This window comes from Cricetulus griseus, chromosome 3 (assembly GCF_003668045.3).
Source record: "Cricetulus griseus strain 17A/GY chromosome 3, alternate assembly CriGri-PICRH-1.0, whole genome shotgun sequence".
NCBI lineage: Eukaryota > Metazoa > Chordata > Mammalia > Rodentia > Cricetidae > Cricetulus > Cricetulus griseus.
In genome coordinates this window covers 33,987,562-34,055,614 of record NC_048596.1, presented here as the reverse complement: position 1 = coordinate 34,055,614, position 68,053 = coordinate 33,987,562, and the positions used below count along the sequence as shown (strand labels likewise).

General features: G+C 41.5%; 1 protein-coding gene and 1 long non-coding RNA gene across 4 annotated transcripts; one reads left to right on the top strand and one right to left on the bottom strand.

Moving 5' to 3' along the window:
* Positions 1-21,325: 21,325 nt before the first annotated feature.
* On the top strand, positions 21,326-28,520 carry LOC113831375. Its single transcript, XR_003483525.2, has 2 exons — positions 21,326-22,951; positions 27,669-28,520. It is a non-coding gene; the product is annotated as an uncharacterized LOC113831375 (long non-coding RNA).
* Pum3 (pumilio RNA binding family member 3) lies at positions 24,374-55,329 on the bottom strand. Of its 3 annotated transcripts, none has more exons than XM_027406467.2 (18): positions 55,197-55,329; positions 52,220-52,311; positions 51,033-51,251; positions 48,702-48,837; positions 48,058-48,133; positions 47,534-47,627; positions 47,219-47,285; positions 46,047-46,221; positions 44,649-44,752; positions 43,917-43,995; positions 41,639-41,737; positions 40,729-40,782; positions 38,105-38,185; positions 34,128-34,270; positions 33,251-33,473; positions 30,705-30,792; positions 28,550-28,640; positions 24,374-24,640 (listed from the first exon to the last, which is right to left on the bottom strand). In XM_027406467.2, exons 2-18 carry the CDS (start codon positions 52,302-52,304, stop codon positions 24,508-24,510), a joined length of 1,947 nt encoding a protein of 648 aa, XP_027262268.1. In that variant the 5' UTR covers positions 52,305-52,311; positions 55,197-55,329; the 3' UTR covers positions 24,374-24,507. The 3 variants fall into 3 exon arrangements, with proteins under 3 accessions (XP_027262268.1, XP_035297789.1, XP_027262267.1); XM_035441898.1 differs by lacking the exon at positions 55,197-55,329 and adding an exon at positions 54,813-55,001; XM_027406466.2 differs by lacking the exon at positions 55,197-55,329 and adding an exon at positions 54,424-54,559.
* Positions 55,330-68,053: the final 12,724 nt, after the last annotated feature.

The window sequence follows — 68,053 nt, the reverse complement described above, 5'->3', positions numbered from 1 at the left end:
ATATCAAATAGCTACAGAAAATATTATTTATGGTGGAATCGATCTGAAGGCTGAAGGAAGGTTAGGAAAGAACTCTAATTTCTTTAAGTAGAGCAGGTCTCTAGAAACATTGGAAATTGAGAATCTGTTGGGGAAAATCAGATATTGGCAACATTATACAGATGAAAATGGTAAGATTCTACAAACTCATAACTCTAGTTGTTTCTGATCTTTCCCACTATGTATGTGCAGAATAGTTGATACAGTTGGCAGACTGGTGGATGCACTAACACATACATATTGTAGTATGTGTTACTACTACCTGAGACGCTGAAGCAGGAGGATCTCAGTTTGAGGCCAGACTGGACCTCAAAGAGGGAGGGGCAGAGGGTGGAAGGAGGAGATGCTAACAAAGACTGGATAGAGGCCCATTCGAGTTTCCAGTGGAATAAAAGGAATAGAATAGATTCAAAAAGTAGTGAAACCATTGCTGCACAGATCAAACTCTAGCCTGGAGGGTTTAGCTGGTGGTTTTGTCATTCAGAATGGAAAGCGATCTTTAGAAGCCAGCATGGATTCCTAAAAAATCAGCCATGGTAAGGTAGAGTTGTCTCATTTTTTGTTCAACACGGTGAATGGGCATCCTCATATGTTTTTTATTAATTTTTCCATACAATATATGTTGATCATATTTCTCCCTCCCCCAGCTCCTCTCAGATCCTGCCCACCTCCCTACCCATAAGATTCATGTTCTTTCTCAATGTAATGAAACAAACAAAAAACAAAACAGGGATAAAAACCATAGCAGGGAGGGAAGGAAAGAAGGAAGGGAAGGAAGGAAGGAAGGAAGGAAGGAAGGAAGGAAGGAAGGAAGGAAGACACCAAAACAAAACAAAAGCACACGTACAAAATGGAATTCATTTAATGTTAGTCAACTACTCCTGGGCATGGAGCCTGTACTGGACAGTGGTTGGTACACCCAGTGACACTCCATTGGAGAAAACCAATTTTCCCTTTTGCCCAAGATATCAACTGCAAATTGTTTCTTGTTAGGGCTGGGACTTTATGTCCATTTACCCTTCTCAGTGCTGGGATTTTGTCTGGTTTGAACTTGGGCAAGTTTTGTGCATGCCGTCACAGTCCCGATGAGTTCATATGTGGATCAACCCTGTTGTGTCTAGAAGATGCTACTCCTTGGCGTCATCCACCACCTCTGGCTCTTACAGTCTTTCCTCCTCCTCTTCCATATAGATCTCCGAGCCTTGATAGGAGGTTTTGCTAAAGACATCCCACTTAGGACTGAGTTCTCCAAAGTCTCTCACCCTCTGCTCATTTGGACATTCTTTTATGCTGACAAAGGGAAATAAGTTGGCTGGAAGTATAAACAGCTAACTGTAGAACATGTTGGACTTCCCCAAACAGTATTGGTTGAGTTACTCATGCCAAGTTGCTATCAGAGGAAGGGTCCATAGTTGATGATTTTGGCTTGGTCTTGGGGCGGGGGTTGGGGGGGGGGAAGCAGTGTCCTGAATCTGCATGGTGAAAGCTGATGGCAACATTTTCAGAGCATAGCTTGTGTGCTCACAGTGGGAATGTTTAGACTACAAAATAGGAAAGCATGACACATCAGGTATTTCCCTTTCCCCTCCCAAAGAGAATGGACCAGCAAACACTTACAAGCACACCACTGCATAGAAAACCAGAAGGTTAGTTAGGACTCTTGAGGTGAGTTAAAGCAAGCAGCACCCTACCCCAGCAATTTGTTCCTCCATGAAACTTGCTAATGTTAAACTTTTTTTTTTCTAAAGACTGTTATTGAACTACCCAAGAATAAACATCCATTGTCACCCAGCCAAAAGTTAAAAACTATTCTTATCTCCCTGAATTGCAAGCTGTAACCACAAACAAGATTCAAGGCTTCCCGGGTCAGCATGACCTTAAAATGCTGAGCCAGTCAGCTTCAACAAGCTTAGGCAGTAGTGCTACCCTAAAAGGAATGTGCATTTCAAGTAGTCAGGCATGGCAAAGAGCAATGCCCTTCATCCTTCCAGCTGTATAAGCTGGGTCCTACCTACTGTAAGCTGAGTGTCTAGCTCTTTGGAATTTGGAATTTTCTGGATTAGCATCTGTCCTGTCATATTGCTGCCAGGTAAAGGGCTCTTGGTTTTTGTTTTCCTAGAGGAAAGAATTCAGCCGGGGGAGGGGTGAAGTAGAGGGAGAGAGAGAATATTTAAGCAGAGGTTTATTTAGCAAAGCTAAAGTACATTCCAAACCACTCAGGAATGGGCTCACTCGAGAGTGAACAGCAGTGAAAGATGTTGGTTTATTTTCAGAAGCTTTAATGACTTCAGAGGTGGATGATATATCCTTTGGGGTTAGATGACAGCTTTTTCCTCTCCAATTATGGTGGACTGGCATTCCTTCTTAGGGTATTTCTTCTCATGATCCCCTTTAAAGGCTCTTAAAAAAGCAGTCAACACCACAGTTAACCACGGCTGAAGAGATGGCTCTACAGTTAAAAGCATGTATTGCTCTTGCAAGGACCTGAGTTCAGTTCCCAGAACCCATATGGTACCCACGGCATCACTCCAGTGATGCCTGCATTCACACGCTCAAGCACACACACACACACATACACACACACACACACACACACACACACACACACACAATTAAAATATTAAATATTAAAAAGCCTCACAATTGAATGATAAGGTAAGGATAGCATAATGAGTTAAGCTGGTTGATTATTAGTTACTTTTCTATTGCTGTGATAAAACACCATGAGCAAGGCAACTTAGAAAAGAAAGTGTTTAACTGGGTTTGCAGCTTCAGAGGGTTAGTGTCCATGATGCCTGAGCAAAAGCATGGCAGCAAAAACATCTGAGAAGTTATACCTTGACTGGCAAGTAGGAAGTAGAGAAAGGAATACTAGACAGTGCAAGTCTTTTAAAATATCAAAGCCCCACCCACCCCCCTGACATACCTTCTAATCCTTCCCAAACAGCTCCACCAACGGGGGGGCCAAGTATAAAACGTATGAGCCTACAAGGGCCATTCTCATTCAAACCACCACAGTTGAAGACGGGATTGTCTGTCTACTGAACATGATTGAGATGGGAAAGACTCCATAGATTTTTCTTTCCCTGTTTATCATAGTGTACCTAGTCACTTAAAGGGATTGGGCCAAAGTAGGGTCTGGGTGGAGATTAGACATGCTCTCCAAATTTGCCTAAAAGACATCCTCCTCCTTTTTATGTCTTCCCAGTGAGCCACTTTCCCAGTATTACAGTAAGTCTGGTCTAGTTTTGTGTCACAGGAGGGTTACACCAGCAAGCCAGGGAATCTACAAAGCCAGGAGACCCACAGAGTCCATTGTGCTTACTTCTTCGTTGCTGCTTGGAGTTATAGTTTGAGCATCATCTGGTACTCAGCTGCTTACATATTTTCTTGTGCGATAACTCCTTCAGAGAACACATGGACTCTTAAAGCCAATAGAAAGTCTTTATAGCCAAAGGTTGCACTGGGAACTTGCCCAAAGCCTTACTGTTCCTGACTTCTTAAGCACAAAACCACATCATGGGTTGACACACTTCAGCTAACCTAGAACAGTTAGCAAGAAGGGGAACTTTGGCAGGTGGACTAGATCTCTGTTCCTTTTTGGTTGGTGTTGTGGCCTACATGCTGGGTTCCAAGGCTCAAATGGGCTTCTGTCCTGGTATCGGTTGTGCTAAGGTTTGGGGGCCAGCTGCAATCTAAAAACTAAAACATGGAATTTTGTGTTTTTGAGAAATTATCTTTAATGAGCTTCATTGAGGGTAATTTAGAATTGTTGGGGCACTTTGGGGATGTCTACCTTAGATAAAATACTTATTATTAGAAGTGCTTTGAGGAAAGATGTTATAAAATCTCCCCAAACCATGGGATGCATTATTTAATTGACACATAAAGGTTTCTAAAAGAATTACACTCCAATTCTCCCTGTATGAATTTTAACAATGTGCTAATAAATTCAAGGCTAAAATCAGACTGGAGTCAGTGGGGGCCCTCCCTTATTCGCCTCTGTTTACTTCCATTGCCTGACTATTTTGAATACATTAGTCCTGTTGATTATTTCTCTTCCTTGTGAACTTATTCACAACAGATGCCATTTAAGGTAAGGTAATGAACTTGCGGTACCAGCATAAGCAGAATTGGAACACTGGTCTCAAGACAAATTTTGAGCCAATGTGAAGTGTTTTTCAGACTTGAAAAAACAAACAAACTAAAGGTATGGGCAATTTGGAAGTTCTTTGTGTCTAAGCTGCTGCAAGAATCCCCAATTCTATCAATCTGTCTATGTGATAGTCTTGGATTTAGACTGGAATGGTCCCTCTAGACTTTATAGCAATCCTATGAAACATGTCTCCAAGGATGGATGACTTAGAGCTAGAAAAATAGGAAAGTAAATCTTGAGAACATTCTTAGCTTTTTTCTTGAAGAATAAATACACAATTCAGTCTTCAAACACACACACAATCTGCTGTGTGCTATCATATATACCTAGAAAAAATATTTCAACAGCACTGTGGTCTTATTGGCTGATCTGATGAAGTGGCCTTGCCATTCCATTTTGTTAATGGACTACATACAGAGATAAGCAATTGATTCAAGAAATATCTGTTAGAATGGGAAGTGACTCCTGATAGAATTACAGCATTTAGCAGAACATTCTGAGAGGACATTAGGACAGAAGAGGAACCAGTGTCAAGCAAATGAATGACTTTGTATTTACAACTGTTCCAAGATATTTGCTCTAATTTTTCTTTCTCCTGTGTGAGTGTGTGTGGTGCAGGGTTCACATATGTATTTGTGTATGTAGGAACAAGTGTGTATACGAATTCAGGTGTACGTATGTACCCACACACATGTGGAGGCCCAAGGTTGAACTCAGGAGTCTTCTTCCATCACTCTTCACCTCTTCCTTGAGTCAGGGTCTCTCAACTAAGCCAGAGTTTGCACTAATCTAATCTGCCTAGCAGTTTACACTGGAGATCCATGACTCCACCTTCTGCACACTAGAAATGCAGGTGTGTCGTCATTTCCATTCAGTATTTACATGGGTCCTGGGGAGCTGAACACTGGTCCTCATATTTTTGTGAACAAACACTTTAACCACTCAGTCACCTCCCAGCCCATTTGCCCTAACTTTAAATGACTTTTAGATTATGTCTCTTTGGATGAAGACACTTGTTTTGTTTTGTTTTTGTTACAAAAAGAAAGGACATTGCATAAAGGATTCTCTTAAAACCTAAGATATACAAGAATCCCCTCTAGAGAAGACTGGAGTAACAAGGATTTTGTACCTTGTACCAGTCTGTAATGGTGTTCTCTACTGTGCCCATTAAAAACAAAAATCCAAACAAAACAAAAACCTGGACAAGAATGGAAATTTGCAAGAGACCTTAGAGTTGAAAGCAAAACTATTATTCCAAGAACTAATGTGGGGTATGTGGGGAGTGAGTGTGTGTGTGTGTGTGTGTGTGTGTGTGTGTGTAGGTGTATATGAACACTGAGGCCAGAAGGTAATACGTCTTCATCTAATGCTCCCCAGAATATTTTTTTGAGAGCTCACCAACTGATTGGAATAGCTGAGTCATCTCCCCAGCCCATGTTACTCCAAAAATTCCCATCTTATGCTAAGATCCTAGTGGCAAAGGCACAAGCTGAGCCAAATGGTCTGCAATAGAAGACTTAGTTCTAGTTTTTAGCATCCCTTTAGAAACAAATGAGCACATATATTTGCTATTACTTGGGGAAGGGGGGTCAACAATACAGTTGATACTAGGGCAGCAATGTCTCATAGTTTTTTTTTAGTAAATATAATTTTTTCCTAACTTTCCATCAGGATCTGAAAGTCCTTCAATTTTTCAGAATGTCTATCCTGATGCTGAGATTTGTTTCTTGGGCTCAGGAATTGACTAAATCAATTACTGCAACAATTGCCTTTAAGTAGCCATAAACTTCCCAAGGGAAACTTCAGTTTTCCAAAGTAGTCGTGCACTGTTGAGGCCATGATGTAGTTGCAACCAAAATTTGTGTATTTCAGGGAAGAATGGATATTGCCCCCAAATTTTCCTAAACAAGTGATGCTTCATATGGAACTACAATGATGCCTCAGACGTAAAGGGGTCAGACGACCCTGAGTGCCCAGTTTTTCTTATCTATAAACCAATTTAAAATCAGCATTCAAAAATCTCTCCTGTGTTGAAAAAACACAACACAAGGAGCCCTTTACTAAAAACAATTTCACAAAATCTTTGTAAAACAATCTCACTGGCCTTCTCCTGGTTACTTAAGTCTCTTGAGAATTACAGTGACAGACTAATGACACTTGGAGTCCATCATCAAATTCTTAAGTGTCTTAATTTGATTTAAACTATGGTCATTCAAAGTGCCAACGTTCAGGTGTCAACATGCAGGAAATAACCATGGTATATTCCTGATGGGTGGGGCTGGGGCTGGTCTCCACCTAAACACTATTCTTTCTTTCATTCTTCTTTCTCTTCTTCTTCCTTCCTCTTTCTTTCTCTTTCCTTCCTTTTCTGCAGTTCCTCTCTCTCTCTCTCTCTCTCTCTCTCTCTCTCTCTCTCTCTCTCTCTCTCTCTCTCTCTCTCTCTCTCTCTCTCAATGTGAATTGCTGTTCTACCTGCATGCATGTCTGGGTGAGGGTGTGTGGTTCTCTGGAACTAGAATTACAGACCACTGCGAGCTGTCAAGTGGGCACTGGGAATTGAACCTAGGTTCTCCGAAAAGCAGTCAGTGCTCTTAACTGCTGAGCCATCTCTTCAGCCCCCTTAACATTATTATTAATACTGTGCTCCCCACTCCACATAATAATGACACAAAGTTTTTCGACTCAAATACTTTGAACATTTGAGTTTTCCTAGGGCATTTCTCCTTCAACTAATTTTTAAGTTGGGGGGGGAAGTCACTTACCAATATATTTAAGCTCTTTAACAATCACTTTAAAAAAGTTCTTTCTTTATGAAACACTAATGAAATAAGACTAAGCTGTATATCAACAGGAGCATTCTTTTAAAAAAATCAACTGCTTAATGAGGAGGAGCTATGTGCCCTTATTGGAGAACAAAGTGGTTTTTCTATCAGTAAATCAGAGACTGTAGTCACGAACCTGAGACCTGGACAGTCATGCCCATGTATTCTACCCGAGAAAGGACAATTAGTTGACCTGGTCAATAAGTTTCAAATGTGGAGAGCCTTGACTTGGGGTATGTCTCACCCTTGATATTACCCTCCTATTAGTCATATTTAGAATCATCCTTGAGTTGCATTCTGTAAAGAGGCTTACATGTTTGTTAGAGGCCACTAACTTATGGGATGGAACCCATGAAAACTGAGCCAGAAAATAAGAGGAATAAGAGCAACACTGACTACCACGGTCATGTTTAACTCACCTGAGAGAATGACCAAAGTGGGGCAGCTAGTGAACTTTCTGGAGGCCATAGTCTGAATAGCCCTTACCACAAACATCCATGGTCATCTAACCAAAACTGAAAACAGCCCCCTTCCTCAGAAAGGCAAGCTCCATCCACCAGCAAAACTCGGGGTTTCCCAGACCAGCATGAAACTTAAAATTCTCAGTCAATCAGAAGTGAACATGGAAACTCACAGAGTACAGTTGCCTGGAAAGGCATGTAAGTTTTAATCATCAGTCATGACAAGAAATAACATGCATTGTCATTGTTGCTTCATCAGCCAGGCTGTCATGGCCACACTAAGTTTCTTACAGTCTCTGGGTCCCACTCTCCTGGATGGTGCTATGTGTTTTTTCTTGGTGCATGAAGCAAACTTTTTCTGATTTTATTTTTTGACAAACTGAAAACTGAAAGTTAAATCTAACTTCAAGCATCAACGGGTTGGGGCTCAAATGATGCCATATAGACTTGGGTATCCCTGTCTCTCCCCACCCTCTCTCCTCTATTTTGTCTTCCTTTGCATTGGCTGCATGCAATAGTATCTCAAAGCTTTTTATCATATCTGTATTGCAATTTGCTGGACAAAGAGCCTATCCTCTTCAACAGTTTCTACAGAAGCTTCCATTACATTCTCCCTCTGGGTACAGAGAAATCAGGGTGGTGAAAAGGTTGATCAAGGCAAGTCATGATGCTGTTATCACAGGAAAGGAATATGGATGCTGGGAAACCAAAGGCAAGGTGTACTTACTCTGTAAAAAAAGACCAAGGGATTCTAACTCAGTCAAACAAGTATCATTCTGGGATGATGGCATTAATGGGCAGGATACCAAGTTAAGAAATGTAACAGCTGTGGTCTATTTAACCACTCCTGGATTATAGTGTCCAGTTCTTCATACTATACTTCACATGAGACTTTAAATCACCCAGAGAAAGCTAATGAGGCTGTCCTCAAACCATGCCAATAAGTCAGGAATTGTATCCTGAATCTCAGAGACTAGGACCCTCAAGTTCATTTAGTCTACTTAACTGAGAAAAGCTAATTAGTTGATGTGTGCTTGTCATGTTACTGACCTATATTATCACAGAATAGCTAAGTCTAGTGATGACCAGCCTGTGCACAGGAAGGCAAGGTCAGCTAGGAAGAGAAGGCAAAACCTTTTATATTTTTTGGTGGGGTGGGAGGGTGTTATATATCTTTGGCTAGCCTGGAACTCATTATGTTGCTCAGGTTAGTCTCAAACTTACATCAATTCTCTTTCCTCTGCCTCCCAAGTGTTGAGATCATGGGCATACACCACCATATCAATTCTTCAGAGCCCCTCTTTCTAAATCAGAATGTGGCCTGAGACATTAACACCATAATAACAAGAGGGCATTGTTTTAGTCAAGATGTCTATTGCTGTGATGAAACACCATGACCCAAAGCAATGTGGAGAGGAGAGGGTTTACTTACATTTCCAAATCACAAGGCATCATCAAAGGAGGTAAAAGGAATTTAAGGCAAGAACCTGGAGGCGGAGGTTGATGCAGAGGCCATGGAGTGCTGTTTACTGGCTTTCTCAGCCTGCTTTCTTACAGAACCCAGTGGTAGCATCACCTACAATGATGGCCTTGACCTTCCCACATTAGTCACTAAGAAAACACCCAAAAGGCTTGTCTGCAGCCTGATCTTACAGAGACATTTTCTTAACTGAAGTTCTGCCTTCTCAGATGGCTCTAGCCTGTGTCACGTTGACATAAAAACTAGCCAGCATAGGCATGCTCATGGTCTAGTAGCTTGATGGTGGCCAACATATTCCTTGGCCTTCCTTGAGAAAGGCAAATCAAAAATATTGACAACAAGCTGGGTATGGTGGCGCATGTCTTTAATCCCAGCACTCAGGAGGCAGAGGATATCTCTCTGAGTTTGAGGCCACCCTGGTCTATATAGTGGTTCCAGGATAACCAGGGCTATGTAGAGAGACTGTGTCTCAAAAAACAAACAAAGAATTCACAACCAATTTCACAGCCATGTTGTGTAGAGGAATGACTTGTAAAAATCCTCCAGGGCCACAAGTTTAACACATTATTCTCCTGGTTCCTTTAGTCCCAGACCTGATGACAGTAGTATATTCATTCTGAGATGCCATCTTTTCAAATCCAGTATGGCGCTCTCCTAAATATTCCCTTAGCATGGAGGATCAGAGAACTGGGAATGGAGGTGGAAGGCACAGGGGAGCTCTCAGCTGAGTGGGAGAAAGGGCTTTGTGAATTGATGGGGGTTCCTCAGGAGATAGGAACCAAACTCTGTCTACTCAGGGACAGACAAATGAGCAGATATTCGCACAGCCAAAATGCAAGGCCCTACAGCATAGTTCTAGCCTGACAGTCTGTTCAGGGGAAAATAATCTCAAGTAAAGAGTCTTTAAAGAACTATGTTCTTGCCATGGATATTTCTCAGCAATAAATCCCACGGGAGTGCTGCCTGCATGATGTTATTTAGGACAGTTAAGCGATATTTTGGAATTACTGCAATGCCATTTAAATTCATTATCTAATGCTAATTGAAATGATCTGTTTCTCTGTCACCAAGGAAAATCTTGTTAAGGAAACTGATGAGCTGCAGCAAGTTGTTAGCAAACTGGGAACACATTATCATGGAACTGCCTGTTGAGGGAGCATTAGCCTGCACCTGGCCATGGGCAGGTCTGAGGAGCATCCAGGCATCTAAAGAATACTCACAGCACAGCAGAGCTGCCTCTAACTCTAAGCCAGGAACTTTGAATTCAGCTACCCAATCTCTCTGGAGGGCTAGACCATTGGTTTTCAACCTTGAAAGTCACAGCACATTCATCAATGGTATTTTAATATTCCAAGTACCAGATCCTTACCCTAGGCAATTACCCAAGAATCCCTGATAAATAGGCTAAGCTCTTTAGATGACTTCAAGGTGCAGCTGGGATTGGCTACTCCTGCATTAAGAGGACTCTGTGATCCCCTTAAATCCCAGGACTCACCCAGTTTGCAGATGGAGTGATGGGGAAGGCACTGGCTTTTTTTCATTACCCTCTTTCAGGTTCAGGTGCTCTCTATGATGCCCAGTCTTCACCATCAGCTTGACTGGGTTTAGAATCGCTTGGGAGACTCTGTGTGTGTGTGTGTGTGTGTGTGTGTGTGTGTGTGTGTGTGTGTGTGTGTGTGTGTGTGTGTGTGTGTGTGTGTGTGTGTGTGTGTGTTTCCAGAGAGGTTTACCTGAGAAGACTCCCCTGAGTGTGGGCAGCACCATTCTATGGACTGGGGTTCTGGATCGAAAACAAAGGGGAAAGGAGAATTCAGCTCGGCTACGGCATCCCTGTTTCCTGATTACAGAGGCATGGGGACCAGCTGCATCATTACACTCTTGCCTCCACATCTAGAGCTGTCCTCACCACCCCATCGTCACTTCTGTGGTGGACTAACCTATCAAACTGAGCCATGATAAAGCTTTCTTTTCTTCATTTGCTATAGTCAGGTATTTCATCACAAAAAGAGAAAAGGAACAAGCACACTGGTTGCCAGTATGATTGACATGCACTCCTGTGAATATCCGCTAGACACCAAGTGCCTGTCTGGGTCATCTTTATATACCCCTAGCACATCCATGGTCCTCCGCATACATTTGATGAGTGAATACTGCAGAGGGCAGCAACTCAATTTGCAATTTCTCTTGGCTTTCTGGTTCACTTTGAGGAACATTTTTACCCATTTTGCTGTGTGTGTGTGTGTGTGTGTGTGTGTGTGTGTGTGTGTGTGTGTGTGTGTGTTTTAAACTCATAACAACAAAAAACAAAAGAGTGAGCTATTAGGGGCTGGAGAGATGGCTCAGAGGTTAAGAGCACTGGCTGCTCTTCCAGAGGTCCTGAGTTCAATTCCCAGCAACCACATGGTGGCTCACAGCCATCCGTTATGAGATCTGGTGCCCTCTTCTGGAGTGCAAGTATACATGGAAGCAGAATGTTGTAAACATAATAAATAAATTTAAAAAATTAAAAAGTGAGCTATAAAATGTCAGTAATAACAGAGTGCCCCGAACAGCAGTGGCTTATGCAAGGGAGACGTTACTTCCTATCACATAGCCTCAGCTTTCACTAGTGCCATAACTTGTTAGAAATATCAAGCCTTAGACTTCAAACCAAATCTGTGCAGTTGGAAACTTTTTGGGTAGGATATAGAACTCTTTTTAATGAGTGAGTTTTCCATGGATTTAAGAACCACTACATAAGAAACTGAGAAGGAGGCCATCCAAGGAAAGTCCCAAAGAACCAAGAAGCTGCCGCCATTTTCACTGCCAGGTATGAACCTTGTCCATAGGTTCACTAGGACAGCTAGCTGTTGGAGTCCAGTGATCACAGCTGGACCTAAGGGAATAGAATGCAGAATGTTCTCCCTCCTTTAGCGTGACTTTGTGTCAAAACATAAAAACTGAAATAACAGCAAAACCAAGATTCTTTTCTGTGAAAAAAACTGGAATGACTGTTGGCTGGATACCTGACTACCCAGTTCAAGATCAAGGTTATAAAAAGGAAAAGAAAAAAGATAGTGGTGGTGGTGGTGGTTGTGCTGTGTGTGTGTGTTGGGGGGGGGCAGGCAGGGTACTGTGCTAGCTATATAACCACAGCCCAGGAGTCAAAGCATTTGCTAGACCACTCTGGATCTCCAGAACCCACATAAATGCTATCTGGGTTTGGTAGCCTAACTATAATTCTGATCTCAGAAGGCAAAGATAGGATCACCAGAACAAGCTGGCTAACAAGACTAGCCATATTAATGAGCTCTAGGCTTTATTGAGAGACCCTACTTCAATGAATGAAGTTGCAAGAGTGATGGGCCTCCACGTGCATACATATGTGGCCACCCCCACATACATATATCACACTTGAAAAAAACATATATACACACATACAAATCATACAACCACAAAAAAAGAAAAAGGAAAAAAATTGAGGGCCCGTTTCCGAGGTTTTGAGAGAGTAAACCAGTTGTTTCTGTTGTAACCAGTCATCCAACAATGGCGATAAGGAAAGTGAACCTATGTGGACAACCTATGCATGCAGACTATTCTAAATTTATTATGCCATGGTATCCTGGTTCTTCTTCACAGTTCTAAGGGGGAATTGTTATTCATTTTATAGGTGAGAAAAGTGGCCCTGAAGAGGTTGTTAAGGTGTATCTTGGTTTGCTTTTTTTGTTACCATGATAAAACTCTGACAAAAACCAACTTGCAGGAACAACACATCACACTCCATCATGGAGGGAAGTCAGAGCAGGAACTCAAGCGGAAACATGGAGGCAGGAACTCAAACAGAGACCATGCAGGAATACTGCTTTCTGGCTCACTCAGCCACTTTTCTTATATAGCCCAGGCCCATCTGACTAAGGCTGGTACAGCCCACAGAGGTCTGGTTTGGGCCCTGCCACATTAGCTAGTATGCTGACTAGTTTTATGTCAACTTGACACAAGCTAGAATCATCTGAGAGAAGGGAACCTCAACTGAGAAAATGCCTTCATAAGACTGGGCTGTAGGCAAGCTTATAGCAATTGGTGTGGCTCAGTCCCAGTGATGCCTCTCTGGCCTAGTGGTCTTAGATGCTATAAGAAAGCAGGCTGAGGAAGCCAACAAGAAGTGGTCCTCCATGGCCTCTGCATCAGGTCCTGCCTCCAGCTTCTGTCCCCTGCCCCACCCCTGGTTTGAGTTTCTGCCTTGTCTTCCCTGAATGGACTGTGACTTGCTATATAAGCCAAATAAACCCTTTCCACCCCAAGTATCTTTGGTCATGGTTTCATCACGGCCAATAGTAACTCTAACTAAGAGAGTTAGCAATTTAAAAAATGTCTCACAGATATGTTGACAAGCCAGACTGATGGAGGCTATCCCACAACTGAGGTACCCTTTTCACAGGTGACTTTGTTTCAAGTTGGTGAAAACTAACTAGCACAACCCATGTCCACGAATAGAAAGCAATAGAGATGGGTTGAAAGCAGGAAGGTCATCCTCAAAAATGCATTCTTAGCATCAATGCTACACCACTGCGATAGACGAGATGAAGAGGAAGTCCCACCTGACACTTTACAATACATCTCCTTACCAAGAACATCATTGACTTAACCATCACTTAATACAATTGAGTATGCAAAGCTCCTCCCACCCACTCTCTAAATGGCTAGAACATTCTAATACATTTCTAGACAGGTCTGTAAAAATGCCTGCATAGTAAGAAGCACAGGGCTAGCACAAGGCAGCGTGGAGCCTAGAGTTCTGTACAATTTAGGACCCTTCTTTTGGAAAGAAATGCTAAATTATGATGCTCATGCTATTATGGAGTATGGAGTGTGGGCTCTGAGCCATGCACAGGAGGGCTCAGTTGGCTTCATAGGAAACGTGTCTCCAGCCTAAGGCTTTGTGCCCAACACTGCCTGCTGATAGCACCAAGGACACAGAGAAGGTCATTGCAGTCAGGTATTTGGGGACCCTTTCATCTGGAAGGAACACTGGAGATGATACTGGTGAGTGCTTCTCTAACTTCCGTTTGCCGTTTCCTAACCACAGCATGGTTACAAAAGAAGCCCGACTCCAAATCTGAACACATTGAGCAGATGCAATTGGGCTGGCTTGGTTGAGCCCTGGGGGAAGGGGCTCTAGACTCCAATCTGCACTGCCCCAACCTGCTCCACTTGGCTGCTGTTGCATCTTACAGAAATCAGGGCTCAAGTGTCTGGTCTGAAAACCGCCTGATATCTCTCAAGATCCCCTTCTGATGGGGGACAAAGTGTGACTAGCTCAGCCCAAGTCACATGCTTATGCACTTGGGGAGAGGGCCTAAAATTCTTGTCTACCCACAGATCTTACACTGTACCATAACAATGTCTTGACTCTCATCAAGCTGTCTCTTACCTTGTCCCCATAGTAAACTCTCTGTAACTTTACTAATAATTATTAGTAGGGCAAGTAGGATCGCCTTACACCAGGTATTGCCGGGTATGGAAAAAAATCTGAAAATCTCTCCCTCACTGTGACCCAGGAAGAAGGGGACTCCTTCCCTCAGCCATGTCACTCACTGGAGGCCACTGCTACGTGCAGGTCCTGTCTGCCCTTATCTCATACCACTAGCAAAGTTCCTGGCATACACATGGAAGGCATGAGACAGAGAAGGAAACCGGTGGACAACACTGGCTCCAAGAAACAGAAATACAATCTATCTCTAGACAGCTATAGCCATAGGCCCTTGGGCTCCTCAGGATATGTTGATAAAGTCCACATGCTCACTGAAGCACATCTTCCTGTAGGTTTTAAGTAACCCACCAAATATTTACATAACACATAATACCTAACGAAAATCTTAAGCAAATAATTATTTTTAATCACTTACGAAGTGACAAGAAACAAGTCTACACACATTCAATACACAGTTCAATACACTGTGCGTGTATGTGTCTACATGCCTGTGCGCAGGTATTCATGGTAGGGTTGGAGACCAGAGGTCACTATCGGGTGTCTTGCTCAATTTCTCCACCTTATTTTCTGAGGTGGGGCTTCTTGCTGCACAGGAAGGAGCTCATCTATTTGATAAGGCTACCTGGCTCACAAGCCCTGGATCCCGTCTTCACCTCCCCTCTCTAAGCACTGGGATTTGCATGCTGCCACGCTCAGCTTTTTACACAAATACCGGGGATTTGAACTTGGGCCCTCAAGCTTGTATGGCAAATACCTTACTGATTGAGCCACCTCTCCAGGTCCTGTATGAAAACATTGAAAAATATTTTTTTCTGAGGCCGGGGAACATAGCTCAGTTGGCAAAGAGTTTGCCAGGGATGCAGGAGAGGAGCTTGCTTTTTCTATTTGGAAACCAGTTATCACCTGCATATTCCTTGGGTCTGTGCCTCAGCAACACATAAACAGGGTCTGTTGGTACATGTCTGTAATCTCAGTACTTGGGAAGTAGAGGCAGGAGGATCTGAAGTTACAGGCTAGCCAGAGCCACACGATACAGTCTCAAAACTATTTTTGATCCTCAGTTGGCAGAATCTACATATGCAGAGCTGACTATATGAGAATAGAGAGAATTAGGTTATATGTGAGTATACAGGGCCAAAAAAAAAAGAAAGAAAGAAAGAAAGAAAGAAAGAAAGAAAGAAAGAAAGAAAGAAAGAAAAGAGTATAAAAGAAACCATCCAAAATGGCCCAGGGAGAGCTAAGGAAACATATGTAGGCACAAAGACACTTGCTTTTCTAGCTTTCACTTTTATTGCTGACTGACTTAGATATGAGCTGCAAACTTATTCCTCCCCACTTGCTGGGACTACATGTCTTTTTTTGACTGTGCTTCTCTGGTCTTTGCCTTAAGCAGCTTCTCGAGAGAGATATTTTAAGTTGTCCCTCATTTTCATAGAATATCAATTTCCCCCCACTTTAGTCTTGAAACAAATGTTCCCTGCATGTTATGTGCTTTCTGCTTTTCTTGATTCAAACAATTGTATTGTAAATCGTGTATGGGCAAAGTTTCCTGACTTAGGTCTTCTAATGAGAGAAGTCTCCTGCTTTCCTCAATTACAAAACTTCAAGGAACCAGTTTCAAGCCAGCAAGAAGCTTTAATGTTCCTTGGTGTGGTAGTCTGAAGACGAATGGCACCCATAGGCTCATATATTTGAATGTTTGGTTCCCAGTTGTCAGACTGTTTAGGAAGGATTAGGACTCCTTGATGGAGTTGAAGGGCCTTGAAGTTTCAAAAGCCCGTGCCGGGTCCACTCTTGCCCTCTTTCTGCTGAGTGATTGTGGATGCTAAGTGAGCTTTCAGCTCCAGCTCCATGCATGCCTGCCTGCTGCCACGTTTTCCGCTGTGTTGATCATGGACTAACCCTCTACAACTGTAGTGATGCCCTCAATTAAAAGGTTCCTTCTTTAGGCTACCTTGTTCTGGTGTTTCATCATAGCAACAGAACAATAACTAAGACACCCAGTAACTGAAAATGTCACTCTTGAACACTTTCTTCTTACATGCAATCTGAATGCAAGGAAACAGCTCTTCACAGTATCTCCATCCCTGCACTGCTGCTGATGGCACAATCGCAGAGGGTAGACTGCTTTTCTTATTCGGGAATCAGGCATTGCCTTTTGCCAGGGCCAGATGATGTCTAGGTTTTGTTGCAACAGGAAGGTTGCAAAATAACATGATTACACCTAAAGCACCGACCACAGAAACACCAAACCACAGCATCATAACTGAAAAAAAAATCCTTACAAGAACATTGTGAGTCACAGATTTACATAACTTATCAATAAAAAAGTAAGTAGGAGGTATAGTAAGCTCAAGGAAAGATATAGCAGATTAAAATGGCACGCATACACACACGCAAGCAGATAAGTCCTAGAATAAGATGGCAAATTTAGATCAACATGGGTAAATTCTAGAGGCCAACTCATCACAGGGGTTTCCTGTGCTACTGGGTAGCTAGTGTTTGCAATTCTACACACCACATTAGCCTCCACTTTTCAAATAGCTATGTCTCCCTTAGAAAGACTGATGCCCTGTGGACATTGTTCTAGTATGCTTGAATGGATCAATTCTGATTCCTTTTGCCAGACGGTAGAGGTTTTGTTTTTTGCCTCTTTTCCCCCATCTTTCTTTTAAATCTGTAACCTATAACTGTCATGTGGGTCCAAAACAAGTCTAGGAACTTCTGACCACCTAATGTTCCACAGGCATCTTTCTACAGACAGCCTCTGTGAGCCTGGCACAGCAACCTGAGATCTTCAGGGACTCCTACCTTCACTTGGAGAAGAGTGGAGGGCTCTGGAGATCAACCTTTGCCCACATTCCTGGCCAGAATCAGGGCCACACAGTACTTCTGAAGACAGACCTGTTGGGGGTGGAGGGCTTGCTTACATTCAGCAACTCGGCTGTCCACTAAGTGGATAATTTAACGCAGGTGCTGTCCTTTATAAATGAAGAAACTGAAGATCAAGATCACCTGGTGGCTAGTTGGCAGATCCCTATAGTAGCCACTTCTCCAAAATTCAAGGTATTTCTGCCACAAAAACACCACCTGGAGGCTAGCCTGTCTTGCCTCTTGGCACTGACTCAAACTTGACCCCTGGAGGCCAAGACTACAAGGCAACAGGAAGGCCCCACTTCTCTGCTGTACCTACACCTAGGGAGCCTAGAAATGACCTCATTTTACCCCCTTCCTTTTCCCCATGGAAACAGCCTCCCTTTCTAACCTGCCTTGCTCTAAGCCATCGACATAATGGAGTTGATAGACTTCACAGGTAGGTGTTATGACAGGCAACAGCTCAAGGTGCTATTTCCATCAGGGTTATTTGCATTTCAAAAGGATTCTATTTGGGCTCAGATGATTTCCCTCAGGCTTCCTCACCAGGAGGCAGAATGACTGGAGGGGATTGCAGATCTGCTCTTACCCTAGACAATAGCTGAAGCAGTGAATGCCCAGCTCCAGGGAATCCTGTGTGTAGGGAAGATAGGCAGAAAGGCAAGAATGTTCTGCCCCCAAAGGCTAGAGAGTTCATTGCAAGTCACAGATTTTAGAGTTGTCCCTAGGCCTTTTGAATAGTTTCTAAACTATCTAAATAGTTTCTAGCTGGTGTAGGAACCCAGGCCTGAGGACCGACCCCTGATTGGCTAGAGAATCACTCCTGATTGGGCTAGGTCCATTCCTAGGTGTTTTATATGCAAACTCATTTCATCTTCACAAAGATGTGGGGAGGTATGCATTATCTTCATCTCATCAGTGAGAAAACAAGCTGAAGATGTGCAAAACCCCTGACAGTCAACCAAAGTGCAAAGCTAGGTGCCACATCAGTCATTCCAGGCTGGAGTTCTCTGCCAGACAATATCCTTTACTGCCTCCCACTTTGCCTGGCTTCCATCTTCCAAAGGGGTGTGACCTGTGTACAAATACATTTCAGAAGATATGTTTTCTCACCTTGCTAACCCCTAGGAAGGTCCAGCAATAAAGATTTCAAGGACTGAAAAGCTACTACAGAAAAGCAAACCAGACTCCTGCAGAGAAGACAGGCAAGGGCAGAATACTGTGCCTTACTTAACACACTGTAAGCCCAGGAGTCTGTTATCTTACACTATCACCGAGAGAGAAAAAGAAGCCACCTTCCAACCAATGCATCCCTGTTAAGAGGCAAACTGAAAGGATCTGTTAAGGTGCAATTTTAACGTGTGCAGAATGGAAGTGACAGAGTGCGGCCATACCAGTGCAAGCAGCTCAGCCAAGAAAGAGAGCATCTTTCACCATTTTCTCACAGAAGCTGCAGAACTCAAATGGTCTCGATTCTGACTGCATGCTATTAATTAATCACTGTTCCTCAAAGAACCAATTATGATTTTGGGGACCTGGGGTCACAATTCCTGGGTTTGGAGTGGGCCTCCTCTTTCCCCTCAAGATGATCATCAACTCAGCTGCTGGCAAGGTGCCAGACAGGTAAACACATGTGTCCTGAGGGCTGTAACTTCCAGCAGGCCCATGTTTCTTGGTTTAGATACTGAAATAAAAATGGCAGAATGGCTGATCTGCCAAATGCTTCCCAGAGAACACATTCCTATTGTGACGCTGGCCTTGTGTCCCATCATGGCCTGCTGCCGATGAAGCAACATCACATCATCTGTATTCACTGGCAGATGCATAGACAGGGCTAGGAATATGAGCATTAAGTGCAAGACAAGCTCTATTTAAAAGGAGAGTCTGTTTTCAAGCATCTGGAAGTGATTTAAAATATCTAAATTATTCATTATGATTAATTGTAGACATTAATAACACAAAGTCAGATGATTCTCATGACCTTAGCAGCCCGCTATCACCTCCCACCCAAGCAGTCAACACTTGAGGAGCTAAGAGACAATCTTGTTCTTCCAAGATGAAATTAAGAACACAACGCAGTCCAAAATGTCTTTATTCCCACATCTTTGCAGCTCTATCCATCTACGGGCTTACAAGCACGCTTACCAGTTGAGTAAAATAGTGTGAGTGAGACATTTTCCTTTTCAGGAAGAGTCCAAAGCACCATTCTTTGACAGCCTTCAGAGAAGAGGCATCAGCGATACCTTGGAGGGCACTGTTTGGAGTACAGTCATAGGCATGGCACTGTTTGCAGGCTAACGAATGCACAGCAGCAACCTTGCACTGCCCATAAATCGCACACTGCATCTCCTGGGTGAGGTGACTTGTGAAAATCTGTAGAATTCATTCAGACACAGTGCACACTTTGCTCTGTGTGGCTAGGTCCTGGAAACCTGACTGGGGTGGCAAGGGAATTCAAAAAAGACACGCAGAAAAGCTGGGATCAGGTGGACACGGTTCTCTGATGGAGAAGCTGATTCTTACATACAGGTGAACAGGAAGGTGGGGTTATTGCATAACAGCTGAAAAAGGAGGCAGGTTTAACTAATCTCCAGGGAAAGGTTTACCACTCCCATGGGGCTGAGACACTGGGATCACTGACATGGACACACTCATGTCAACAATCCACTCAGGGTTTCTTGTTCTCTACAACATAGGCTAAGGGATTTGGGGCACTTTGGTGGTGTCTCAAATTTGGAAAGGACTGAAGGAGAGCATGGTATGACCTGTCTCCTTGGCTAAGCAACATCACAACTCAGAGTTGGCTGTGCTTTGACTTTTCTTTCTTGGGCTGCATGCAGCAGGTAATGGAACTCATGGCCTCCTGCATGCTAGGCAAGTTCTCTGCTACAGAGTCACACTGCCAGCTCTAAGTGGCAGAAGTTATTGCTTAGTTCAGTGTAATTGGCTGTAACTGGACTTTCTTTGGACCAGCAGCTCCCAAATAATGACAGGGACTTATTATTATGAAAGCTTTGCCTTTAGCTTAGGCTTATTTCCCAACTAGCTTTTATAACTTAAATTAACTCATTTATATTAATCTACATTCTGCCACGTGGCTCATTACCTCGTTTCCATACTGTATGTCTGCTGAATCCCCCTCCTAAGTTTGAGGCCCAGCCTGGTCTACATAGTGAGTTTCTTTTCTCTCTCTCTCTCTCTTTTTTTTTTTTTTTGGTTTTTCGAGACAGGCTTTGGAGCCTATCCTGGCACTCACTCTGGAGACCAGGCTGGCCTTGAACTCACAGAGATCCACCTGCCTCTGCCTCCCGAGTGCTGGGATTAAAGGCATGCACCACCAATGCCCAGCCTACATAGTTGAGTTTCAAAACAGCCAGAGCTACATAGAGAGAGCCTGTCTTGAAAACCCAAAATCAAACAAACAAACAAACAAACAAAAAAGCCATGTCCTCTGAGTCCCTTCTCCCACTGCACAAACACTGGAATTGAAAAACTGGGCAGGCCGCTTCCTGTGGGCAATGTCTGTCTGCCGGAAGAAGCAAGGACTTGATGTGTGATGTGACTACGATCAGCGGAGTTTTCTGATTATAGAAACTCTCAAAATCTTTATGCTTATCCATGGGAAATTAGTCTTTTAGGAAGCCAGGTCTATGGTTTTTGTACTTAAAGAAAGCCATTTGAAAACTGTTTACAAACTAGTACATCATCTCTATCCCTTCCACACATAATACAGAACTAAGAGGCATGGTATAGCCCCACAGGACAAAGTAAACAGGGACCGGCTCAAATGTTATCCACTCCTTCCCTACCCTAGACTCTGTGGACTAGATTTTGCTCCAACTGCTCAATACTAGGAGGTATGAGAGGGAGAGCAACTACTGAGATTAAGACTTGTCCTTGAGCCGGGCGTTGGTGGGCGTTGGTGGAGCACGCCTTTAATCCCAGCACTCGGGAGGCAGGCAGATAGCTGTGAGTTCGAGGCCAGCCTGGTCTCCAGAGCGAGTGCCAGGATAGGCTCCAAAGTTACACAAAGAAACCCTGCTTCGAAAAAACAAAAACAAAAACAAACAAAAAAAAAGACTGGTCCTTGAAAACCTGCAGTGCTGGGTAATCTGGTGCTGGCTACAGGTGGAAGACCCAGCTCCCCAGGAAGCACAGCAGGGTTCCACACAAAAAGCCCAGACACTGACATCTGGAGTGAAGCAGGATACCACCCACCCCATTGCTCACAGGGGCCACATGCAGAGTGCATGCAGAAAGAAGAAAGCCTCTAATAGAGACCAGACAGAGAAGGAATCAGAAAAGTGGCAAAGCAAAGTAAAACAAAAGTATCTACCATAAATATAGAATCCCCGAGAGCCACAGACATATATCCTAGAAATAAGAAGACATTTCACTGGAAGGGAGGGCCAAGAAAGTAACTCACAAAGTCAAAGAAATAAAACAAGAAAAGGCAGTCCAAAATAGCATCCGCACCTGGGGGATGCTCAGCCAGGTGGGGTGTTTCTGAGCTATTTAAGGATAAGAAACATCAAAAGGAGGGTGGGTGCTAGACACAATACACCTTCCAGAATGAAGGATTTGGCTTTTCTCATTTAAACGCAAGGAATACACATGGTACACCTATGCATATGATCCTGGGATGAAGACAGAGGACGTTAAAATTTTTTCTATAATCGTTCTCTTTCACCATCTCTTTTAACACCCCAAGGGTTATACCTGTAAAAGATCAAGATGTCACTGGACTTACAATGCAACTCTATACACAACAGACAAGATTAATGTTTCCAAATTATGTGATTAAATTAACTTTAGACTATTTGTATGAATTCTACATCCAGCTAAACTGTCTAAAAGAGTAGAGCTTCAGACCTCCCAGCAATCTATTTGACTTCACAGGTATATCTTCACAGGCAGCCTACTAGAGGCTGTGACTCACTCAGTAAAAGTAAAAGTAGGGATGAGAGAAACCAGGCTTTCCACAGGAGATGAAGGTGCAGGATGATGGCAGTAGGTGTGTAATTCTACAGGACACACAGAAAGCCAGAAGTCTCTCCAGATGGGACCGCTGACTGACCTCAAGTGCTGGGCAGTGTGTAAAGTAAGTATTCTGAGCTAGGTTAGCTCACTGAGCTGCAAATTTCTATATTGGATATGGAATCCAATTTACAATCAATCAAATGAATGAAAATGAAAATGGAGGTCTGCTTTCCCATGTCTTTAGGAGTTCAAGGCTAGCACAGCTTCATTTGACTTAGCAGCTCAATATCATGACAGGTCTCAATTCTTTTTACCTCTTGCTCAGCCATTCTCAGCATGTCTGCCATCGTTCCTTATAGTGGCAAGACAATCTCCAAACACCCTGTCCTCATGACCACAGCTGCCAGGCAGCTGGATTGAAGATCTGGGTTCTCAGGAACCGTCCACAGCAATTCCACCTTTCTTCCAAGATTCCCCGCTGGACTCTGTCCTCAACCACTGCTCTTGTGCATAAGCCTCAGAGGAAATGTGCGTATGCTGGATGAGTGATGAACACCTGTGACCCACACGAGGTGGGAGACCCTGATGGAGCACCTCGAGTGGACACCAGGACAACCCTGGGGAGCCACTCCACACAAACAGAAGAGGAAAATGGCTGCAGGGGAGGTGGTAAGGCAACCTAAGAGAAATGTTGTAAGGGATTCTGGTAAGAAGCTTTGGGGAGAGGGCATCTAGTAAGAGGAATGTAAGACTCAAGTAAAGGAAAATAAATCTGACAGTGACTATTATAGGGGAAATAAAATGGTAGCTTAGTATGTCAATTCAACTCAACGATTTATGTAGAACCCTTTTACCAGATGCAGCTGTATTGGGGTGAGGAAAGAGGAGGAATGATGAAGTTTATAGCATGTGTTTTCTGCACTATGAAGTCAGAAGTATATAAAATGTATATATTCAAATACATAATAGAAAGCACATTTAGAATCCACCAGAGCTAAGAATGCAAGTGATTATGGGAATCTCGAGTTAGGGGTTTGGGAGACGGCTGTATCTATTACAAGCTGTACAAAAGTGCCTTTTAAAATTACGTATATGCTTAGCTTTTCACTTTTAAGGATGAAACATGTAGCACCACCATCTCTCATCTCTGAATGGTCCTTTCTATAGAGAACTCAAACCCAAATCATGATATATTAAATACACAGAAACAAAATCAAATTCTCTTTTCTCCATTTACCGCCTCACTCCATACTCAGCTGCCCAGAGAAGCCAACCAATAGCAGACAGGTGTCACGCCTTTGGAAAGGGTTTAATATAGTCTGGCAGGAGAGTCCCAGAAGCCACATTAGTAGTCCTGGGACCTTGAAGTCAGGGCAGGTAAGGCACAGCCAATTCCCCAGAGGGAATAACTACTTACAGGCCTCATTACAGGTCTCATTACACCAGACACCTGAAGGAAGGACAAGGCTCTGTACTGCAGAAGCCTGCTACATTGAGCCCAGGAGGTCTACAGACCTTCTCTAGCTTCACTGCTGAGAGCCACCCATTTAAAATCCAAACAGCCTACCTGCACTCAAACCTCTCACTTTAACACACTAGCCCTCATACTCACCCTAAGGGCTATAATTTAGGGACTGTCCCAAGGGAGAATGCCCTATCACAAGATAGGTAGGTACTCTGAAGCCCCAAATCCAGAGATAAGACTTTCCTTGAACTTAGCAATGATCCATGATCACCTAACTCCACGTGCTGAACTTACCAGAGCAGCTTTCAAAACAAACACGACTGAACTCAGTTTGCACAGCAGAGAAGCAGCTGTCCCCAGCACAGGCTGCCACTAGGGGCAGTTCACTTTACTGCTCCCATCACATACATTCCATGTGGCTTTTTCATGCCCTTTTGTCATAGCAGTCCTTGAAAGTACACCTTTTCCAGAAAGCCTTCTCAGTCTGCAGCTGGCGCCTTTCTTAAATCAAGCCATTCAACCACACTGCACACATCCAGGCACACATCAGTCTGATGCTACACTGCCATACTTCGATCTGTGCAGTGCTTGCCTGACAGGTCAGAAAGTTGGCATAAAGCAAAAAGTGTCTTTTAGAAACAACTTTATATAAATAGGTCCTTTAACAAAGAATACATGTTTAGAGTGTCCAGTTTTGAGTACGGTGGATCCGCCCTTCTTATCCGTGGGAAGCAGGTTCCAGCTTGCTTGTCCAGCGCGCCTATGCAGTTAGCTTTTCTAGCAGAATTTCTACTCCTTTGCTGGTGCTTTTGTTTTTTTCCAACGTTGGAATCAGGCTTTTCAGTCCAGCTTTGACTTTGTTTACAACTTCCTGGTCACAGCTCTGAAGAAGGCTAGAGAAAGGAAAAGAGTTGACAAAATTAAATGACATAAAAGCCCTGAACCTGCTACTCCACCCATATGGACAGTGTAACCAAGTCATTGTTCTATCATCTTCTTAGCTATGTACAGTGTATTACATAGATTTCTTTCTTTCTTTCTTTCTTTCTTTCTTTCTTTCTATTCCAAATTCATCAGATGAAGGCCAGTGAGATGAGTCAGCAGGTGTGTCAGCACCTGCTTTTTTACCAAGTCTGATGACCTAAGTTCCATCTCTGGAATCCATATGGCAGGAGAACAGACTCCCACAACTTGTTCCCTGACCAGTACATGTGTGCTGTGGCAGATACCCACACCCACCAAACAAACAAATAATGTAGCTGAAAAACTTAAAATTCAAATGAATGAGAGCCAGTAAGTCTGCATCCTAAAACTATGGAAACGCTTTATAATCTTGGGTGGCGTCACTGAGAAGACTCCAATGACTTTGATTATCTCATAACTGACTTGCATCCTGCTTTAAGATTGGCTGGTTGGCAGTGTGGTGGTTTGAATGAGAATGGCCCCCATAGACTCATATATTTGAATGATTGGTTCCCAGTTGGTGGAACTGTTTGGGAAGGATCAGAAGGTATGGTCTTTGGGGTTCAAAAGCCCACACTGGACCTAGACTTGCTTAACCTCTGCCTACTGCTTATGGATCAGATGTAAGCTCTCAACTACTGCTCTACTGCCATGATGGTCATGGACTTGCCCTCTGAACCTGTAAGCAAGCCCCCACAAAAAACTCTTCTTTTATTAGCTGCCTGGGTCAGGGGTGTGTCTTCAGTGACAGAATAGTGGCTCAGACAGCAGGCTACTGTCTTATCTGGGCAACAGCTCAAAAGCAGTGACTGTGTGGCCTTACCCACTTATTGATACTATAGCACCATATGCATAAAGATGGCCGAGGAACATTGCCTCCACAGGTGAACTCACCCTAGTGAGCAGGTGCAGCAGGCAAACCACGGAAGGAAAACTGAGTGTTAGTGACCTTGATACTGACCTCTACACCTATGACAGACACTGTGCTGTGGAAGTGAAGGGCTTTACCTAATAACGTCCCTGATTTGGCAAGAGAACTGCCTTCTGTCAGTAACCATACAACCCAGAGCAGGCTGTCTGTCTGTCTAAGACTTGCTTTCCTGGTCTGCAGAACAGAACCCAGGATCTCACACATGTTTGGTACAGAGTCCACCACTGACTGTGTGCATATCAAGGCTGCACTCTGGTGCCAAGCTGAGCCACACTCACGCTAAGCCACACTCAACACTGAGCCCACACAAACACTAAGCCCACACTCAATACTGAGCCCACACTCACTCTAAGCCCACACTCAACACTGAGCCACACTCATGCTAAACCCATACTCAGCCACTGAGCTATACTCACACTAAGCCCATACTCAGTCACTGAGCCAATCACACTAAGCCCACACAGGCACTGAGCCAGGCCCCCAGGTTCCAGAGGGGTGCTTTTAAGGTAGAGCTTGATACTCAGTAAACCATAAATCTGAACCATTAAACAAGGCTAAGTCACAGGCACTCAACTGCAGGCCACCAGGCCCAAATTTCCTTTTCCCTCCCAAGTTCTTTAGGACCACATTTAAATGTTGATCTCTGAAACATACTCCAGAAGGAGATTACTTGGCATTTTCAAAAGTCCCTAGTCACAGTAACTTACATTATGCCTACAAAGAGCAAGGTGAGCACCAGACAGTGCTCATGGGAGCACCTATGGCTCATGGGAGATGACAAGAGATGCTGGTAAAGTGCCCTGAACACCTTGTCTAAACAGCCACATGGTATATAATATTAGTACAAGTTAGCAGCTATTAAGGATGTGCTAAACACAGACGCAGTGAAAGGCATTCTACATGCCTTGCTTTCTTAACAACTTTAAGACTTTAAGATTATCATTAACTTTTTGTTTTACAACCAAGAAAACCTAGGAAAGCTCAATGATTTTCCAAGTCATGTAGTAGGCAGGTCTTGAAGCTTAGGCAGGCTGTCTAGGACCTATGTTCTTAGATGCTAGAGAACTCTACAGAGTTATTTCTCAGCCTACATCCAACACTTTTTCCTCTTTCCACCCAAAATGCTCTTTCAGTAACTCAATAACAACTATGTTGAACAGACAACAAACACAGCATTAAATATTCCCCAAAGAAAACACACATTTTAACAGGCAGGGATTTTGGCAAACAAATGCTATTCAAGAATCCAGTAAATAAGATGACTACATTTAAAGCCACGTTCAACTTCTGTTTGGAATCTCACACTGCCTGTGTCTCCATACAGTTCCAGGCAGAGCTCCACAAGAAACACACTGGATCTGTCTGAGATCTACGCATGGGAGTGCTGACCATGAGCAAACTTTACACATTAATTTCATGGCACCACTGGAATTTCCAGTTAATTGAGCACAATGAAAGCATGTCAGTAGGTGTTAACATTCCAAACGCCTGGTAAAGGAATGCGAGACAAAAAAGTTCCTGTCACGGCTAATGGGTTCTGACTCTTTTAACATCCATTGGAATATAAACTCATTTCTCTAAAAACAGAGCCTGATTTGCATGTAATACCCATACATTCAAAGACACTGACTGACTTAAAATGAATTCTTGTAAACCAGTAAACAGTAAACCAGATCATACATTCCAGTTTTTAACCTAATGTTTACAAACCACACAGCTACACTGCACAGGGAGTTCCACAAATAAGGTGGATGCTTCAAGCTGGAGTATCGGTTTTCACATTGTTAGTAGATGTGCTGGTTAATTTGTCAACTTGATTCAAACTAGAGTTACCTGGGAAAAGGAAACCTCATCAAGGAATTGCCTCCATCACCCTGGCCATAAGGCACTTTCTTAACTGTTAATTGATGGAGGAGGGCCCAGCACATTGTGTCACGTACTATCCCTAGGCAGGCAGACTTGGGCTGGGTAAGAAAGGTAGCCAAAGGTAGAACTGGAACAGACTAATAAGCAGCATTTGTCCACAGTCTCTCTCCAGGTCCTGCCTTGAGCTTTGCCCTGACTTTCCTCAGTGATGGACTGTGATCCAGGAGTTGTAAGATGAAATAGATCCTTTCCTTCTGAGACTGACTTTGACCAGTGTTTTATAACTGAGAAGCAAACTAGGACAGCAACACAGCAGAAGAAAAACGGTAACCAATTCAAACAGCATAGAGATGTTATAAAATGAATATTTTAAGCAATGACCTGTACATTATAAACTCAACATAACCTACTCCAGGGAGTGATCTATAAGCAAGGTCTCCAATTATACATCAACCTCTATCATTTAACAAATCCTTTATCAATGTCAGAATCACTAAAGACAATGGAAAAAAAAAAACTACAAAGTTAGGCTTGACTTAAAGAGCTTTATGACAGTTTCCAGAGGCATACAACTTATTCATTCATTAAGAGAAAATTGTGTGTTGGTCAAAACTACAAATGTAATGAAACTATGAACATCGTAAATGGCACAATTCTGTGACCTGACACCCAAAAGATGATAGTTAAATAGTTAAATTTGAGAACTCAAGAGCTACATTTGCTTTTAAAGAAAAATTTAAGTCATATCAGGTTAGTGTTTCCGTGTGAGCACACAAAGCTGTTTGTCATAGCATGTGTGTATACACCAGAGGACAACTCATGGGAGTTATTTCTCTCCTTCTATCTGTGGGTCTTGGACATGCAACTCTGATAGTCAAATTTGGTGGCAAATGCCTTTGTCTCACCAGCCCATACATGTACTTTTTAATATTTGTCTAGAACCATGAGTGATGGAGTAATCCCACATTATGGGGAATAAATTCTAGAAAAAGAAATAAAGGTAAACAAGTGTGCATGTGTGTTGCATGATGTATCTACCGACCTGGAAAGAATAATGGCACCTCGATTGATGCTGGCCCAGGACTTGAGGTTCTTCATGCCAACCCGCTCTATAAGGGTTTTTGCAAAACAACCTGTAAAGTAGACCGGAACATAGTTAGCATAACACGCATGCTCCCATCCCTCATCTCAATACTTTTAAGTTTGCAAATGTTTCAACAGAAAAGTTAAAAATAATCCTCACCTATAAAACTAAAATTCTAGTACAGATTTAGTACTATTAATAGTGCCAATTTTCTTAACTCTGATGCAAATTCCAAACTATTTTTAGCAGTAATTACACAAGAAAAACAAGCTATTTTAATAAGCTCATTTGGTCACATCTACATTTCTTTGTAATATTTAATGATTTGACCTTGACCTGCCCAGCAAGTAAATGTTTGACAGTGCTACTCCACATGTAGCCAAAAGCAGTTCCCCTTGTATAAAAACGTTTAACTCGAAGGGACAAATAATGACCATTATTTGTCATTAGTGGCCAAGAATGACCATCTATCTGGGTTAGTCATGGCAATTTCTTTCTATGATGCCTTCAAGAGCCATATATCAAAAATAATTATACCTCTTTCCCAGCTCCAAAGGCTGAGGCAAGAGGACTGCCATGAGTTTCAGGATAGACAAGACTCCTCCACCCCAAACACTGTTCATCTTTAACTCTATTTCCAAGTCTTGGCATCTTATTCACCATGCCCTCTCTGGGCAACTCATTCTCAGTCAATGGGAGAAATTCTAACGACTGAGATTTGGTGCAGACGGAGGAAAGGATGACCCACGTTGAAGGTAAAATTCCCAAGTAGGTACCATGCATAATAGTGAATTCAAAAATACTCATGGAGTCCACATAGCATATGTATGGTAGACAGGGGCAGCAATCAGCCAGTGGGGCCACCTGTTTTCCAAAGTTGATCAAAACAAGATGTCCTACATTGTGTGCATTTCTAGATGCTGTCAGTCCCCCATTAAGGGTGGAATCTCAGTCTCCTGTTGACTCAGGGCGGTCTCACTGCCCACACCAAGAGAACATGGTAGAAGTTACATATGATGACTTCTGAGGATTAACATGAGACATAAACATACGTATGCTTCATTTCCTTGGGATGCTCAATCTAAGAACCAACCACTGGGGCCAGAGAAATGAATCAGTGGGTACAGTGCTTCCTGCATTAACATTGAGAACCTGAGCTCAAATTCTAGAACCTATGCAATGCTGAGGAGATTATTATTATAAACTCCTGTAATTTCAATGTTCCTAGGTGAGAGAGGCTGAAACAGGGGAATCCCTAGAAGCACAAGGGTCAGCTAGCCTTACCTGACCTCCACACATGTGCCAGGACACACATACATGCCAGAAACAAAAAATTAAAAAAGAAAACAACTACCATGTGTGCAAATCCAAGCAGTCTAGGAAGAGGAAGTGAGGCAATTGGTTACAATCTAAAACTGACAGTCTGGTGAATGAGCTACTGTAACAACAGTGGGCAACACCCAAACTGTTTGTTTGCCTTGGAAGGTAGATAGAGGCAAGCTCCACTAAACCCCAAATGACTGCTCAGAGTACTATTAAGCTCTGAGGTCATTTATCACACAGCAATACATAACCAAATAGACAGACATACTCATTTGTGCTTGAAAACATGTGCCCTGAGCCCAACAGCCTTGTCTTAGGGTTTCTGGCATTTTTATTATGAAAAATCATTTGGAAATTTCTTGGACGTTAACAGCTTGTCTAACTCATTTCAACTATACATCGACTTTTTCAGTAATGAAAAAGTTGCTTTACTACATATTATTCTCGAATATTAAAAGCTTCTTTATCTAAAAATGCAGGAAAAAATAGTCTCAAGTCCTTATTTTAAAATTTAGAGTGAGAGATGTCAGTGCTGCTCTGTACTAATGGCCTTGCTAGCCACAGCACTGTAGGTTGTGTCACCCTTTCCAGCCACTTTTACAGTTCAGACTGCATGATAGGCAAGCAGTCTACCATTGAGCTGCAGCCCAGCCCTTGAAATTTAATCATTACCTATTCACAGGCATTTCTACATACTTGGCAAATCCCACCTGGACCTAAATGGCCAGCATAAAGTCCAGAAATGCAGAAATTTCATGTAACACACACACACAAAAGCCACACGCCTTACCTTCTCTTCCATTGTCTTTCATCTTTTTATCTTGCTCTATTAACCATTTGAGAACGAGATGTCCTGCGGGATGCTCGGCAACATGAAGCTACAAGAGAACAGAATTGTGTTATTTCAAAAGCTGTCATCCATCTCTAGCCCACAAGCCTATCCCTATCCCATGTATAGACATGGATACAGACAGGTTTCACAGTTTTAAGAAATCTTTTCCTAGAATACCCATCACATTCCCAGGATACAGCATGTATAGTTATGTGGGAGACCACAGTCCCTGAAAGGTAGTTCAGAGATTGGTAAGTTTGTTTGAACAGAACCATACAATGTTCTAAAAATGAGGTAAACCTGCCAACTCTTCCTATGGTAATACACTTATCAGAGATACAAAGAGACCTCTTGGGAGAATACTACATGGTTTTTAGATACCATTCACTACCATGACCTCATGAGCAGGCCATGAAAACATTCTGTAGCTTATTTGCTGGCCGTATCAACTGTTCCCACAGTAACAGCGGTTTCCCCTCATTTAGTATGAGAAATAATGAGCACCATTTCCATTGAGAGCAGTATTTCATCACACATTCATCTGATCTGCTCCAGGAAGCCAGGGGCCTGAGCTTCAGATCACAACCCATTGGCCTTTTCCAATCCATTTGTCAGTAGCATGCCAGGCACTCAATACCATGCATCCTTTTTATTCAGAATCAAATGCATGGTTAAGCATTGCTGAGGGTCAGACTTAACCCAAGGCTAGAGGGAATTAGAGATGGAAAGAACTATGCTGTGGAAAAGATGCTGGACTGTGTACTCAAGAGGTAGCCCCCAACTAGTTTCCTCTAAAGGCTGTGTTCTTATGGGCCACACTTTCAATGGCTGTAAGCAGACCTAGCTACCCAGTCACTCTGCCAGAGATTGGTCTGGAAGCTGATGTGACTCAAACCAATTCTTAGGTAATGACATGGCAGGAAAGCCTGCCTGGAGACTGTCTTCTGGTCAGGAAAAGGCCCCATCGCTCTCGCTTTCCTTTCTGCCTGAGACCCTGATGGGCAGAGATGCTGAGGCAGTAGAAGTTGGCTATGACTAGAACACAGCACATGGAGAGATGGTAGAGCAGAAGAGCTCAGCAGGGGAGGCAGACTGGCCCAGTGCAGCAGCACCTCTGCATTGTGATGATTCAGTGCTGTTACCATAAGGCTTCCAGTAGACTGTTCATTGGAACTACATAGACTACGAGTTTAAAGTCCCCGAAACTGGACTAAAATGCAGATGTTAGCATTCAGCTAACATAAAGGTATGCATAAAAGTGACATGCATATGTCTCTCCAGTGGATTCAACTCTAAAGGCAGGGAGTATCTTTTAAAGCACTCCTGACAGATTCATTGCTTTTTCAATTAATGAGTGAAAAGCTTAGAACTTGAACAGCTTATTTTGCATCCTTAAGCAATGCCAGGGATTATAATAAAAGGCTACTCTATTTAGCACATAAAGGCTTTTGTGAGACTAAGTGACAGCAGAGATCAAAGCTTCAAAAAATGGTAGTTCCCCATAACCAGCTAGTTCTGAGCTGTGAGCTCACAAGCCAGCACAGGACAAAGGCCCTGTGTGATCTGGCCTCTGCCTTCCTCTTGTTTGCTTGCTACTGCCAACTCGGAGTCTTGGACTCAGTAACTCTCCCTTCCTCAGGGCTGCAGCACACCTTCCACATAGCCCGAATGTCTCTTTCTACCTTTCTTGGCCAAGCTGCTAACCCTTCAGGGCTCAGCTTGGCTCTTCCCATTTCTAGGAAAGCTACCTGGGGACAAGCTGGGTCTTACACAACCCCACAGAACCCATAGTTGCCATTCATAGTTTTTGTTTCAATATTAACTTAAATAATTATTTTACTTATTCAAACAGTGTGCCTTTCGAGTGGCAAGCTTTTGGGGTGCTGTTTAGCTCTTAATGTAATCAGTGACCTTAAGATGTAACGTAGAATCACACCATGCCCAAGTAAATACAAGCAAGAGTGATGAGAATAAGCAACTATATTGTTTGACAAAGTCTCATCTAGCTCAGGCAGACCCGTAACTCCTTATGTAGCAGAGGATAACCTTGAACTTCTATTCCTCCTGCCTCTATCCCTCAAGTCTAGGTTTGTAAGTACACACCTGGTTCAGCAAGTCATCTTTCCTAAGCGCTAAAATTAGGGGAGACTTCACAGAGAATTGTGGGCTTTAGGACAAGTTAGCCTTTCTTTGTACTGATGGAGCACAGGGCAATGAAAAGGATAGCATTTCACACTGGAGGAAGCAGCAGCCACAGCAAGAATGCACTATTCTGGAAAGGCAAGAACGGGCCGGTCACAGCTATCTAAAGAGTCATAGCATGTACGACTTAAAGAGGTGTAGAATTACTGCATTGCTGGGAAGGACAAGCACCTCCACTATGGCACTCGGATCATTTTCAAATGTGCTATTGGCAATATTGTTAGCATTCTGTAGTCTCCGAGACTGGGGCTTTTGCAGTCTCTGTGGCTCTCCGGCCAGTACTATCATTAACTGCACATCACCTCTCCATCCTTGCCACCAGGATGTAGTTCTACTGCTGCCAAACTGGCGATGGCATCCATGGCAGGCTGAACATCTCCAGTAGCAGATCCCAGGATGTCAGACACCAACACACACGCAGACTTGTCCAGCACCACCTCTCGAGCATGTCCTTGCAGGTGGTTTAGCAAAGCTGGAGAGATGGATTCTAAGAGCTCACGCCGGCGGATGGCAGTGTCTTTCTTACTGTGGGAATATGTTGAATGAGGTGGTAAGATAAATGGCAGATCTTGTTATCACAAACCTCTAGGAGCTTATCACAACACAGGGCACCCTCTCGTAATTGTCTATCCTTCTGCCGAGGATGCAGACAGTGAGTGAGTGAAAGTTACAGGCTGGGCTTCATCTTTCCATTCCCAAGATCTTAACACTACCTGGCAAGGAACAAGACTTCAATACAGGAAGCTGTTTTGTACACTCCAGACAAACAACCCTCCCAAATCCAGCCAATCTTAAAACAAACAATGACAAATCATCATGCAAGACAGGGTGTGTTCAGAATACTTCACAGACTCTGTTCTCAGGACATTAAAATACATGACACCAGCAGCTTTGAAAGTAAAGCAAAACAAAAACCAAACTACACATTTGAATGCCTACTGGGTGCCAGGTGGCTGCTCAAGAAGGAATCTTCTCAGCCCGATCCTGCCATTTCCTTTCAAGGTAGGATCTGAGGCTGTCAAAAGCCCAGGCTTAACAATGGAATTAACCAAGAAGTTCTAGGGAAACAGAGGGAGAGAGGGATTTGTGTACGAGGTTGTCTTGGAGCATGCACCCCTCACAAAGAATCAAGCACTCAGGCAGAGGAACAGAGGCACTACACCATCAGCTGCCAGTTACCTGTGTGCATTGCCATCACCCTTCTGCAGAAGCTCGATGATTTCTCGGACTGTGTGGGCAGGATCTCTGGGACTCAGCAAGTACAGCAGGACTTTCCTCCCATATTTGTCATTTACGATGCTGGGTAAGGAACTGATGATTTCCTACATAATTAAAAAAAACAAAAAACAAAAACCCTTTGCAGTGTTATTTACATTCTCAAATGTTGGTTGGGATTTGATGTGAATGAGGAACACACCCTTGGCTGTTTCCCTCAGTGTACCCAATAGCAAATGTGAAGTTAATTCTGACATGTCTTATCAAAACACAAAGACTTATATTCAGAACATAGTTAATTATCTACAGTGGCCATCACTGTTGAACAACCTATTTGTATTAACTGATCAAAAGTGAGGACATTTAAAAACTTAGAAGAGCTATCTCCATTCATGCTGAGGAGTATTTCTTGGGCTGCTGTTACTAAGGACAGTATCTTCTGTGATCTGAGTAGACAAGGGTCAATTTGCAGGCACACTTAGTGTAGCATGAGCCTTGATGAAGTACACGCCCCAGAGCTTCCCTGCTGAGAAAAGAGAGGAGTCTTCCCTGTTAAACACAGAGTTGGCACGGGCTTAGTTGGGTTGCTTATTCACAGCACATGAAAGCTGTTTACTACAGTAAGAAACACAAACAGGATACCTGGAGTCACAAGGAACACTCTTCCACTAGGTAAGTTTACAGGACAGGATTAAAAGCAGGGATCTCACTAGTCCTGATCCTGATTCCAAATCTGTCATATCCAAAGAAAACACACACCCTCCTCTGAAACAAAGTTATCCTCTTAAGATGACATATACCCAGGATTGTTGATTTTTTAACAATTAAAAAACATTTTTATTGTGTGTATGGGTGTTTTGTCTACATGCATGTATGTGCACACCATGCATGCAGTACCCAAAGAAGCCAGAAGAGGGTATCGGATCACCAAGGATTAGAGTTACAGAGAGTTCGAAGCTGCTGTGTGGGTTCTAGGTATTGAACCAGGGTCTTCTGGGAAAGCAGCCAGTGCTCTTAACCACAGAACAAAGCCACTGCTCCAGTCCCCAGTCTACCCTTAAAAAACAAAATAAAACAAAACCAAACCAAACCAACTAACCAACCAACAAACAAACAAAAAAAAACCCAACAACTATTTATTAATAAACTAGTGATTTTAGTAGTACAAGGGACTAAACTAAAAGGTAAGTGATCAACCATCAGCTTAGAAGAAAGCAAAACTCAAGAGTCTCATAATAAAATCTCAGGCTTCCCTCAACTTCTGCACAGTCATGTTCTTCTGATACCCAATGACAGTAGCTAGCACTGGCTACCTGCTGAAATGGAACCGGATACTGTCGAGTGCTGAATGCTTGGTTTATGTAGTATGGTGTATGAAGTCCCTGACTTCAGGGACATGAGACAAGCAATCTACCAAATGAACTACATATATGAGATCAAAAACATAGTTTGCAAGAGTATTAAGAAACACACTAACTACCACCATGAAGATAAAACCCATAAATTTCAGTGCAGTCACTAGTGGACTACTTCCTACTTGTCATTGAAAATAAACAAAATACACAAAGGTGGGAAAATTATGGTCCAAAGGTCAAATCCTATCTGTGCCCACTTTCTATACACCCATCAAGCTAAGAATGTTTTTACTTTTTCTTTTTTATTGCAAAGCCTTCTTTAAAAGTATAGTCAAATCAAATTATACATGGCCCATAAGGCCTCAAATAATTACTATCTGGCCCTTTACAAAAAAGAAGAAAAAAAAAAAAAGGATCTTACTATTGAGCCCAGGCTGGCCCCCAAATTCATGGCAATAATCTAGGTTTGTTGGACTCTCAAGTGATGGGATTATAGATGTGAGCTACTATGATCAGACAGGTTTTACTTATTTGTGTCACATGATGGAAGGCTAAGTAGTTGATATATTATTCTTTGTAACGTGAATTATTTATTAAAGATAAGGCATTTAAAATATGCATCAATACTTCTTCATTCCCAGACGGCAACTGGCTAGGCTACCCATCCCTTTCCTTAAGAACACTGCCATGAAACCAGCCAAAGTACACCCGGATAAATGGGATCACATTTTCTTTGGAAGTATGTTCATTTTGGAAAGGAAAGCAGATGGGAGACAGCTTGAATTTATTTTGAAAGGTCAAAGAAAGGTAGAGCTGACCGTGTTGTGATTCCAACTTGACATTCTGGGAAGTATGGATACCCTGAATGGAGAGCTTGGCAACACTCAACTTTCCTGGTTATTTTTAAAAAGCCTTGCAACAGATTCTGTGGTGGCTGGGTGAGAAAATACAAGAGCAATGAACATGTCACAACTTTATCACTAACTTGGGGGCTTAATGATACACAGAACCGGTGGAGCATTTGTCAGTGAGTGGCATGTCCATGAGAGAGAGAGAGAGATGCCTCAAGTTAGTCTTTAGGAATGTGGATCCCATAGCTGTGGACCTCAAACAGATAAGCACAAGAAATGAAAATGGTTTCAACAGCAACTTGAAGTGAGATAAATCGCAGGGAAAGACTAACCCAGTGATAATCTGGCAAGTCCTGAAGGGAGCTTGTTTCCCTTGAAATCCATTTGGAACAGTTATGCACATTTTTGTTTTTGTGAAATATTACACAAAAGCAAACTTTTCAATAGGCTAGACAGTTTCCATTTCTGTGAAACAGCTTTATTCATAGTCAATTCTATGGTGTCACATCTCTGTCACAGGAATGAAAACAATCACTATTGACTGGAGTCAAAAGGATACTAAAGTCACAAGGAACATGTCAAAATATTCAGTCTGTGGCACAAAATCTTGCCAACTTGTTCCTTCCCACAATCCTGTTCCCCCAAAAGTCACCAGAACTTTCAAATAATCAAGAACAAAGTTGGAAAGTGGCAGCAAGGGCATGAGAAACCCACAACCGGGATTTCCAGCTGCCGTCTAGGAAAACAGACTCCCAGTCCCTCCCTTCTATTATGGATAAACTCGGAAACACCCTGCTGGACTAGAGAGGCCACAGCACCCCCACCTCACCACAGGCATTTTCTCTACAGACCCTGCAGGAGTCTCGTTCGTCAGTAAGATTTCTCCAAGACTCTATTCATGTACAAACACAATGGTGCATGTGATTTTCAGGAGGAAAAAAAAAAATCTGTGTTTACAAAAACTCAGCTGTTTCTAAAAATTTCCAACTTTGGTCATTGCTACCAATACTGTAATTTCTCATCCCTAGTTTGGCACTCTCTTGTGCAGTCAATACTTGTGCACACTGCATAGGAAGGCAAGCTCACAGAATCAGAATGAGAAAAAGGAGGGCCACAGAGGATGGAGGGGAGGCACACAGTTCCAACCACTATGTCTACACTGGAACAGCTTTTCCAAGAGTTCCAAAAGTTCAGGGATGAAGATATTTACTCAAGGATTACCACCCTATGGTCATTGTATTAGACAGGAGTAATTGCTAAGGCATAAGAAGGAAGTTTTAACAGAAGGATGTTACAAGCACAAATGAATGGGTTTTAGGTGTTCTCTTCACCAGCTTAGCCCCGCACATAGGGACAGATGAACTGGAAAACCATGCAGGAGCTGCTTGTCCACGGCAAGTGTGTTAAACTCAAGAATCATTACACAAGACAACTGCCAATCACATCCCAGTACTGCTTTGCTTTAAAAAAACAAAACAAACAAACAAAAAAACAAAATCCACGCAACCTTAATTCGAAGTGGAAATGTCAAGTCTTATTTTAACCATGGTTATTTAGGTGTTTAAAACAACTAATATCCAGTTACAAGGTTGGGATTCATACAGGAACATAACAAGCCTCTAAAATAAGATACAACTGAGGCAACTAGAGTCAAAGTGTTTACATAACATGTGAAATGAAACTCCAGCACTAGCCACTGGCACATAACCAATTCAAGCCCATCCACAATACTTACTGATATGATTATCTGCTTCACAAGCTTAGTGTCATCAATACAATCAAATGCTGCCAGTAAAACCAAATGAGAGTATTGGCCCTGAAAAATGGGGAGACAGAGAAGGTTAAAAAACAATTGTATAGAGGGCTGGCAAAACCATCTTGTGGGTAAAGGCACTTTGCTGCCAAGCCTAATGACCTGAGTCCAATTCCCAGAACCTACATGGTGGGAGAAGAAAACAGACTTTCCAAAGTTGTCCTCTGGCCTCCACACATGTGCACAGCACCTATCCCCTACACATAAATAACTTACTATAATAAAAAATTAACAAGACAAAATAAGAGCAAACCTAGAAAGCTGGGTATGGTAGCACATGGTTCTAATCCCAGCATTTGAAAGGCAGTCAGATCTCTGTCAGTTTGAGTCCAGCCTGATCTATGCTATCATGATGTACTGAGACCATGTCTCAAAAAACAAACAAAAAACTTTCCCTCTTACATACCCTGCCCATAGAGCCTACACAATAATCTGTCCAATCTTATGCAAACAGGGTGAGTCAAAGTCACTCAAATGAACAGCTAGTTATATTCAAGATAAGATGATTTAACAAAAAAGAAAAAGAAAAAGAGAAACATTATTTGTTAAATAGCCCAAGAATCAGGATGCAACATCTAAGGAAAACCCAGTACTTGAAAATTTTAACTGAGACAATTAAATGAAATATTATTTGAGGGAGGAGGGCATCTGCATAAAACTACATACAGAAACTATTCAAATCACCAAAAAAGAAATGGATAATCTCAAAGCATGACTTATATATACACATTATAAAATATATACATATATCCATAAAAGTATGAATTATATATACATTTATACGTTTTTGTACATATACAGAAAATTCTAGAAGGCTAACAGTGATCCCTGGGTCAAAGGACTACAAATTATTTTTATTGTATTTTGTCCAACTGCATTTATTGCACATTGTCGAATTTCTTTTAAAATAGCTATAGATATTTAAAAACAAATACTGAGAACAAATAAAACAAAACTCAAACCATATACAAAAATTGGACAAGAGCTAGGCACAGTAGGCATTGTTATAACTTATAACACCTGTAAGTATTTAATAGTGGGAGACCAGAGACTGCTGTAAGTTTGAGAACATCCAAGTCTACACAGTTGAGTTTCAGAGGCTACATGGTGGGTCTCTTCTTAAACAGCAAAAACCCACAAGTTCCAAAAGAAAGAAACAAAAAAGAAGCTTCCCCAAATCCACACACAACAACAAAAGAAAAGCACACAAACCATATAAAATATAATGAACCCAAGAACAAGATAAAAATCACTGCTTTTAAGAGTAGAAATGGACATACACAGACACACTGCACCTACAATCATTTCTTAAAATTTAAATTTTGGGGGAAAGCAGTCATCTTCACACTGGTTAGAATGTAAAGTGGTTTGCTTTTTGGAAAGCAATTGGCAACATTAACACAATATGCATGTTACATTCTCACCTAGCAATTTTAGTTCTAGACATGTATCTTAGACATGCTTCCACATATGTGCAGACACATACAAAATGTTTACTGGGTGCTGATAATTTAGGGAATCTAGAAACAATTCAAGTACCCAGAAGATAGCCTGGCTAAGCAGGAAAAAGAATACCACATTTCACCTCACAGAAAAGTTAGCTGCCTACCGAATGGTTGCACACTTAACTCCAGTCATTCCCAATGCCACAGAAGATCACCTGTACCAAACAGCATCCATCCTACCTTGGTCTGAACAACACTTGCTGAATTAACAATATGACAAATTTAGTTGTTCCTATTGGATTTTTTTAAACAGGAAAAGGATGAACATAAAGCACTTCCCACTCACCAATAATTATAATTTACTGAATTATATATATAATTAAAATCGTATCTACTACCACAAATAATCTAGTTTTAGCACTTATTTGTATTTCCAGTATGGAAAAGTCTTTCAACATCTAAATACACAAAAATTTCTATTATTTTTGTGTGGCTGGTAACTCGTGTGTGGGGGTAACTCATGTGCATGCATGTGTGGAGGTCAGAGCTCAATCTTAAGTACTTTATCCACTGAGCTGCTTTCCTAGCTAGAAATAATGCTAACCCTCCAACAGATTCCAAGGAGCTAAAATATTTAATAGCCGAACTGCTTTATGACACTATAAATTTATACCAAGAAAACAGACAAATTTTAATTTATTAAGGTTTTGTGGTAGCAAAAACTAGTTTTAAGTTTCTCAATGACAATCCGACATTTTTCCTTAAATAGATAGGCAGCAGTAAGGGTTACTATGTTCAGATACTAAAGTTGGGGACAGGTATAAATAACAGTCTTTATACAACACAACCAAATAGGGCCTGGGGTGTAGTGCACAGGCAGGGCACATGCCTAGAACATAGGAATTCCTTTCTTTGATCTCTATAGCAAGACATGCATACATACAAACAATTCATATGCAGAGAGACAACTAGAGTATGAACTCTATTTTGTGCAAATTAACCTAGAAAAATTAAACACTTTAATGTAGTTTTCAACTTTCCCCAATAGACACGCATTCACCTCACTTAGTGACTTTATGAGCAGGCTTTTGTTGTACTTACATTGGCCACCTTTTCAACGTATGTCTTCATTGTTTTCACGATCACTTTCCTGTCCTTAAAAAGGAAATACTGCCTCAATGAACTTTTATTTATAGATTAAGCTTACTGCACAGTTAATATTTTATTATAAATATTACTAAATGTAGTATTATATTTTCATCAGCACTATCTCTTCGTTAGTGAAAAGACCAGTTTACAAAGCAGAATGGAAAACATTGCAGTGCGAGCCAAAACACCCCTACGAGAAACTATATAATCATCAACTTATGTCAACCCATTTAGGTACAAATATGGAACTATGAAATCCTAAGGCACAGGCAAACCTAGTGAAGTCATCTTTACAACCATCCCTCTTCCAATGTCTGCTTTGCCTTTAAGAATCTAGCATGCAGATGTATTTATTATGTTTGTACAATAGTTAAATCTGTAATAAGTAAAAAGTAGATAAAACACAACTAACATTTAAAGGATGAATGAAATATGTAAAATTCTATGATCTAGATGGATATTCACCTTTTTCCTCAGAGTATTTAATACACACAGGAATGTATGTATGGTATAGTTGACTACTAATTATCTCTGCCTTCCTCCCATTTTCAATATGACTGTTAAATGAAGAGTAAAGAACAGAACACAGGTCCCCAAACCCTTGTAAACCAAAACTGAGTATAAACATGTCATCTGCTTGGAGGATCTATTCCTAATCTTCAGGGAAACCTTGGGTCTCTCCTAAAGCAGAGAAAAATACAGGGCCCCAAGAAAATGCCAAAGCCCTGGAAGGCCCTGAGACACAACTTCCAGAATATGACACTTCTGTACAACTGGGAATCAAAGTAAGACTAAAGGCAGCTGACTCAAAGTTTAAGGATCAAGTCCCAGACGGCAGGTAAGGCATGGCTCTGACACTTACCTTGGGTGTACCATGCCACAAGCAGTGCATGGCCACTCTGGCACCATCGTGTGTGTGGGCTAGGTATACCACTGCTTCCCGGATGGCTTCAATTAATTCCTGGAGAACAGTAAGGCAGAGAATGATAAGGAAGGAGCCGAGGCAGCCAACACTGCAGGCTTTAATTTTACAGCCAGCCTCTTTCTAGACACATTCTTTTCCAAAAAAGCAGCAAAATGCAGCTCCTAGCAATTTCCAATAAACAGCATAATTTCCCTTATATCTATTTGAAAGTACTAACAGGCGCCGTGTGATAAACTGCAATGAATACAGAAACAGCAGCAGGGGTAGCGGTTCTAAGGGGGTGTTGGACACAACAGCTGGGGAAGAACACACTCCTCCACATGTGTATATGACAAACACAACCAAAACTCATCCTGACCAAAGTGTCTGTGATATAGTTTGCCTCAGGACCGGACCACTCTACAAGTCATATGAACTGTGTACCAAAACACTTAACTAATATTTCTCAATGAACTCTCTGACCTAACATTTAGGACAGGACATTACCCACAGATAACCTTTTTATAAAAATTGAAGGGGGGGAAAAAACCATTTAATTTCTTATTTTCAAAGTCTGAGCACCTAGGATATTTTATAAATGAGTTCTGGAACCCAATAGCTATAGGGATCCTGAATTAAAAATTTTACATCAGGGGAACACATACAAAGTCTGGAAAGAGAAAGAGCTGTACTTCACCCTAAGGTACCACCCTCTCCTGGGGTGAATCTCAAGACTAGATTTCAGGGGAAATTTCAGAATTCCTCCAAAGGTGCTCCTCCTTAAATGGGACGTGTAGATCAGCTCCCCCACTCAAGGCTTAGGTGATACTGTGGCAGAGTGGGTGGAAAGATTCTAGGAGACACAGTGACAACAGTTTCCTGGACCAGATCACTGTATCCATGAACTCACAGCAGTAGTGCTGCCAGTCAACATTCTAGCTTGGGGGAGGAGAGACTCACAAACACCCACCAGGAGCTTAAGCGCTTCTGATAGCTGCGGATAGCTTATATAGGAAGAAGACAATCTTTAACAGTATGGTCAGCAGATGGTCCCACAACTGTGAGTATATGGGGAGCCCAAACTTAATTCCGTGAGTTATTTAAAAAAAAAAAAAAATGGAGTGGAATGGGGGGGATAGATCTGGAGGAAATTAGGATTAATATGATCAAATTACATTACATACATTATGAAATCCTCAAAGAATGAATAAAAAGCTGGAGGGTAACTCAGGCTCCAATTATGCTTCCAAGGTCTCATCACCTTATGCCACTCGGAATGTTTGCTATGACTGAATGTGGTCTTCTACTGTTCCCCAAACTCTCAATACAAAAACTTCACAGTATTGAGTTCTACAAGGGAAGAGGGAAATTCCTAAGAGAGCAAGTGCTGTTCTTTGGGTCACAAGACTGGGGGGCTGAAGAGAAATTATTCTATATGCTAATTGGAGGGCTTCAAAATTCCCCAGAATTTTAAGAGAAATCAGATGTGTTGTTTCAGTCAGACCTTGTGATTAGAAAATGAGCACCAGTGGACAACAGGTCACAGCTGGATGAGGCAAGCAAAGTTCAGGAACTAAAGCATGGATTCTCATTTGTATTCCCACTGCTGACTTGAAGGGCAGTGCAACTACAACTACCTTCACTGGCCCTCTGCCTTCTGTCATTTAAGATCCAGGCTTTCATGGACCATTTCGTTTCACATTAAGTATCCTCCCTTAACCTTTCAAAGTAGGCATGGTTTTTTAAAAAAAATAAATAAAAAATTTAACACTACTGGAACACTGAAGAATCCTCCAATGTAAATTACCTTCCAGATTAGATTAGCTAGGAGACTCTCTGAATTGTAACTAAAATATAAAATTTCAGTGCCATTAATAGAACTAGGGAAAATTCTTTTCTTTTTTTGGGGGGTAGGGAGGACTGGAATTAAAGAGATTTAGCAGATCAGTGCCTAAATAGTGCTCATCTAAGCGAGAAAGGAACCCTGGAATTTCTAAAGAACTGAGCAGCCTTGCAAGTCCCAATGGCTTTCCCTTCCCACTTTCAGTTTGCTTTTGTTTTTGTGAGTGCAATCTCACACCACAGTCCAGGCTGGCTTAGAGCTTACTTTGGAGCCCAGGTTAACCTCAAAGTCACAGTTATCCTCCTATCTCAGGGCCCCCAAATACCAAATCTCAAAAGTGTGTGCCACCACCCTGGTTTTATACCAATGCAAAGACAGAAACCAAGGACTTACTGATCGAAGTTTTGGGGGTGCATAGGTAAAAAAGTCCAAGAACACTTTATGGACCAGGGAGTGCTTAATCACAGCTTCCCTGCAAATGGAAAGAAAGAGAATCATATCTAGCGAAACAGCAACACAAAGACAGGTAACCCTGTCAGTCCTAAAATCATCTATGTGAAATGGTTTTTACTAAATACAATTTGTCACAGATCAAATGTATCTTTCAGCAATACTAAGATGTTAAAAAAATTTAGACTGTAACACTGGTTTAGTGACATCACAACCAAGAGCAGGATACACATTTCCAGGCCCTACAGCAAGATGATACACTAGTCACTAGTTTCTGCGTGTTCCATCATCAGAACAAGGTCAGCTGCAGCATCGAATCCTGCCTGGTCCATGAAGGCAACAAGCACAAACTTCTAAGTCTACAGTGCAGTTTAAACAATAAATTGTATAAAGCTATATAACATAAAAAGGTTCAGTATAACACTTTACTTTGAAGAAAAAAAAAGTTTTATCATTTTAAGAATGTTTACAACCATCATAACAAATTGGCCAATAAGACACAATATCAAGAGTCATGTCTACCTGCATCAAGAAGTTTCCAACAAAATGTTTTATACTCTTATTTATGATGGATTATTAACAGTAGGGAGGAAAATGCCTCCCTTCCATCAAGGATTCTGTAAAATGTGGCTCCTTCAAACACCTCTCATTCTGTAAATATCAAGCCTTTCTTACTTCTGGGCCATCGGAGTCAGAATCTGCTTCATTTCATCCATAATAAGCTCTAGCTTTCCCGGCTGCACCTCCAGCACCTTGCCCAGAGTTGGGTGATCTGCTGACTGAAACAGAAGAAAAATCAAATGCCTACCAATATCATCACTTCAAAACAAGCCAGAACTACAGCCATGTTAAACATTTTAAAGTAAGTTTGCAGTGTTTCACAGTTCTAGAACGAATGTCCACAGAACAGTTCCTCAAAGATTGGGAGTCTCCGTCTATCCACCTGCCAGTGTGTGAGCATCCCTGCAGAGGGTTGGCTCTAGCAACTTCCACTGAATCAAAAACCTGGTGATATTAACAGTCCCACAACAAAGTATTTATATACAACCCATACGATCCTTCAGTATATTTTAAACCATCTCAAGGCTACCTACATGACATAACAAAACATAAACGCTCAGCAAATAGTTATTATATATACTATGTTTTTACAAAACAATAAGGAACAAAATCTATACATGTCTAGTACAGACATACATTTTCCCCCCTTTTGGTTTTTCAGTACAGGGTTTCTCTGTCTAGCCCTGGCTGTCCTGGAACTTGCTCTGTAGAGCAGGCTGGCCTTGAACTCATCGATCCACTTTTCCTCTACCTCCTGAGTGATGGGGATGAAAGACTGGGTATCATCACCACCTGGCACTTATTTTTTTCATAATTTTTTTTCTTAATGGTTTTGGTTGGTTGAGTCATAAGATGTGGAAGTCAGGGAAATGGGAGCTGGTTGTACTTCAAGAGCCAGTTTAACCGCCAACCAAATTGCCAGCTATCAGGTCTTACCAAGCACCTGGCATGTACCTAATCAAAAATCCTTGCCTTGGTGCGTTTTATAATTGCCAGATGTTCCCAAAGCTATGTGTCACAATAGCAATGTTGCAGCAATTCAACTTAGGAACTGAAGCTGTACACTCATGCCCCCAGGTTTGAAATCGTGCAATACTAGTTCCATCACTGGCTGGTCTCAGATTAAACTTTATATTCCATCCAATGCCAAATCGCTAGAACCCTTCTTCTCCAGAGCCAATGCAGACAAAGGTAAGGCAAAACCAGGAAGAAATATGAGACAAGTAACAAGAGGAAGCCCAGTGCACCTCAGAGCTACTGCAGAAAGAGACATGATGAAGCAACACACACACACACACCAGCTGGAAGCAACAAAAATGGAATGATCCAAAGATGATTTAAAGGCAGCATTCAGGAGGAGAAAGCATGGAGTGACCACTTGCTCCCTACTGCATAGACAATATAATCTAGGAGAACACAGCTTGGTAAAAACATATCTTAAATACAGGACCCTGAAACTTAGAAACCACACAGAAAAATAAACACAGAGGGAAAGAACACCAGAAAGGCCACCTTGTAAAGCTGAAACGTGTTCCCATAGAGCTCCTCGGTCAGCATGTTCCTCTGTTCCAAAATGGCTTTGTCATTGTACGCATACTCCACGATGGCTGATGCCTCTGAATGTCGCAGCATCTTCCTCACGTGACCTTTAAAACTTCTGATTATCTCTGCTATCTGTGGTTTACTTCTAAAGTCAAAAGAACGCAGAAAAAGTAAATGACAGAAGAAGGCTGGGTAAAAACAAACCCACAACTTTCCAAACCTCAACTCACCAATAATTGTGTTACAGAAGGGAGTTCTCCTATATAGGAAAGCTTTTGAGTGGGCAAATCAAACGGCATGCACTTTCAATGTTTATAGAAGACAAAGTAGGCTGCAGTCCTCAGTGAGAAAGCTCAGTTCTGCCAACCAACTCAAAGAGGCAAGCAGGTTCTTTCTTAATTTATTATTGGCAGTACTGGGGACTGAACCTAGGACCTCATGCAAGCAAGGTGAATGTTCTACCACTAAGCTCCAGCTCCAGCCCTAGAGTCTTTAGCTTCTCCATTCACAATACAAACATAGCTGCTGTGAGAATCAGATGAACTAAGCTGCATCAAGAACAGCGAGCAGCGCACACAGGAAGTGCCCCCTCAGTTCCTTCAACTAGACCACAAGGAAAGTCAGGGAAGGACAGAATCAAGGAGGCAAATGGAAATAAAATAAACTACTACTTTCTTAAAAACAGGATTCATTCTAAAGAATTTGAGCACCTAATACTCACCAAGAATTCTTGCCGCTATGGTATTCTGATTCTCACACCTGAAAGGCCGTCTAGGTAAGACCCAGCAGCACAGCATTCAGAAAATCATCCTGCCCTGGCACGTGCTAACACAATGGTCTGTCTACCTCAGGGTTTGTTCATCTGCCCTTCTCAACTTTCTACACTCTAAATACTGGTAACTTAGGTGAATTATTCCAATGCTTTGCTCTTTAGCTTGAATATATAAAAGTAGGTCCTCAACAATAGGGAAAGCAGCACTAAGATTTTAGTCAATTTCAGTTATTTTAAGGTGTTGTGCCCTAGGAAAAACACAAGTGTTTGGAGGTAATTACTAAGACCAGAGATCTTAAAGTAACATTTGGGCAAAGATGAATCCACAAAACTGAAAGCCAAGCAAAAAATACACTTTATAACAACTTACCCATACATGAGAAATTTCTTGACAATATTCCTGGAATATTTGGCTTTACTTAGTTCAACCAAGTCACCTGGTAGGATAAAACAAAACAAAACATGACCTGGTAGCCTCACTTCAATTCTCCAGAAAAAAAGAAAAGACAGAAACACAAGCATGATTCTGGAACATGGCTCACTCAACTTGGCTGGCAAAGTAGCACAGCAACGAAAACAGTGTTGCAGAAAACATGGAACAACTTTCTTGGATAATCTTCGGCATTCCAAAAGAAAACAAGTGACTTTATCACAAGCAATAAAAAACACTTTATATTAACAATACCTTGTAGTTCTTCAAAAGCCTGCTTCCTCTGCTCTTCATTTCCATACTGAATGAAGCACTGGATCACACGTGTCGAGTCATGTGCGAAAGCAATCTGTAGGCAACAGTTGCAGCTTTCTAGACTCAGAATGTCTGAACCATTCATCATGCTCTACTATTTACACCATTTATTACAATTTACTTTTTCAGCTTAAACTGCACTAGCCTGTTTGAGACAGAAATATGCTAATTATATGGTGTGCTGTTGTTTGGCTTTGCTTCCTATCACATTTCATAGTTGAAATAGATGCAAGAGACAGAAAAGTCTACCACCTTTCAAATTCCAGTACTAATTAAAACTACACCCACAAGGATTCCATGAACTGTGGTTTCATTTCCTTATGAATTACCAGGTACTGACGTGGGACAGACCAATCCTGAACTGTTGCTGCATTGATAACCATAACCACATACAAAGAACATGCTTCCCTAAGAGCAAAGAAACTGGAGTTTTTAAAAAACTGGAATGAGCACATTCTACTCACAGTTTTAATTTTCCCTTGAATCAATTTCTGCAAATCACTCATCAGCTTCCTTCTTTTTTCTTTATCACAGTCTTTTCTGCAGAAGAAGGGCAGGTGAAATTATTTTAAACATGAAAACCAAACAGCATGCAATATACATTCGACAGTTCAGTGTGGTTTTTCCTTTGAAGGCAGCAGACCTCTGACATTAAAATTATTATTCTGGAGCAGCCAGACAAAAGTAATTTTCTCAGAGGCAGGAACTCATCTCATAAGGTATAATTTTATGCATCAATCTAAATCTTAACAGCCAGAACTTCAGAAGCAAAGAAAAATAATAAAACAATCTGAGATAGCAAATACTTAAAGCATCTCAAAACCTAGCTGATAAGAAATTGCCCTTCATTTTCTGAGAAATCCTTCAGGATAGATATCAAATCCATTTGACTCCCATCATTTCCATAAAGTTATCTAACACTATCTTAATGATTTCACACATTTCTGCACTCAGCACACCCACACTGCTGCTGTGACAGGGGACTGAGCATGCATCAAAGAAACCAGGTGTGTCTTTGATGTTTAGAACATCTGTCAGTTTACAGGGCAAACCTTTGTGTTTCCCTTGTCTCGGACAGACTAACAACGACACTGTTAAGTGCCAGTACCTTCTCAAGCTCTCCCAAATGTGCTTTGCTCGAACCACGATGTCATAGTTGGTCTTATCACTGAGCTGCCTGCTCTGCTTCAGCTCTTTCTTCTTCTTTTTGAAGTCATCCCATTTGGGTTTCTTGGCTGCTGATTCTAGAATTAGATTCAATGCATTTAACGTTCCAAATACTATATATGAATACGAATTCAGTACAGAGAGCAATCACCAGGACCAATACTCATTCTAGAAGCTACAAGGGGGAAATATAATTTGGTGGTGAAGCTCAGTGGTACAGCACTTGCATGTATGAGGTTCCTCATTCAATCCAAATATCAAAAATAAAACAAAACCAGAAGTAAAACACCGTTAGGAGAGCAGTGCTGCCATGCATTATTTAATTCTTACAGTGTGAGGTGGGTACAACTTTGATTACCCCCTTTATACTAGATATCACACAGTAAGTCATTCATCCAAGGCCACCCAGTGATAGAACAAGATACAAATCCAGGGACAACCTACTTTCACTCATGACAACACATAGCAAGCTTCCACAGAGTGATGATATAAAAATTGAGTATCTACCTATTCCTGTATCTTTGAAACTTACTTATATTATTAAACAACAAAACCAACCAATGAGATAGATGAAATGAATATTTCATTAGACTACTCTTTAAATAAGTATCTCTCCCCAAATCCTTTGGAATTTAGTTATGTCTAAACCTCTCTGATCATAAAATTCACTCACTACAAAAACCAAAACAATAAAAAGTAAACTAAGTCACACTAAAACCTAGGTATAAATAGCAATTATTTCCTTTTTGCCCCTTTTCTTCTCTGTTTTGATCTTTAAAATGCAAAAATCTTAGCGTTTATACTTAACATTATTAGATTCTCTGCATTCCCCATTAAAACTATCACACAAGCTACAAAAAGAGGAGGAAAAAAAGCTATTGGAACAAATATTGGGCATAGGGGAAAGGAAGAAAAAACCCGACTGGAGTGGGGAAAGGTTTTGTAGACACACTGAGAGAAATTCCTCTCCCTCACCTCAAGCATGCTGTCCCTCCTCCAGCAAGCAATCCTTAGACAAACTGAAGAATTAAGGAGCAGGTTAGAGGGCTAGACAGACAATGTGCCAGGCAATAATCTCAGCTGGCAGGTATGGAGCGATGTAAGAACACACGCTGTGTTAGGGAAATAATCCAAAAACTCTCACAATGGCACAGGATGGAATATGTAGTTCAGTATATAGAAGCTGCTTGCCTGAAACCAATAAGGGACTAGGCACATCCAGGCCATGATGTACAACTGAGCTGGTGTACAATTGCTGGTGAGAAGTGATTCCATGGATATCACAACAAAAAGATTGGCAGTTTATGCTAAAGACAAACAGAAGCCCCAGGAACAATTCTCATTAGGGAGCAATTTGTCCTGAAGGAATGAAATGGCTAAATCTATTAGGTGTGGACCACATACCCAGAACTATTACTAAATGCCAACCATCTAACGAGCTGTTCATATTGACTGGTCTAGGCAGCATAAGGACAGAGTCTACAAATCTCTTAATTCAACACAACTGGCAATTTAGCTGGAGCACACTGTGTCTTTAAGGTCAGTTTCTACAATCAGTTTGGCCCTGTTCTGTTACTGATTTTAAAACTACCTATCTCTCAACACAATGAATAAACAAGTTACCTGGACATGATAGTGCATACAAGGTAGATCTGTGAATCCAAGGCCAGCCTGGTCTACATGGCAAGTTCCAGGATACCCAGAGCTACAGAGTGAGACAATGTCTTTAAAAAAGTGAAAAAAAGGTAAGTATGTGATGAATGAATGAACAAATAAGTTTTCAGTTTGGCTTTCAGAAAGGAAAGTTTTAAGTTTCCTGCAAAAGACACAACTTAGCTTAATTCCTTGGCTAAAGAAATGAAGATCTCTAAGCATGAGAAAGTTTAAAAACATTTTTAGATTCATTTTTACAAGTGCTTTGCTTGCAGGTATGTACGTGCACCACATGTGTGCTTAGTGCCTGAGGTCAGAAGAGGACACAGAACATCTTGAACTGGAGTTGCAGATGGTTTTGAGGCACCATGAAGGTGCTAGGAATCAAACTCAAGTCCTCCACAAGAACAAGTGCTCTTAACTGCCGAGACATCTCACCAGCACCAGAACAAGATGTTTTGATGAGGAAGCATGCTGTTGTTTACTTAAGCCCTTCTGTGCTGCCTTCCTTCCACTCCAAAATGCTGCCTGTCTAGGAGCAAGGACAGGCAGGCAGTCGCTGACACAGCAGAGGACCTGGGTACCAAGGTCTAGTCATCCCTCTAAGAGTCATGCTTACCGTCGCTTTTACCATCTGGCTGGAACTTCCTCTTCTTGTTGAATGTATTTGGCTTCTGGAATTTGTCCTTCGGTCCTTTGCCCCCTTGTGGCTTGTTCTTGAACTGCTTCACACCCTTTTTGCCAGGTTTTGTGGCACCTTTCTCAAAGTTCTTAGATGACACTTTAGGGCCACCTTCCTTGACAACTTTCTGTGGGAATGTCTTTGAAGAACCAGAATCTAGTGATAACGATGAATACATATTAGTTCTGAGCCTAACTGGTACCTACTCAACTGTATGCTGAAGAGAACTACATGCCTTACTCTCAAATAAACATTAACCCTTTTGAATAAATTAGCATTTAAATAATCAAACCTAAATTAAGAGAAAACTTTCTGATTATAAAATTGTATAGGTTAACTATGTAAACCCCAGGAAGTAGCGGAATTAATAATAAACTATAATTTTTCCTAGAAACCACTATTGCTAGCATGGCATATTTCTGCAGTTTTAAGCATATTCCAGACATAAAATAGTAAGCACCTTTCCACTCTGTCTTATTTGTTCTACCCTTAATATTTATATTAAAACCTCAATGGTTCAATAAGATAGTTACTGAAGTTAAGAAAGCATATCATAAAAATGAATTAAAATGTATTTCTGAAAATGTCTAATTTTAAGAAAAATCTTTAAGCCTATAATAAAATTATTTGGATAAAAGTTTTAGTCAAAAAGCTTATACATATCTAACAGACAGGATGACAACAATAGCTATGCCTTAAGACCACTACAAGGGAAAGCATAAGACTGCTTAGGACACACTTATCTATATAGGCCTGGATTCTTCTACTCTGCAATACTGACACCTGATGGACTAGTAGAGACATCACCATTTTAAAATTCAGAAGGTAAAAGCTGAGTGTACTAGCCAGCTTCAGCCCATCAAACATGAAAATGAATTGTATAGTGAACAAATGTGAATATTGCTGACACAAAAGTTCCTTCATGAATAAAACATTCCTCAATTATTCTGGCAATTTCTAACAGGTTAACTTATGGACAGCAGTGGTGACTTCTTTCTACCATGTTTATTGTAATCCTAGCCCATGAAGAGCTCAGTACCCAACACAAACCTCCCCCCACCACAGACACACCACATCTTCACAGTAATGAGCACACGGGAAGCATGTGGAGAAGGCTCTCTTACCACGGTTTTTATGAAATCTAGTCTTTCCTTGTGCTGTCTTTGGACTTTTTCCTGTGAATTTTTTCTTCTCTTTGACTTCCATCATAGCAATTCTGGAAAACAAAAGCCAAAACCATAAAGAATCACTGAATTGCTATCCAATAAGAGTCATTAAATAGTGCAGCACACAGTCCTTAAGTGCAGACACAGGATAAAGCATCCAGGCACAGCCTGGTGGTTCTCAAGTCCACCAAGTACATGATTACTTCTAAGACATTAAAACAGAGGGCACAAAAGATACCAATACAAGAACGCAGGACATGCACACACCCTGGCTAGTGTGACACCTGGAGGCAACACTTAAGCAAAGCACTGGCTAATATAGACCACTATTAAGAATAAACACTGTCTGCAGCTTTTAACCTGGGAAGGCTTGGTGATGAGTAATGGTGATATTACCCTTTGATTCCTTGGGCATCTACCTTAAAAAGCCAGGAACCAGTAACACGATGCATTTTGCACATGTTGCAATTTAATAAAAGAAAACCCAATAAATCGAAAACAAATGTTATTGGCCAACTGTTTTAGAGGCAGTCAGATGACCTGCTGACCTCCAAGTCACACTGAACTATTTAATATTTAATTGAGAGGGATCTGCCTAACATATCACCTGTTGGCTTCAGTGACCTTCACTGGGCATAGGTAAAGTAGCAGACACCTCTCACCAACCTACAAGCTTTGGAAGGAGCAGAACACTAATGGATACAAAGGCAAATGCCACCAGGCTCATGTCTACATTTCGAAAATGTTCGAGCATGGTTACATGCTCACCCATTTCTAAATGACCTTAAGAGTCACCTGCAGAAGTCCTAGACAATGTTTCCAGATTAGAAATATCCATTCCTGAATTAATTTTTTCTTGTTTTTTTTTTTTTTTTTTTTTTTTTTGAGACAGGGTTTCTCTGTGTAACAACCCTAGCTGTGCTGGAACTAGCTCCGTAGACCAGGCTGGCCTCGAACTCACGGAGATGCGACAGCCTTTGCCTCCCTAGAGTGCTGGAATTAAATACATGCACTACTACCTCCAGGCATGATTTAATTTTGTGCTGGATGTAATCCTAGCTATGAGAGACTGAGGCAGATGAATCACTGTGGCAACATAAACTAGAGGCTAGTCTGGGATACATAGTGAGATATTGTTTCAAAAATCAAAACAAAACATGATTAATTCTTCAGAATACTTGAAAGTCTTGGGAAGAAAAAAAAAGCAGGGTTCCACATTAAAATGTATTTGAGAAATAGTAAATTAAATAGCAATAGTCAGCAAGTAAGGAAAGATTTTCCAAGTTCTTAATTTGCTACTATGAACTACCCATTGGAAAACAAACACTGAAATATACAAGACTTTCCAAACCTGATTGAATCACTTTCTCCAGGGAACACTGGAACATGCCCTGGGTTCGATGTCTAGAACTGCATAGAAAGTATATAATGATGTGTATTTATAATTCCAACACTGGAGCTACTCAAGTTTCCTACTGGACATTTTAAATTGTATAGTCATTTTATCACTTGCATTTCTGCATGTAGGTTTCATTCAAATACCACAAGCTAACCAACTGTGCCACTGGCCTTTGAATACCTTTATTTAGATATTAAATCTGCATACTTTATTTTAAAACAATGTATCTTACAAAAAGTTAAAAAGATAGAGCCTATAGATCATTTACCCAGCTTCCCCCATTGTTAACATATGGCACTGTAATAAAACTAAGAAATTAACACTAGTATAATAAGGTTTACTTGTATATCAATTTCCCATTCATGTCCTTTTCCTATCCCAAGATACAGTTAATTTAGTCATCATGTTTTCTCTGTATTTTTCAGGTTATGTCCTCTTTGCGACTAAGATTTTCATGACTAGGCTGAGGTTATGCTTGGGCTTGGGCATTCCAGATAGCAAAGAAGTACCAAAGCAATGTAGCAACACGATGCACTCCTGAAGTTAACCTTGATCACTTAAAGCAGTATTTGCCAAGTATCTTCACTACCAAATTAATTTATGACCAACCCAAAGGCAAAGTCAAGCAAATTAGGTTTTACTTCCTAGACTTGTCCTGGACACTTTTTGAATATGCATATAACTGGCACCTTAGGCTTAATATCTGAAATGTAATTCTCTGCATTCCCACTGCAAACTACCCAATGATACTGCCCATTCTCACCGTAGCCAGTGGGGCATCATCTACTTTCCGGCACTGTTCCCGACATTTACTTCTTTTATATGCCAGTCACCTGTAACCTATCAGTAAGTTACCCTACAATTCTCTTATATACATTTATCTCCATTACCAATACTCAATACAAACGCTCAAAAATCTCCTTACCGAACTCGCAAATTAAGTACATGTTTTCCTTTTGAGTATCAAGGCCTGTCGCAAGCAACCTCCCGCTTTTTTTCTAATAGTCCTAAGACGTTTTACGTGCTTAGGAACATAAAGAACAACGCTTCCCAACACACAAGAATACAGAAACCCGACACCATGGTCTCTAAACGCCTACTCTTCCCTATATCTTGTCCGGGGTACCACGAATTCAGACTACCGGGACTTACCCCTCAGCCCTGCCTAAAATACTTTTGCCTCCCATCTTGCTTTAGGTCTGTTTATGGGTCGCTTCTTCAGTTTTCCCTGCCCAGCTCCTGTGCACAAGGTCTGCCACAGGACGGGCAGGGTGACCGTGACGCACCGGCCGGGGTTTGAAAGCCAAGTTAGTTCCTCCAGCTCTGCATTAAGCATTGTAACGGGGTGGGCTTAACCCCTGCTGTCGCCGGGCTCCCGCCAATCCCCCAACTCCGAGCCCGCTCGCCCACGGCCCCGCAGAGTCTCCCGGCTGCAGAGCAGCCCGCGGAAGGCGTCCCGCACTGCCTGCATCTCCCGTCCGCACCGCCTGCATCTCCCGTCCGCACCGCCTGCATCTCCCTCCCCGCAGCACTCACCGCACACGTGTGCCAGAAGCTCGCAGAGTTCCGCCACCTCCCGCCGCTTCCGCTTCCGTGTTTGGTCCCGCCCCAGGTCCTCTGATTGTATTCTTCCGCCACGGCGCTTGGGGTCAAGGGGTGGAGCTTAGGAGGAAACGCGAGGTCCCCGGTTTCTATTGGTCACCCTCGCCGCACTGCCAAAGCTGGTCTGCGCGGCTTTTGGCCCTTGAAGGGATCCGTCTGGTGAAGACGAGACAGTGGCGCCGGAAAGTGACGCTAGAGCCTGCCGAGTCTGGGAAAGACTCCGCTTCTCGCGAGGACCGCCCCGTTAACTCTGCAATCCCGGGCTACGTTCCGTTAGCTCTCCTAGAGTGAGTTGCACTTGCGTCTCCTTTTCGTCAGTCTAGCCTGGAGGATAAAAACTACCGGCGTCGGTCTGTGTAATCTTCTTTACCAGCCTCCGTGTTCCCCATGTTCTGTTCTCCACTGTAGCTTTGAGTCTCGGGGACCCAGTAAGACCCTCGGGAATCATCTGAGCTGAGCTGAGCACAGTCAGCGATTGTGAAAAGCTCTCCATAAAAGTTTAGCGTTTTAAACGTCGACCATACGTTGAACATACACCCCCCCTTTCCACTTCAGGATATGTAGTTAAGGCATTATTCAGTTTCACCGAGGGAGCAATTTAGGTAACAAACTTGGCCGCAGGGCCTGCAGCGATGGCTCAACTTTCTCCTCTTGGAGGGGACCTGGCTTCGATCCCAGCACGTACATAGCTAGCTGCTCGTTGTAAACCCAGTTCCAGGGCATCTTGCGACCTCTTCGGGCCTCCAGGGGCACCGCACACACTGGGTGTACTTGTACATGGAGGCAAAATACTTAGACACGTTAAAAGAAAACCAGGCAAACTTGATCATGCCAAGCATCAGAACCGTCTAACAGTTCTGAAATACAAGTGTTGGGCTGGCGGGGTCCCCTTTGAAGCCCCAAGGAGTGACCGAACTTCCCATGTGTCTGCAGCGTCTGGTGCTCCAGGCGATCCTTGGCTTATGGTTACCTGGCTTGGGCCTCTGCCTCTGCCTTCCTGTGTCTTTATGTTTGTTTTAAGAACGCTTGTCGTTTTGTTTGATAGCTCGAAGACAAGCCTGGAGACCATAATCCCCTGTGGACCCTGCCTGCTGTGTCTCTAATAACACCCCTATTTTAAGAAAGTGGAAAATACCACAGTTGATTCTTCTTAGAATTAAGACAAAAAAAGGAGGATGTATCACAACTGCCCCTCAATATTTAAAATACCTTGTTATACAGTTACCAGAGGCCTATGAAAATAAACTCCATAAATGCTACATGAAAGAGATGGAGTAGCAGGGCTTTATTTTGGCCCATCAAGGAAAGGCTATAAATATCCTGGTAAAGTATGGCTAATTCATCATTTTTTTAAAGTTCAATTTTAAAAAATGTTCAGTTGAAGATTTTTCTGACTCAGAGACCTGAGTCATAACTCTGGTACTGAGTGGAGACATACACTCTAAACTGATCAAAAGATAAAATTATAAAATCGTATTAGACCCTCTAGAGTTAATCCAAATGGGCCTGTCAAAAATCTGGACAGGAAAATGCACCTCAGAAAGCTATCTGTTCCAGAAATGTTACAAACTATGCTAAACCTAAAGGCATGTTAAGATGGGAGGCATAATTGTCTCCTCAATGAAACATGCACTTATGAATATCCCAGAAGTTTCTCCCCCAGGCAGCTGCTCATACACCCTCACTCAGCCTGCTTGATTTCTGAATTACAAGTGACTGTAACTTGGTTTTTCAAGACAGGGTTTCTCTGTAGACCAGGCTGGCCTCAAACTCAGCGATCCACTAGCCTCTACTTCTCTAGTGCTGGGATCAAAGGGGTGTGACACCACTGCCCAGCCTGACTAACTTTTCCACCTCCAAATTTTGTAAGCAAGCCCCCAATTAATTTCTTTCCTTTATAAGAATTACCATGGTCTCTTAAGAACTTCTTATATGCCCTCCCCTGATAATGAGATTGAGGACTAACTTATATCCCATCCTATAGCCTTTATCCAGCAGCTGGTGGAAGTAGAAGCAGACACCCACAGCTAAACACTGAACTGAACTGGAATCCAGTTGCAGAGAAGAACGAGTGATGAGCAAAGGGGTCCAGACCAGGCTGGTGAAACCCACAGAAACACCTGATCTGAACAAGGGAGAGCTCTTGGTCCCCAGACTGATAGCTGGGAAACCAGCATGGGACTGATCCAGACCCCAGGAATGTGGTTGTCAGTGAGGAGATCTGGGAAATCTATGGGGCCCCTTGTAGTAGATCAGTACTTATCCCTAGCATAGGAATGGACTTTGGGAGCCCATCCCACATAGAGGAATACTCCCTGAGCCTAAACACACAGGATGGGCCTAGGCCCTATCCCAAAGGATATGGCAGATTCGGAAGACCCCCCCCCTATGGAAGGCCTCACCCTCCCTGGGGACCAGAAAGGGTATGGCATAGGTAGGGTGTTAGTTGGGGGGGGAGGGGAGGAGGGGAGGGAGAGGGAACTGGAATTGACATGTAAAACAATCTTGTTTCTAATTCAAATAAAAAAATTAAAAAAAAAATTACATGAAAATAATTTTCACTTAATGGGAAATGCTTCAGGATAGTTTCCACATTCGATAGCACGACCCATTTTGCATCTTCTTACAACAAGCTGATTATTATTAAGACAAAGTTGAAAGTAGTTTTATTAGTTTTCTCCCTTCAAAAAAAAAAAGAATTTCTTATCTTCCAATTCACTCAGTATCTTGTCCTTTGAGACATTCAGCTCGAGGAGCATAATACATAAGATAGTGCAGTTCTCTAGGCTAGAAGTCGTACTTATGTCTCAGGTCCCATCCCACTGCTGAGCAAACACTTTTCAAAAATATTTGCCTGTCTTTGTTGTGACAAATGCATCCCCCTAAGTGTGTGCAGGGCATGAAACTAGAAAGGAGACTGAGGAGGGTGCAGGGCTTTGAAGGGAGAGGGGGACAAAAGAAAATGATGGGGTATTTGTGACATGAGAGCAGACAGTAGTATTTGAGAGGAAGGAGACCAGAGAGTGTGGGTGGATTTTTCTGTTCCACCAGCCAGCTCAAATAATGGCATGGAGACTTACTATTAATTATGAAAGTTTGGATGAAAGGTAAGGCTTGTTTCTAACTAGTTCTTAGAACTTAAATTAACCTATATCTTTTAATGTACATTCTTTTAAGTGGCTAGGTTACCTTCATTTGTAAAGCCCATGTTGCTTGCTCTGTATCCCTGGTATCTCCTCGGAGACTCCACCTTCTTCTCAGTGTTCTCTGTGCCCCCAAAATCCTGCCTAGCTATTGGCCGTTCAGCTATTAAACCTTTTTATTAAACCAATTAGAGTGACACATCTTTACATTTACAAAAAGATTGTTCCACAACAAGAAAGAGGAGACGTGGCATAAGAAAACAGTTGAAGGGTAAATAAAAACAAAGTATAAATATATACATATATGTATGAAAATTTCACAGTGAAACCAATTGCTTTGTATGCCAACTTAAAAAAGAAAGGGATTAAAAAAGAATTTTGAGGGTGATCTTTTCTCATTCAATGAAGGAAGGGGATACACTAGCTTTGGTCCTAAGAGCTGGATTCCAAATTCATTGTGGCCGCTTCCAAATTGCTTTAGTTAACTGGACTCCGTGATTCCATTAATTATTTTTTTCTTTCTTCCTGTCTCTTTCTTTCTTTCTTTCTTTCTTTCTTTCTTTCTTTCTTTCTTTCTTTCTTTCTTTCTCTGAGACAGAGTGTAGCAGCCCTGACTGTCCTGGAACTCACTTTGTAGAACAGGCTGGCCTAGAAACTCACAGAGATCTGCCTGCCTCTGCCTCCTGAGTGCTGAGACTAAAGGCGTGCACCATCACAGCCAGCTTCCATTAATTCTTTGATAATGTTGAATAAAGGAGAATGAGGAACAAGAATTCAAGGCCTGCAGGAACCTGTCTTGCACTATAGAGCAGACACTGTAGTGAAGATACCAGACACTCAGAGAGCCCTGACAAGTAAATACTCCCCAGAAGAAAGGGAGCTACAGACATACTCCATCACACAACTGTTTACATGTACACACTAACCCCCTACTATTCATTTGCTTCTTCACCAAGGAGAATAAAACACACCAAAGCCCAATTATTAGTAGTGATGCACTTTTAAAGCAACCCTCCTATGCTGTCAATGTGGATTAATATAGGAGTTTTGTTTGTTTGAAGTAAGAATTTTTCATTTTTACAGAATAATGCAAAAGAATTATATCCTTTGATTTTTGTTCCTAACTCAGTAACTAGCCATTCTTTAACTATCTAATGATCTCAATGTAGATCTCCAAATTTGTAGAAGTTTTTGATGACTTCTATAAATTTTGATGACTTCTATATGATAAAAATACATCCTTAGAGGAGGCTCTATCCCAAAAGTTAGTCACTACTGTAGCTATCACAGTTCAGAGTACTGAACTGTAATATTTTAGTCTGCTGTGGAATAATCCTTTTGTACACTGTGAAGATGTGCTGCTCTCATTGCTAATAAAATAAAATGCTAATTGGCTGGTAGCTAGGCAGGATTTTGGGGACAGAGAGAATGCTGGGAAGAAGTGCAGAGTCATGAGCCAGGCACCTAAGAAGCAACATGGGAAGTTCATAGATGATGTAAATGAACCTGGGGCAGCACATAGATGAATAGAAATGGGTTAATTTAAGTTGTAAGAGCTGTCTGGAGACAAGCCTAAGCTATCGGCTGAGCATTTATAATTTATATTTAAGTCTCTGTGTAATTATTTGAAAACTGGCTGATGGAACAGAAAAGTCTGCCTACAAAAGGCATTCCAATGTGGGACCCAAATTTCCACATAGGGCCTTGGAAAACTAAGACAACAACAAACCCCAGCAAACTAAGTAAGAATGCTTGCCTAAGGTTGGGCACTGGCATCATAGAACTAGGGGATTGAATGTAGTTCCTGGTTAATAAATGCAGCTCTAGGACAGGCCCTTGGGGCATAGAGCTCATCTCTCACAGACCAAGGAGTGTAGTGGAACCAGCCACCAAGGCTGAGGCAAAAGTCCTAGCCATGCTGCTTAGTAGTTTAACGACTCATTGGTCAGAAAAGGACAGATATGCACCAAAGACAGATTCAGACAGAAGAAAAAAACTCTAAACAAGCTACAATGTGTTTAACATTGGCATAGGCTTAAGAAAAGAAAATGGGTATAAGTGTCATTAAAAGAAATAACTTAAAAATAATGAAGTCTTTAAAGACAGTAAAAGTGATACAAAAAGAAAAAAAACCACATAGGTGGGAAATATACACTGAGTCTGGATCCTGTATATTATTGTGTTGATTTTAAATTTTTTGAATGCTGATGAGCAAATGACAGCTCTGACAGACATGGGACTGTGACTGGACTGCTAAATTTAACCAACCTAGATACTTTAGGGCTATCTTAACTTTAAAAACGAAATAAAAAATTATGTTACTTTGGGAAAGAGGTTTTGCTTTTATTTCTACAAAAACGGGAGGCTGTGGATTCATTCCAGGTTGATATGGATCAGGTTTGATTAGGGAAGACCCCCAGAACATCCTGACTACAGACATAAAGAAATCTAGAAAAACTACAAAACATGAAACGTATATTTTACCTACTCAAGCATGAAACGAAAAAAAATCATCTTTGGCTAACTTGTGTACAATACAGAGTCTATACTTGTATTAATACAGAAATTTATGTTACCTTTAAAAGTTGATGTATTTTCAGAACAAGGAGACCAGACACCAATAAAAATGGAAGGCCCAGGTGATCCAGCATCTCAAAATGTCTGTTACAGTCTCCTCAGAATTCTCTATCCAAAACAGCTTCAAGGGTACTGGCTGAGATGGTCCAGTCTCGCCAACTACTCCAGCCAAGACCTAATAATTATCCTGATTTTCTCAAGGTTTTCCCAAAGATACCAACACGCACAGACAATAGGAAGTAGTTGAGAGAACAATACTCACATTCCCATGAGACAGGCTATGGGTGAGTTATGGTTTATTCAGTGGATTATAAATGTTTGTCATTGTTCATGGGGGTTGGTTACTGCCAGGTCCTCTGGCAGTCAGGGCTTTGGGAAGGGCCAGTCCAGCAGGTCACTTCCCGGGGCTGAGCAGAATGATGTCGACGATTTATACTCCCCTCCTAGTTAGCAGAGAGAATCATACTGAGTCGTGGAAACCTGTCGAAGTAGAGTCTTGCTTTATTGTAACAGGCATGCGCTTATATAGGATTGAGAAAGTGGGTGGGGACCTCAGGATGGGGTGAGGTGTAAGGGCCAATAATATCTCATGATGCCAGCAGTAGCTGGGCAGAGGCAGTTTTGCTGAGACAGGTTGACAAACTCTAGACAGGCTCAGGAAATTCCACTAGGCCTTGCATCCAGGCCTTTTTATGCCCAACAGGTTACAAGTCGATATTGGTCATAGTTAGGAAAAAAGCTAAACAATAGAGTTAAATTCAAAGATCTATTTCTAAAGGAAAATAGGGGATTACAATATAGAAATGATGAGATAAAAAGGTAGATTATTGAATCTACTTTAATTCAAAAAGCAACTATTAATCTCAAAATAGTTTATGTTTGTATGGATTTTGGTTTATTGATACAAATTTAAAGTTAATTTTGTTATATTGTATGTATGTTTCTACTCTCGTTTGGAGTATTGCGCTTATGCAGCTCATTTAAAAATATAATGTATAATTAAGAAATACAGGTTAATAATCATCTATAATAATCAAACTTGTAGTCATGTTAGGTATGTTTTCAAGATTAAACAGATGTATTTAGATAGACAGATGGTCTTCAGACACTTCAAAGACCTACAGAAAATGGCATTTAATGTGTTTAATAATCTAAGGCTTTTCATGGCAGTGAGACATGTCTGCTCTTGGCAGCACCAATTTACTTCAAAAGAAGATTATGGGCATCGAAGAATCTCCATATGGAGTTTGCTTTCTTTTTAGCAAACATTAGCCACTGGACAAAAAGCTGTCCTTGCCTTGACTGCTGACAGTATGCTATCCAAATTGGGCATGCAGGACACAAAAGAAAGTCACTGCTGAAACTTGCCTAGACAAGATGGGACAGTCCTTCAGAATTCCTGCTTCATAGATATACTAGGCTTGTAGGCCACAGTTAGAGACCCAAAATTACAGAAGAACTTTGAATGACTGTCCAGGCAGACAGATGTCCCTGCAGTTACAGCCTTCTAGGGTCTTTGAGGGAGTTAAAGACTAAATAATTAGACTTAAAGTTTTCCCTAGCTATGATAAAAGGTAAATTAGGTATAAAACTTTAAACTCACAAAAATAAATAATAGAATATTTTCTCTGAATTTGCCAAATACAAGTAGCCTGGATATTGTAACTGTAATTCTTACTTGACACTGTTTTCTTGTATATAATTTTACTATGTTAAAGTTAAAACCTTCCTTTTTTGTTTAGACAAAAGGGGGGAGTGCTGTGGAATAATCCTTCTGTACACTGTGAAGATGTGTTGCTCTCATTATTAATAAAAAGATGGGCCTATAGCTGGGCAAGATTTTCAGGGCAGAGAGAATGCTGGGAAGAAGACGGGCAGTCTGAGGAGTCCCGAGACATAAGTGTAAGAAGCAACATGGGAGTTCATAGATGAGGTAAACGAGCTGTGGGGCAGCACATAGATGAATAGAAATGGGTTAATTTATTTGTAAGAGCTGGCTGGAGACAAGCCTAAGCTATCGGCCAAGCATTTATAATTAATAATAAGTCTCCGTGGTTATTTGGGAGAAAATGCCCCGACATAGAAAACTCTGCCTGTCTGACTCAGCTTCTGTGTGGTGATAGACAACATATTTAGCCTTTATTTATTTTTACTCCTGCTGCTTTGTGATGGCCAGATGTCCTCTTCTGTTCAGGCGGTAAGCAGAGTCCTGGACCAGGGGAATAAGAGAAGTGGTGACCTTCAACCCTTGAATAGGGCTCAGTTTTCATCCCTGAAGGAAAAGACACATCAAGGATGCTATTCTACATCAGGGCTTAAAACTAGGCTGCACAGCCACTTCCAGGACTTGAAAGCTAACCATCAAATATAACATTAGTCAGCTATCATTCTCTAAATGTAACTTTTTAAAATTCTCTGACAAAAATTAAAGGTCACTTGGTATTCTATGGAGCTGCAGACACTTAATTTGTAGCTTGCACAAATATAATTGAAAGCTTAAAATAACTTTAGTATCCAAGGAAATCTCTATCAACCTTGGAAGCACACCAGAATCACCTGTAGAGTTAGAAATGTCAGTAATTCTCATTTAATTGATCTTGCATGGACCTAGGTGGAGAGACTGTGGAAGCTCCCTGGGTCGCAGCTCCCTAATGTGCAGCTAAATCAAGAGCCACTTGTTTAAAGAATAAACTTCAAATTGTTGACTTGATTTTCCAATTAAACCTTACAATGGCCTGGTCTTCGCTTTTATTGCAGTTAACGAAGATTAGAATTAAATGTCTAATACACTTGTTTCTCTAAGTAGAATATCTTGGAAACACTGTGTTTTTCTCATTGACTGGGGTCTCCTATGATGATTAAATACCATGAGATGCTGAAAAACCTAAATTTGAACTGCATGCTTCAAAACCTGTGTGGGAAATGCTTCTTTTCTTTTACCTTTTCAATCCAGCATGGTTTTCTCTCTTCTTATCCCATAAGAATAAGGTGTGTCAGGCATGATCACCCACACATCTCCCTTCCTCTAAGTTCTTTAAAATTCTAACTAGCATGTTCTTAACTAATTTGGATTTTCCGTTTCCCAGCTGTATAAGCATGGGTAAAGGGCCTGATGATATAACGCATAAAAGAAAAATTTCAGAATCTATTAAGATAATAAAGCCATTGAAATAGAGCCATCATCATTGTATGTTCCTTTAGGAAGAAAGAACTGCTTTAGAGTAAGACACTTTGTTTTTCCATACCATAAGTTTTTTAAAATGTGAGCTACTACAGTATAAACACTATTTATTATGTTCTGCTTGTTCAGTAAACAGGAAATTAATCTTGTTCGTGTGTGTGTGTGTGTGTGTGTGTGTGTGTGTGTGTGTGTGTATGTGTGACATGTTTTCGAGAAGGAGGAAAAACTATGTGCCCAGGGTAAGGGTTGATCTGAGGGTTGTACTAAGTGCCACCCTCAATGAATTGTCACATCAGCATGTGATAGGAAAATAAAATACCAGCACCACTTAAAGCTACAATCAATCACTTACACACAGCACATGTGCACTGCTTTATGATTTTCTACCTAACTTTGTACCTTAGCTGCATACAGCAGTTCTTCTTAACCAGAATGGAGACAACAGAGAGGTTTGTAGCATACACTTTTAACTTTTGCACTTGTGCTTGATGAAAGTTATTTCCTTTACAAAGCACTGAAAAGTTTGACCATATGCTTTCTTTAACTTATGAGCAATAAAGACACAGTGACTAAGCATTTATTTATTACATGAGCAAAGAAGAAACCTCAAAGAATAACATATACTTTTTCCTTTTTTAAAGATTTATTGTTATCTATGTGTGTTTCTGGGTATGGACACCACCTATATGTGGGAGGCTTAAGAGTCCAGAATAGAGCCTTGATCCCTGGGAGCTGGAGTTACAGGCAGTTGTGAGCTGCCTGACTTAGTTAATAAACTCAGGTTCTCTGGGAGAAGATCAAGTGCTCTTAACTATGAAGGCAGGAAGTTTCTCCAGCCCCAACAAATAATTATCTGATTATCATTATAATTTTACCTTTTAAAAATGACAGAATTTGGATCTTAGTATAATGACCTAACCCTACTTATTCCATGTAGCACTTCTTTTTATAATGAAGGGGAAAATTGACTCATTCTGTCACCAGGATGTAGTTAGAATTAAAGGGCCAAGAGATTTTAATGTGAGAAAAACACAAGACACAGAGAGTAGGAGAATAGGATCAGTTGAGGAGAGATTTAGACCCAACAACTATGAAAGGAGAGACAGAAGGAGGTGGTTGTGGTAAGAAGCCTTCAAATAATAAAAGCTCTATGAAAGTCTTAGCTAGGCAACAGGGAAGGAGGTTCAAAGTAGAGATTTACTGTAAAAGAAGGCCCTTAGGGTAGGAACATCTGGGCTCTTGTGTGGTTCTGCACTCAGCCATTACTAACAGGAGCTAGGAAGAACATAACTGTAGCATTCATACTGGGATGGCTCCAGAAGTCATGGCAACTCTCATCATAGGCTCTTCCTTGAGAAGAGTTTGGAACAGTTTACTCCTGTGGTGACCAGAATCCAGCCTTCAAAGGAATAATAAAGCTACTCATGTTGAGTATCTCCTAGTACCTCATTTCTCAAGAAAGTAACAAAATAAAAACTACTTTCTATTTCATAAAAAAACTATGTTTCAGGAGAGAAACAAAGCCACATTTGTTATGATAATACCAAAAATCACAGATAAGAACAAAAATGTTGGCAAAATTGCCATATGGTATAGCCACTTTGAAAAACAACCCATATTCCCTAAAATGAAATCTATATTGCCAGGTGCATAATTCAGCATTTTTCTTATAGGTACTTCGTCAACAGAAATAAAAACATATATTCCTAAACATGCATGTATAAATCATTTGTGTAAAATGTTCATAGTATTATTCATAGCAGCTGGTAAATCAAGACAACCCAAATGTTCATTACTTGATGAGTAGATATGTAAAATGGAGGTATATCCATACAATGGAATATTTTAAGCATTAATAAAGCAATGATGCTACAAAAAGAATCCAGCCTTCATGCAGTCTATCTCCATATTCTGGGGAGGTAGCTCCTCCAATATCCTTATAACTCTGTCCTTCCAAAGAAAAGTTAGAAGAAAGAAATCTGTGGGACAAACTGTCATCATGGCTGCGACAGGGGCTCAAGGGTTTCCTTTCTACTTCCCATTGGAACTCATCTTACCCTTCTCTAGTAACAAGATTCTGATGGTGGCCTTAGTCATTAGTGCTATTTGTAACCACATTTTTCTAAAGCTTTGTGTACATTAAAGGCACATGTGCACAATTTTAACAGGGGGCTAAAGAACCCTGAAAGTCATCTAAGTGGGTCTCCTGAGCTCTTCATCTTCTCCTTGTGTCTATTTATAGAAGCACCCTTGAAGCATTTATCTAATTATTCTTTATCAATAAAAACCCTGGAGTCAGATATCAGGTTAAGAGCCTGAATGATCAGAGAAGTGGTGCAGAAGTGACCAGTGGCCTCATCTCTCTCCTTCTCATTCCAAAAAGGCCAAGAATCTTTCTAAGCCCACCCTATTACTTCCTATATTGATATATATGCCCTTGGTCTTCTAAAACCTCTATGGGTAATTTTAGTCAGCTAGTAGCTAGCTTTGCCCTCTGATTCAAAGCAAACTTTATTGGCAGTCTCGGATGTGTCAGAGTTTGATAAAAAATAGCCCACAATAACCCTTTATTTGTTCAAATAAAAAGGAAGGTTTAACTCTAATACAGCAAACTCCCTATACAATCAGAACAATTATCAAGCAAGAATTATATTTATGCTGTCCAGTCCGTTTGCCAATCTCTAGGTGGTACAGTGTGTGATAGAGCTTATGGATCTCAAGCCATGGGTCCACCCTGCCCCTGCTTTGCTCTGATGTACATCTCCTGTGTGGTGGTTATGCTATGTAGAATTTTGCACCCAAGGACAAGGTACTTCATAGGCTGATAGATTCTGATGTTACTGATGTTAGAGGCTCTATCAATGGGAAACAGGGAAACCCATACTTGAAATAGGACTTTGCACCTATGAGAAGGAACCTGTAGTCCCTTCGGAATAAGTAGAGCCTAATATCATCAACTAGTCACCAAGTGGTCTACTGGTTTCTTTGGGAAACAATGCCATATTAAGTGTCCTGTACTGGTTTTTAATCGCTGGAAGTAGCAGTTAGATTGGTCTTGGTTGAGTGAATATTTATGGTGTGGACCTATAGGTGGATCCCCATCTCTGCCACTGTAATCACTCCATTTACACACCCCTAACCCACTGTTGAAGACTGACTAGTGACAACTGGCTGAAGCGATTGTTCAGTGACTTCCTTTGTGGACGTGTGCTGGCATGCAAAAATGTTACTACTTCCTGTCGATTCTCATATGATTCCTAGAAATGTTATTGAAGTGGCCCATCCTGAAATCTTTGCAGGGTTTGCTGCATGCCCCATGGGACACATGTTTCCAATCAATGTCTCTAGCATTCCAGTCATACCTTTGTTTTATTGATGTAATGGTTTGATGTGACCTTCAGTGTGGTGTCCAGATGGCCCAGATCTCTTTGGACCATATTAAGACAGAGGGTGGGCGAGCTAACATAGCCTTGGTACAAAACTAGAAATGAGTGTAGTATAACTGGCAACCAAGGTTAGCTACCACATGGACTGCATCGCCAAAAATTAGGAACCAATACAAACACTTCTCTTAGGTGGTCAGGTATTACAGTATGTGGTCAAAATGCATCATTGAAAACTTTCAAATGCCCAAACAACTGACTGCATTGGCAAGAGTATTTCCACCAGATGCTCTAGCCCACTGATAGTGACTTGCTTAACAACTCAGCAGCCACATTGCACTTTGAACCATGTGTATGCCATATTCAGTCTGGATTGTGGTCCTCCTTGCTAAGTGATAGTGAATGGGTCACTCTCAGAACTCCATCCTACTGCCAGTGTTCTAGAACTACTTTTGATACCTATTGTGTTAGCCCATGTGTTGCAATAAGTGGAAAAATTGGCAGAGA

Bases quoted from the DNA above. Each gene is read 5' to 3' on its own strand.
- Pum3 (XM_035441898.1), bottom strand. From the start codon at position 54,847: ATGGGAGGCAAAAGTATTTTAGGCAGGGCTGAGGG. The intron at 44,753-46,046 runs GTGGCCTTTCTG...CTTCTGTTTCAG, and splicing joins ACACGTTTCAGCTTTACAAG to TCAGCAGATCACCCAACTCT. The intron at 28,641-30,704 runs GTAAGGCGTGTG...TCTACTTTACAG, and splicing joins GAAAGACAATGGAAGAGAAG to GTTGTTTTGCAAAAACCCTT.